The sequence below is a fragment of the Thalassophryne amazonica genome, chromosome 6, assembly GCF_902500255.1.
Source record: "Thalassophryne amazonica chromosome 6, fThaAma1.1, whole genome shotgun sequence".
Taxonomy (NCBI): domain Eukaryota; kingdom Metazoa; phylum Chordata; class Actinopteri; order Batrachoidiformes; family Batrachoididae; genus Thalassophryne; species Thalassophryne amazonica.
The window spans coordinates 4,322,417-4,394,505 of NC_047108.1; the positions used below are offsets into that span (position 1 = coordinate 4,322,417).

General features: G+C 42.4%; 2 protein-coding genes across 2 annotated transcripts; one reads left to right on the plus strand and one right to left on the minus strand.

The window, feature by feature from the left end:
- Positions 1-8,817: 8,817 nt before the first annotated feature.
- LOC117511777 (galactose-specific lectin nattectin-like) lies at positions 8,818-35,578 on the minus strand. The gene is made up of 7 exons (XM_034171676.1): positions 35,538-35,578; positions 13,834-13,863; positions 13,398-13,467; positions 11,469-11,557; positions 10,910-11,044; positions 10,572-10,683; positions 8,818-9,009 (listed from the first exon to the last, which is right to left on the minus strand). Exons 1-7 carry the CDS (start codon positions 35,568-35,570, stop codon positions 8,945-8,947), a joined length of 534 nt encoding a protein of 177 aa, XP_034027567.1. The 5' UTR covers positions 35,571-35,578; the 3' UTR covers positions 8,818-8,944.
- LOC117511775 (galactose-specific lectin nattectin-like) lies at positions 13,840-43,302 on the plus strand. Its single transcript, XM_034171673.1, has 8 exons — positions 13,840-13,880; positions 35,555-35,584; positions 35,953-36,018; positions 36,169-36,181; positions 38,637-38,725; positions 39,777-39,911; positions 42,019-42,130; positions 42,968-43,302. Exons 1-8 carry the CDS (start codon positions 13,848-13,850, stop codon positions 43,030-43,032), a joined length of 543 nt encoding a protein of 180 aa, XP_034027564.1. The 5' UTR covers positions 13,840-13,847; the 3' UTR covers positions 43,033-43,302.
- Positions 43,303-72,089: the final 28,787 nt, after the last annotated feature.

The window sequence follows — 72,089 nt, forward strand, 5'->3', positions numbered from 1 at the left end:
TAGGGAAACTGGTGGGGGTCCAGAGTGGGATGCAGACATGCCCTGATGTGTTGAGAGACCAGTCTTTCAAAGCACTTCATGACCACAGGCGTAAGTGCCACAGGCCTGTGGTCATTTATGCTCTCCACTGCTGACTTCTTTGGGACTGGAATGATGGTGGAGGATTTGAGGCAGAGTGGGATGATGGCCTGTGACAGGGACAGGTTAAAGATGCGGGTGAAAACTTCAGCCAGTTGGTCAGCGCAAGCCTTGAGTAACTTGTCAGGTACACCATCGGGGCCGGCCGCCTTCCTGGGGTTCACCGCCTTCAGCAAACTTCTCACTTTGTGTTCCTGAAGTGTTAACGTGCTAGTGCTGGAGGGTGGTGGGTGTGGAGTTGCTGCTGGTCTGTCTGCTTCGAAGCGGGCAAAGAAGCGGTTCAGCTCCTCTGCCAGCGAGGCGTCAGACCTAGCATTTCCTCAGTTGCTGCTTCTGTAGTTGGTTATATGTTTTATTCCCTCCCACATCCTACTGGGGAAGTGGTCCTCTATCTTTTTCTTGTAGGCAGCCTTGGCCTCCCTGATGCCTCTTTTCAGGTCGGACCTGGCCGCGCTGTACAGGGCCCTGTCCCCTGATTTAAAGGCGGTGTTGCGGCTTTTTAATAGGGACTGGACTATGCTGTTCATCCAGGGCTTCTGGTTTGGAAAAAGACTGACCCTTTTGTTGATGGTGACAGTGTCAACACAGTTCTTAATGTAAGAGAGTACGTGTCAGTGTACTCCTGCAGGTTGTGGCTGGAAAATAAATCCCATACAGTCCATGACAAGCAGTCCTGTAGCTGGGAGAGTGTTCCCTCAGGCCAGGTTTGGATTGTCTTTCATTGAGGCTTTGTTCGCCTCAGCAGGTGGGTGTAGGTTGGGGTGAGGGACAGGCAGAGATGGTCTGATCCAGCAAGATGGGGGAGGGGAGTGACTTTGTATGCATGTTTTGTGCTTGAGTAAACATGGCCCAAAGTATTTTCCCCTCTGGTGGCACACTTCATGTACTGGACGAACTTAGGGAGCACAGTCTTTAAACACGCTTGGTTGAAGTCACTAGCAACAAGACAACTGCCATCCAGGTGGGCCAGCTGCTGTTTATTTACACAGGCAAGCAAGAGGCTAATGTTAGCATCGTGTGGGATGTAAACAGCAAACACGATGACTACTCTGAACTCCCTTGGGAGATAAAAAGGTCTGCACGAGACTGCCAGCACCTCTAAATCAGGAGAACAGTGAGAGTCAATGATTCTGCTGCTGCAGCACCACTCGCGGTTCACATAAACACAGAGCCCCCCACCTCTGCACTTATCCGAAGCACTGGTTCTGTCCTGCCGGTGAAGCGTGCGGCCTGCTAGCTCGACTGCAGCGTCGGGGATCAGCAGGTGAAGCCATGGCTCCGTAATGAAAATAATGCTGCAGTTCCGCACAAAGTTGTTTGTAGCCATCTGTAGCTCCAATTCGTCCATTTTGTGGGTGATGGATCTAGCGTTTGACGAGGAAGAGGCTTGGTAATGCTGGCCTGTGAGGTTGTTTATGTAGCCTAGCATCTGAGCCAGACCGACATCCTCGCTTCTGCTTCCGGTCTCTGCGCCGCCTTCTCCACCTGCTGGGCAGGCTGGTAATCCTTGAGAGATCATCGAACTTTGTACCGGTTGACGCCACTAGAAATCCCACTTTGAGCATGAATAATCAATCTGAGCTCATTCAAAATCCACAAAATGCCTACAAAATTGCCCAATTTCCTACATTTGAATATTAATGTGAGGCCGGGCGGCAGCCTGGCACCAGGAGAAGCTGGACCTGCAATACAGACTCCCAGACTAGACTTAGGTGTGGAGGAAATCATGGTCTTTAGTCCAGACTCAGGTTTGGTACACATGTAATCAGTCAGCAAGGCAGAGGTACAAGCAGGGTCAGGCTGAGACGCACTCATAAACGAGCAGGGTTCGGAGGTACGAGCAAACACAGACATCCGGGATGAGGCAAGAGGCATGGTCAAAGAATACAGAGCAGAGATACAATACAGGACAAGGGAAAAAACAGGACTGAGAACGAGAGCTGGAAAGTGTACAAGACAACAATCTGGCAGTGAAGTGAAGGACTGTGAGGATTAAATACAGGGTGTGAGAAGAGGAATAGGTGGCGTTAATGAAGTGCACATGAGGAAAGACCTAGAAGGGGGCACGGTTAGTGAACAAAGATAACGCACAGTCAAGACTGTGAGGAGGGGAGTGCACAAACTGAAGTGATGTAATACGCAAAGACACATGAGCTGGTGCAAGAGTGGGAGTGAACTAAACACAAAGCAGACATAAACAAGGTGAGAGACAAAGACATGGGACAGGGGCAGTGATGTGAACATAATAAGCTGTGTGTGAGCAATGGTGGGCACAGATAACCAAAAAATTAACTTCGATAACAGGTAATCAGATAACTGAAAAGTTATCTTCAATAAAGCTAAAACGATAAACCACCCAAAAATGTATCGGAAGTTACAGATAACCGATAAATTCCAGTATTGTCTCTAGTATACTTGCAACTACTAACAAGCTGATTTTGAGTTTTAACACCATGATCGCTTTTGGAAGCATCAAAAGCGACAACAGACCCAAACAATGAGTCAGCACTTCTGTCTTTGAGGGTTCTGCCCCCTGCTGGAAGCTCCAGTTTACTACATGGCTTCCAGCACAGAAGCAACTGAGAGGAGCCACAAAGCTCAACTCTCTACTCAATCACAACATTGCCGTCAGGACGAGGTCTTGGAAAATAAAGCAGTACTGAGTTATGGTTTGGTGTATAAATAAAATGAATACTGATAGAATAACTCCATTAATGTCAATTCTGTCATTTGTGCAAAGTTAAGATATAACATCTAACTATCTTTTAATACTGAATAATACACTAATTCTGAAGTTTTGTAACTAACACAGACAGATGGTGATGAGAATTTTAAATATTCAAATCTAGTAAACTGGACATTTATGTAACCATTTTGTGAATTTTGAATGAGCTCAGTGCAAAGCTCTCGATTTACCGATCGAGCTACGGCCGAGATGAGTTTCCTCCACAGGGTGGCTGGGCGCTCCCTTAGAGAAAGGATGAGAAGCTCGGTCACTCTGGAGGAGCTTGGAGTCGAGCCGCTGCTCCTCCACGTTGAAAGGAGTCAGTTGAGGTGCCTCGGGCATCTTTTCCAGATGCCCCCTGGACGCCTCGCTGGAGACGTGTTCCGGGCACGTCCCATTGGGAGGAGGCCCCGGGGAAGACCCAGGACACGCTGGAGGGATTACATCTCTCAGCTGGCTTGAGAATGCCTTGGGGTTCCCCCGGAGGAGCTGGGGGAGGTGTGTGTGGATCGGGAGGTCTGGGTGGCTTTGCTTGAGCTGCTGCCCCTGCGACCCGACTCCAGATAAAGCGGAAGAAAATGGATGGATGGATGGATGGATGGATGGATGGATGGATGGATGGATGGATGGATGGATGGATGGATGGATGGATGGATGGATGGATGGATGGATGGATGAGCTCAGATTGATGCTCAAAGTGGGATTTTTTGTCGGGTCAACAGTTACAAAGTTCAATGACCTCTCAAGGTCACCAGAGGACAGATAGAGTTTGGCAAATGGTAGGTTTTTCCTCACATGCCCTTTGTTAACGCCACCTGTTCGTCTTCTCACACCCTGATTAGTCCTCCTGTATTTAATCCTCACAGTCCTTCACTTCACTGTCAGATTGTTGTCTTGTACACATTCCAGCTCTCGTTGTCAGTCCTGATTTTTGCCTTGCCGTGTATCGTACCTTTGCTCTGTTTTCCTCGACCGTGCCTCTTGCCTCATCCCGGATGTCTGTGTTTTTCTCATGCCTCTGACCCCTGCTCAACCATGACTGCATTATTGCCGCATCCTGACTGTACCTCTGCTCCGCTGCTTGATCACGTGTGTACTGAACCAGAGCCTGGAATATAGACCATGTTTTCTCCTACACCTAAGCCTAGTCTGGGAGTTTGCATCACGGGTCCAGCCACTATGGTTGCCAGGCAGCCGCCCATCCTGACAGTAGTTTGATGACGTGCGCAATGTCAGAGGCGCAGCACCAAATTCTGGGCCCTAGGTACTTGCCATATTGAAGACCCCCCCAACTGATATGTTCTTTTTTATTAACGCAAACACAAAATTTCTAATGCGTAGTCAAACCAGGTCTAAATCATGCATACCTTAGATCACACCTGGGAGTCAGAACCCTTTTTAAAGTTGGGGGAGCAATATTGAGTTGGGGGGGGGGGGGTCTGGGGGACCAAATTGCATCATTTTTCTAGAAAATGGTGCAATTTGGTCCCCCAGACCCCCCAACTCAATATAGCTAACTTTCAAGCTCACCTCTCTTTTCAAAGAATTTGGTTTGCAGTTGCTTTCCCTCATTTAGTTTTCTTCCCCTGTCCCTTTTTCCTCTTCTTTTTTGAAATCCAGACTTTGATTTTTTTAGGAAAGACATATTTTATTTCAGCCTAAACACTAGGGCTGCAACTAACGATTATTTTAGTAATCGATTAATCAGTCGATTATTTTTTCGATTAATCGTTTTTTCTTTTTTACTTACATGTGAGTTTTGCCATTATTTCTTTAAGTGAGTTATTATTAAAAGGCCTTTATCACACAACATCAACGTTTGACCTTGTAACAAAGTTATGATGTTATATTCTCGTCAAAACCATACCTGGAGTAGTGTTTCACCCGATTATGAGCATTTTTAGATGCCTTCAGCAACTATCTCAACCACTGACAACATATTACAGCAAGAGTCCACAAAAGTATTTTAAAGGCCTGACTAAAGTGTAATATGTTATATTTAATAAGATATTTTCATGAAAAAAGACACAAATGTGCAGTTTACTGCATTTTATTTTTTCTTGTGTAAAAACACAACTTAGATGTGGTTTGACTGAAACAAACTGTCATTAAACTTAAATAAAACAGGGATGAAGTGGAGGTTTAAGAGTCACTAGGTGTTCACAGGAAACACTTATTTATTTATTTCTATTCATTGTTAGTTGGTTTAATCTTTTCTGTTTTGTTTTATCAGATTCTTTTTGTCCGTTTCTCTAAAACTGTACGAGGTCTGTTAGAAAAGTATCCGACCTTTTTATTTTTTGCAAAAACCTGATGGATTTGAATCACGTGTGCTTGCATGAGCCTTGAACCTGAACCTTGTAAGCAGCCTTTGTGTGAGGATGGGTGGAGTCTCTCGTCGTTTTTTCTTTGCAAGGAAAATGGTGGAACGACTGAAGCAGCACGACTGCATCAAATTTTGCCAGAAACTGGGTGACAGCCAGGTGGAAACCATTCGGATTATTCAGACGGCTTTCGGTGGCTTTTCAGTCGTGTGACTATCCGAGAAATTGTGGACGAGGTGGGCATGTCAGGGCATGTCACAACATGTCCTGTGAGGCTTCAACCTGGTGGTGCTTTTGCTGTGCCATCAGCTTCGTGCCAAAGCCATCGGCATGAATTTCGCTGCAACTCTTTTCATGGCCAAATCTTCTGTCACAGTGGAATGTGCCAAAAAAGTGCTGATGTCCACCTCTTCCACAATTTCTCAGATAATCACACGACGGTCCCACATCACCACAGCGTTCACTTTGGAAATGATCCGGTCGTTTCAGCATGTTGATGGCCGCCCGGAGCGCGGCTCGCTCTCCACCATTGTGCAAACGTCTTTAAACCGGTTGTACTGCTCCTTAATCTGTGTGATGCCCAGAGGATCGTCACCGAAAGCCGTCTGAATAATCCGAATGGTTTCCACCTGGCTGTCGCCCAGTTTCTGACAAAATTTGATGCAGTCGCGCTGCTCCAGTTGTTCCGCCATTTCCTTGCAAAGAAAAAATGACGAGAGACTCCACCCATCCTCACACAAAGGCTGCTTACAAGCAAATGACGCAACCGACAGGCGTGAAAAAAATCATGCATGCGCACGAAGGTACAAGGTTGGCTCATGCAAGCACACGTGATTCAAATCCATCAGGTTTTTGAAAAAAATAAAAAGGTCGGATACTTTTCTAACAGACCTCGTATTATGGCATTATTAGTTATTATTATCACTTTACTGAGGCATTGCTGGGCTGGTATCGTAGATTTACGTCGACGCTATCTGGCTATACCCACCCGCTTTGCGTAAACAAATGACGTCATAGCGCGCAGTCCAAGAAATGTCTGCAGAGGGGAAAAAAAAAAACCATGCGCGCTGCTGGAGAGCAGTGCGCACCAGCCGACACAACAAAAGTTAAGTGAGCCAACTTTTTATGTACATGTTATGTGTTGTGTATCTCAGTAAAAAGTGATAATAATGCAAATAACATGCTGTTGTCGTGCGGTATGCATTTTCTGAGTCCCTCAGAAAATGACAGATATTCGCCCTCGTCTAACTCGGGCGAATATCTGTCATTTTGAGCGACTGGGCGTGAACGTCAGGCCTCTGAAAATGCATACCGCACGACAACAGCATGTTATTGTATTATTATTACTATTATTGTTCCTGTTTCTGTTATTATTACTGATATATAAATACAAATACATGAATTAAATATTACAATTTGTAATACATTTGACTCTTTTACGACAACAACCGCTGAGCCATGAATTATTATACAGAAGACAAATGTGCTGACAGCTGCAACAGCTTAATGCTAACTTTAACATTGAAAACACCATAGACATGCTAATGCGTTAGCATTGGTCCTGTTTTTAAGTTATAAAATACATCTATCAACTGTTTCAGAAGACCATAACAGATCAGATTAACATAAAAAGGTAAATGTTACTCACAGACATATGCTCTTTAGGGTTTTAGTGGGGAAAAATTAAGATTAATTTTTGCAGATTGAAATAAAACACTGAATCAACAAAGCACCAGATCGAAGCAGTGGTTCAATCTGTGAATTACTGCTTCGATTGGTTCAATGTTCAAAGCAAAGCCGCGCTGCAGAAATGGTTGATTTATATGGAAGAAATGAAACATTTGTGGTAAAACAAAGTTATTTAACAACTAATTGATGACTAAATTAGTTGACAACTATTTTAATAATTGATTAAATCGATTAGTTGTTTCAGCACTACTAAACACCTCCTCTTTCTGAGATCCTGTTTGGGATGTGTGTGTGTGTGGGGGGGGGGGGGCAGAGTGCCACCTGTGCGTCTGGATTAACCACTGTACAACTGTGTGCAGGGGTTGGAAGGGCCCTCAGAGATCTTTCAGTATTATTGTTAGAGCAGAATTATGTTTTGCAACATTTATACATTCATTCTAATTATATTCTTTTACAATATGAATTGTATGGACATTAATAACATGCAACACAAAAATGTATTTAATGCCAGTTTTTTGTGGGCCCGCCCCCATGCTCTGGGCCCTGGGTACATAGTACCCTTTTGTTTTTACAAATAAAAAAATTGAATATTTTACAAAAGCACATTTATCTGTAAACAGCAACACACGACACGTTACATTAACGTGTTGGTTTACATAATGATTGACTGAACCAATCAGTGTTTAGCAGAGGCACTTTTACCCAGAATCCTTTGCGATCTGCCTGTGTTTGTTACAAAACCTCAGAATTACTGAATTATTCATCATTAAAAGATATATGTTATATTTTAACTTTGTACAAATGACAGAATTGACATTAATGGAGTTATTCTATCAGTATTCAGGCCATAAGTCAGCATGACTTTATTTTCCAAGACGTCCGCCTGACCGGAGCGTTGCGATTGGTAGAGAGCTGGCTTTGTGGTTGCTCTCAGGGTGCGTCTGTGCTGGAAACCGTATAGTAAACAAGAGCTTCCAGCAGGGGGCAGGATGCTCAAAGACAGAAGTGTGGGTTCATTGTTTGGGTCTGCTGTTGTTTTTAATGCTACTAGAAGTGATCATGGTGTTAAAACTCAAATTCATTTTATTAGTAGTTGCAAATGTACCAGAGACAATACTGGAATTTATTGGTTATCTGTAACTTCTGATACATTTTGGGGTGGTTTATCGTTTTATCTTTATCAAAGATAATTTTTCATTTATCTGATTATCTGTTATTGAAGTCAATTTTTTGATTATCTGTCCCCACCACTGGAGATGTGGCATGACGACCAACAAAACCCATAGACCATTTTGTATGTATTGTTCAAAATGTGCATTTGTGTTTATTGCTAGAACCTTTATTTTGTACATTGTTTTGTTCAAGGTCCCAAACTACCTTTATAAAGTGTCAAAATTGTTGTTTATTATAGTTTGCTGTGTGTTTTGAATAAATGTGTGTGAACATTATTTCCTGCTTTATTTTTTTCCTTTCATATTTCTGATTGTAAACCTTTATTACACTTATAAAACAGCACTATAGCATATATAATCTGAAAGTACAGGTTGTCCTGAATAAATAGAGACATACTACTTGATTGTGGGATGCAGGGTGAGCTTTTAACAGCAAAAATAAAACATTTATGCCAGGTGTCAGCTTTGAGCTAAAGCTTAAAGCTCAATATTGAAATGTTGTGAAGTTTTTTTTATTGAACTTGATTTGTTAATTTTATGTTTTACCTTATAAATTTGTTTCTTTTAATAGACTACTTGACTTTCAATGTATTATTGTTGTTTATGTATTGTGTTGTAACGGAGCGACTGAATATGTAAGACAAATTTCGGATCTCTGATCTGACAATGAAGTATTATCTTATCATATCTCATTGATATGTTAAATACACACACGAAAAGCACAATGACAAGAGATTGTTTCCCAAATGTCACATCATTTGGTGACGTTTTATTCAGAATCCATAAGCACATGCATGTAAGAGTTTACTGACTGAACAGAAAGTGGATTTAAACTCTCAGTAAAGCTGTTGATGATGTCATCGAGGCCTGACATCATCAACACGTCCTGATCAGAATCACAGATTTTTGACACAAAGGAAAGACCTCTTCACTTTACAGGAAGCATTATTCCAGAAGGCTCCTATCAGGAAAAAGACAAAAAGAAGCACTATGAACATATGTGCAGCTGAGCTGATCTGAAACAGATTATTTTATATGCACAGGACACTGATTTGATCATTTTCTGTGATGTGAAAACACGACATCAGAAAGTTTTCAAATCAGATTTAGTTCACTTTCATATGTGAGATCTGTGACTTCTGCTTATTTAGTTCATATCAAACTCCATTCTCACTTTCATGGATCATGGAAAATCAGAATAAACCACAAATGTGACTGAGCTCCAGGTCTGATGTCATGATGCACTTCAGGTTTCATAGAAATGTAAAGGATGACAAAAGTATGTCAAAGATCACATCAGAAACAAATTAACCTTGAAAATCCCAGTGATTAAAACACAACATCGACACAATGATGGAATGTCCCAGTTCATCTGAAATCCCCCCAAACCCTCTATGGTTTAACAAGGTTTGGGCCCCGTTTCAAATGGTGGCCTTCCAGATTAGCATATCCAAGAAACTGAAATCAGGGCTTCAGGCATTTTCACACACTGTTCACACATGCAGCCTGAAACACATATCTGCATATCTGAACCATGAAAACAAAAGTAAAACAAAACAACAAACCCACTGTGGGAAAAAAGACTTACCACTTGAGAATCAGGAAAATGTGTATAAAGCCCCTGTCACAGTGGCGTATTCGTAGAGCTGCTCATTACAGCGTATCGTCTACGCTGTAATGAGCAGCTCTCCGCCCACTTCACGAGGAGTTTTTTTCTCAATACGCAGCAGTATGTTGAGCGCTACGCGCGTAGGATGGAAGAAATTAAACATGTTTAATTTTCTTCGGCGTACAGCACAGCATGGAGCCTTCACGCGAGTACATGCAGCACCGTGCTACTGTCCGCTATTGTGAGCCCACCCACGCTTCAGCACAATACTGTGCGCCACTTCCCTAACCCTAACCCTAACCCTAATCAGAGCTGTGACTCTTTAAAATAAACGCGCACTCGCTGCATGTCAGTGCGCTCATCAAACGCCCTGATCGATCAGTCTGATCAAAGCTGAAAAGAGCTGTGACTCTAAAATAAACGCGCACTCGCTGCATAAAACAAAAAAAAATAATAATGTTAAATGACTGTTTTTGAGCCGCACCACACCGTGCAGTAGAGAACAGAGCGCACTTCCACAGAGGCAGAAAATAGCACTGAAAATGGTTTAATAGCGGCATGGTACACGCGACTGTGTGCACACATTAAAACACGAACACACACAACTGCAAGTATGAAACTAACACTGAAAAAGGCTGAGTATGCATGTATTTTGTATTTATTTTTGTATTTGAATGAAACAACGCTGCAATGAGCAGCTCTACGAATACGCCAATGTAAAATGTGTTTTAGACAAAAGTGGGAAAAGTAGATTGTTTTCATGAGAAAAAGTCAGACTGAATTAAGCAGCAACTAATCTCTGTGACTCTTTTGTCACCTGTAATAAAATCAAGGTGGTTTTCATGTTTCGAAATTGCTTGTCAAAACAAAGAATAAGAAAAATGACAGGATAAGATTTTCTTATTTTTTTTTACCTTTGAAGTTGGTCTCTGCGCAGTGTTCAGGTGGGACATGTTTGTCAGGCTGGCCTTTTTTCCAACCTTTGTAGTTAAACGTGGACCCATCAGACCAAAGCCACAACCCCTCCTAAAACTCAAAACACACTAAATTAATGAAAATCCACGAGAGTGTATTACATTTACCTTGTTATTTATAATAACACCTTGAGCAGTGTTCATGTCGGAAACCTCAGATTTATTGAAATGAGTCATATCGTGACTCTGAAGTTACTTGAAGAGTTCTCATTGTTTATTCTGTTATTTATAAAAAAAAAAAAAAGACAGGAAACAGCTGCATGTGATGTTTTTCTCACCTTGACTGCGTCGTAGCCTCCAATCCAGGTTTTTGTGTTTTCACCGCTCAGTTTGCGAATCAGCTGCGTGATGAAGTTTTGCTCGCGTTGGTTGTGAATGGAGGCCAGGTTCCCACCTTTACGAACGCAAGTAAGCTAAGAGCACACAGTGAAAAGACAGCAATGGTTTTCTTTAAATGAATGAAGGTCAGATTTACCAAAAATATATATATCTTATATATATTGGTAAATTGTATCTTTCCAGTTCTTCTGTTTTTTTTTTTTCCCACATGGTTATTTTTAAGTCGATTGCTCCATTCTTTTATGCTGCTATATTTGGATCTTTGTGCTTTATTTGGATCTTCAATTTTAAAATCAATTTTAAATGGTTCTATAATAAGCATTCACAAGATAGTGACACTATAATTTTCTGATCAGTTATCAATGCTTTAGATAAGGAAGAGTACCGTAATGAGAAAAAATAAATAATGAATAAATGAAACCAAATGTATTTGAAAGAAGAATGATCAACTTTATTCTTTTTTCTGCAGAACAGTGTGTGATTGTTAAAATCACATACCTCTGCAGTAGCCCAGTCCATACTACCACGATGGAACGTGAAACAGCGAGAGCCTTGACGAGTCCAACCACTAGGACAGGAACTGGAAGCTACAAAACAGTGATGTTGGGGAAAGGCGTGTTAGTTTTAGTCTTGTAGGACTGCCTTTTTGCATTTACGCAATATCTCTAAAATCAGAAAGGTCTTGTCTCAGAGTGATGCTGAAAAACTAATTCATGCATTTATTTCCTCTAGGCTGGACTATTGTAATTCATTATTATCAGGTTGTCCTAAAAGTTCCCTAAAAAGCCTTCAGTTGGTTCAGAATGCTGCAGCTAGAGTACTAACGGGGACTAGCAGGAGAGAGCATATCTCACCCGTGTTGGCCTCCCTTCATTGGCTTCCTGTTAATGCTAGAACAGAATTTAAAATTCTTCTTCTTACTTATAAGGTTTTGAATAATCAGGTCCCATCTTATCTTAGGGACCTCGTAGTACCATATTACCCCATTAGAGCGCTTCGCTCTCAGACTGCGGGCTTACTTGTAGTTCCTAGGGTTTGTAAGAGTAGAATGGGAGGCAGAGCCTTCAGCTTTCAGGCTCCTCTCCTGTGGAACCAGCTCCCAATTCAGATCAGGGAGACAGACACCCTCTCTACTTTTAAGATTAGGCTTAAAACTTTCCTTTTTGCTAAGGCTTATAGTTAGGGCTGGATCGGGTGACCCTGGACCATCCCTTGGTTATGTTGCTTTAGACGTAGACTGTGTTTCATAATTATTGTATGGCCTTGCCTTGCAATGTGGAGCGCCTTGGGGCAACTGTTTGTTGTGATTTGGCGCTATACAAGAAAAAAGTTGATTGATTGAGTTGATTGGAACTGTTTAAACATCAGTTGCTAGTTTTAATATATTTGCACTCTTCAACTTACAACCTAGTTTGGCAGCCGCCAAGACTTTTTTGTCATCAAATATTTAAAAAAGAATTCTCTCAATTTTTGTTGAAATGGTTCCTTTTAAACACAGTGAAAACAAATCTCTACAACTCTACATAAATTAAAGTGTCAATAGTGTTGGTATAACACAACTAAATCATCACTTTTACAACAATTTCTTTAGACGAGACAGGAGACGATGCGTCAACATTTCAATGGAATTTGCATCAAAAGTTAAGAAACAAACAAAACTGGATGGTGAAACTAGCTGGAGTGTGCAATTCTCAAAATGTGACCTATGACAACTCTGAAGAGTTCTAGAGGGTTCTGTGGCTGTGGTTGGAGAAACTGTGCATCGTGCAACTCTTGTCTGTTGTGTCAGCAGTCACAGTGTCATGGTGGAGTGACGCAGAGAAGGATTTTCTTAAAACAAAAACAAAAGATAAAATCTCAGTTTTAGGATGCACATTTATACTATCCATTTTCTTGCCTTTGATATTTTTTTATGTCGTGGTTCAGAGATTTATATTCACTTCAAGTTTAAAACCAATTTGCAATGTTTTTGTATTTCAAACAAAAACCAAAAATTTGTGTGTGTGTGTCTGTGTGTGTTTGTGTGTGTGTAAAAAACTAATGAATATTTAAGAAATTATTTGCTTGATTAAAATTTTCTTTCAAATTGTTTCAGGGAACTGCTTGGATGGGCTCCAGCCCCCCTGTGAGCCTGAATTGCAGTTAGCAGATACAGAAAATTGATGGATTATTTGGGGAATTTGGGGACACACAGGATAAAAACACTGACAAACACTATTTAAGTTTTCTGAAAATAAAACACTCTCTGGACCCCCAATAAGCACCAACCTTTGCCATTCACCTGTGAACACACAAATAGTAAAAACATAAAAATTACACACTGAACTTTTAAACACAGCCTTTTTATATTTTATTTCATTAAACACAAAACACAGTACATTTAAAATGCTTTATTATTTTAAAATACTGTATTTCTGCAGATAATACTCACATTTGCTCCAATCCCTAAAGCACAGACCAGAAAGAGGAACACACTGAAATGCAGAACTGATGCCATCTGTGAAAAAGATAAATTCAGATGGTCAATGCATCAAACGGTTTAAAGCTAATGTTTGTATTCATGTCCAAAAACATTTCTGGGACTCATTGAGACAAATGTGAAGCCAGATCACATACATTGCCAGATTTAAACATTAAACAAATGTGTTCTTTGTCAACTAGGTTGAAACAAATGTAATGAAGACTGTTTAAAAGATAAATGAATTTGCACAAAGCTGAAAACTGACTTCAACACTGAATGTTCCCCACTGATCCAGACATGTTTGTGTTAAAATACAGAATCATGCTTGCATTAAATTTACCAGCTTCATGAAATTAGTTCGTTCATCAGTGTGAATAAATTAGAAAAGGCTTCTGATTTTACCTTGTGATGGTTCGATGAGGAAACTCTGGAAACTGTCGGTAGCAATGTCTTCAATGGGAAGAAACAAGTGCTTAAATACCTTTTGTGAGCCCTCAGGTATTTGCTACATGGCTCGTCATGATCGCAGAATCTGATTGGAATAAGTTAGTTTTTAGCTCTGCCTTTGGCAAATACAGCAAAGCTGAGAACATCAGTCAAACAATATGAATGTTGGTTTTCAGCACATCATCACATTGCAGCAACTAAAACTACAATTTTAGCACTAGCTGGGGTACGCAGTGCTGCCTGGGTTAACCTGTTTTAGACATAAGCCAAATGCCAATCATTTTAATCAAAGCAACTGCCCAACATTTGTTTTTGTAATGATGTCTTACAAATATAATAGTTAATGGGCTAAAGTTTGTCCAGCAGAACTATAAGAGGTGGACTCCCCAAACTAAGTGGAAATACTTGGTTAAAAGACAAACACATTTGAAGTCCATGCAGACTTTGTTTTGCTATCAAATTTATAACAAAATTACACACAAAAGGTAGGTAACAGTAAATGTAAATATCAATGAATCAAAATTGAGGTAGTGGTGTATTTCACTGTTTTTACATTGCAATTTTACAAACATAAAATGAATGTACGAGTATTCAGACAAGAAGGCAAACTGGGTTGTACAATACAGTCAGGTGCTTAACAGTTGAGAACATAAAGTAGCTGAAGGCAGGGATTAAATAAAGAGAGATGGCAAACACATATACAGGGCTGGAATTTTGAATCTGCCTGGTCATACCCACAGCCTCAGCCTAACCATGTTGTTGTTTTGCTGAGTGTGCTGTGGCTGTGCTGAGTGTGCTGCAGAAATGGATTAAATAAACAGAGAAGGCCAACACATATACAGAGCTGGAATTTTGAATCTGCCTGGTCATTCCCACAGCCGGCTATTTTGGGGGTAAAAAATGGTACCAGTTTGTTCCCCATGCCACGAGGATTCAGAATATATATAGTTTTTAGGGCTAAATATTACAGTTTGGGAGTTTATCCCAGACAGACAGAAAAACAGACAGAAGTGGCAGCATGAAAAGCATATGGTACAACACTGTATGGTCTTACATAAATGGCTATTTTGGGGGTAATTTTCAGTTCAACTTTAAAAAAAAAATGCGTACCAGTTTGTTCCCCGTGTCATGATTCAGAATATATATAGTTTTTAGGGCTACTTATTATAGTTTGGGAGTTTATCGCACAGTACAACACTGTATGGTCTTACATAAATGGCTATTTTGGGGGTAATTTTCTGTTCAACTTTAAAAAAAAATGCATACCAGTTTGTTCCACATGTCATGAGGATTCAGAATATATGGGTGATTCTTAGACGACGGGCACTTATTATGTCCTTTGATCATGTTGTATGAAAAACAGAAAAAAGGGGAAATTTCACACTTTTATAGTTATCTTTACAATGAAAGTGTGTTAAGAAATTTGTTCTAGTAGTCTATGATGACTTTTTCACCTTTTTTCAACATCATTATATTCAAATATTGCCGTTTTGTGCTTGTCCCACACCCAGACTTTTGATCTTCAATGATAAAATTGAATGGTAAAAAACGTTTTTTCTAATGTTTTAAAATATCTCTGAATAAAATATCAGTAAAATAATCAAAACATAATTGGGGTATTCAATGTCATACAACTGTTGTGATTTTTTTAAACAAAATGTAGTTGTCCCACACTATTTCCATAATTTCCACCACAGCACTGTAATGTCCCTTTAAACAGTTTGTATGAAAGATTGTTTGGGTAGTTTCTATGGAGATAAACAGTGACATCAGAGCACATGTATGTAGCACCAAATCACAACAAACAGTTGCCCCAAGGCGCTTTATATTGTAAGGCAATGGTGTGGTGGAAATTACATTTACAAGGCCAATAGTGCCCGTAGTTAAAGAATCACCCATATATAGTTTTTAGGGCTACATATTATAGTTTGGGAGTTTATCCCGGACAGACAGACTGACATAGCCCTTTATGTATATAGATTTATGCAAAATATTTAATCCAATATCTTTAACTGATTATTAAAGTTCTTGTTTCCTGCTAATCAGTTAATTTGATTATCCATTTAGTTAAACATTTAAAAAATGTTCATGAGTCCAAACTCATTCAGGGTTCATTCACACAATGACATGAAGAATGACATGAAGACATGAAGAAGCAGATTCTGGAAGGGTTCTTCCAGGGGTCCAAATTTTCTGTCTTCAGTGCAGGTTGTCGTAGCTCAGCAGAGGGTGATGTTGTACTTGTGGAGTCAGTGTTTGGTGACGGTCCACTGGCTCACTATAGGATGTAGTTCAACTTTGGCCCGAGGAGGGCGGGTGCATTGGTAGCACGTGCGATGGAGTAGTAGTGTAGCTTGGTGGACCTGATCATCAACATTTGTGATGTCACATGATGTAGCATCTGTAGACTCAACGTAACTCTGCGACTGCGTCACTTGCTACTGGTGCATTGTCGACACAAGTTCTACATATTCCTTCACATTTCTTCAGATTTCTCCATATTTGTCCAGGCCTGAAGGATGCAGAGGAGGTGGTGTGGCCAGTCAACCCTCTGGTGATGGCCAGCAGAGGCCAATGGAGCAGTAATGGTGAACTAGTGGTAGCAGAGCTCATCTCTTGCCTGTGTTTTAACATGAACATTGCAGATTTTCAGCAAGTTGCAACTTTTTCCGGGACTATAACGAGCATCAGCATTGCACAACTGACACTGACTTTGCTCCTGTGCCATTTGGTGGATGTCAGTGTTGGTCAACATTAACTTTTCACTGTCTATTGGCAAATGTTGGGCTAATCATCAGAGTGTGAATGCACCATGAGGACCATGTTCCATCATGTCATAAATAACAGGTCAAACAATAATTACAGTCAATAACTGTGATAAGTCATTTTCAACTTCCAGCTACTATCCAGGACATTTTCAAGCAAATGAAACGATTTGTCTTCTGTCAAAGATTCATGTGTTCAGTGGCTCATTTATTTGAAAGGTTTTGTAACTGCTGCCTAAGTGGCATCAACCATTTGGTTCTGTCATGATTCTCAGGAGAGCTGGGCACAGCAGGAGGCAGGAGGCACAATGCAGACTCACAAGCAGGTGGCAGGATATAAAGGCTTTATCAAAAATACTGGCAGAGGGTCTGGAACACAAAAAGACAGTCAGCGAGGTAAAGGTACAGGCAGCTGTAAAGCAATAAATACAGGCTGAGGTCAGAGCACGACAATCAAAGTTACAAGGGTAAGACAAAAGGCGAGGTCGAGAAAAACAGGCACGGTCAGCAACAAGGAACTATGGCTCGGAACAAAGAACTATGGTACTGGAACAGCAGCAAACAAGCAAGTGAAAAGAAAAGTAGCAGGGCTTAAATACACAGTGGATTAATTAGGATGTGATTTGAAGCAGATGTGGTGAGCAGGCAGGAGGAGGGCGTGGACTAACAAAGATGAGAGGCAGCTATGTGAGACAAGAGAGTGCTGTGACAGGTGGATGAGGAGATGACAAACAAAACAGGGTGTGGCCAACAGAGATGAGGATTTACTGGTGAAAGGCAAGAGAGTGCAGTGATCAAAGGGTGTGACTGTGAAACAAATGAGACTGGGCGTGTACACATGAGAAACAAGATGAGAAGAGACAGACAGGGGAGTGCAGTGACAACATGGACATGACTAAAAACTATCTGTTGGAAAAGTGAAGTACACGGACCTGTTGTGAAAGTGTAGGAACACGGACCCACAACAGGGGGCGCAATGAACGGACAATGGAGGAAGGTGAATAACAAGGTTTACTATTGTGAAACGAGCACAATGAATACAACAATCACAATTTGGGGTCGAATCCGCTGGTGTCGTGTGGGCAGGCTCGAAGGTAGGAGACGTCCGTCTCAGTCAAACCGAAACCACCCAGATCTCCTCTGCCACCGAACCCTGGAAATACTGGAACCGCCAAGTCCCGAAGTCCCAGGTGGCCACTGCCTCCGCTCGTCGGATCCGGTACTGCTGGCGGGAGAGAGCAACAACACAGGCGTGGATGCGACAGCACCCAGCAACGGAGAGGGGAGAAGCCGCCTCCACCTCCAGTTACAGTATGACAGGCAGGTGAGTACTTATCTAAGCAATTCAGCTGTCCTGAAAAGGTTTAACAAATCTGTTAGCTATTTAGTCAGAAAATGCAGAGAACGTTACCTTCGTCTAAAGGCGATATCTCGGCACTGAGGTGGAGACGCCGTCCTCCTGATATACCTCTGTGCTGAGTGGAACAGCTGTGTCCGGTGATGGGTGACAGCTGTCACCCAGGCTGCTCCCATAAGGCGGCAGCACCCTCTGGTGCCTGGAGCCCGCACTCCAGGCAGGGCGCCCTCTGGTGGTGGTGGGCCAGCAGTACCTCCTCTTCAGCGGCCCACACAACAGGACCCACGACAAGGGGCGTAAATGAACGGCCAATAGGAAGGCCCGAGGGTAGGGGATGCCTATCCAGTGAAGAGCCGGGCCCACGAGGTTCCACCGCCAACGGAGACCTGCAATACACCGGAGCCGCCAAGTCCTGAGTCCCCAGGTGGCCACTGCTTCAGCTGTCAGATCCAGTACTGCTGGCAGGAACAGACACAGGTTAAAGGTGGGTGTGTGAACACCCAGCAAACAGTCAGCAAAAAGTACAGTTCCTTCCTGAGGGAAAAATCCACCACTCCCAGAAAACAGGAACACTCAAAATGTGCAGTACCAACAGTAACACTCTGAGATAAGGAAAGTGAGGAGTGGAAACGCCAGCTCCTCCAAACTTCCACAAACCCAGCTCCAAGCTACAAGTATACCAGAGGTTACGACTGCAAAGGTCACTAGCAATAAATGTGCGAATGGGCCAAAGCGGCTGAGTAGGTTTACCTGACGGGTAAGCTGATAACTTGGCAGAGTTATGGTGTCTCTTCCAGGCTTTTATGGGTGTGGTATGATGAATGGTGATGATTGACAGCTGTCAGTGCAGGTGCTCCTGGTGCTCCTGTGAGGCGACTGCACCCTCTGGTGCCTGAAACCCAACAACAGGTAGGGCGCCCTCTGGTGGTGAGCCAGCAGTACCTCCTCTTTGGGCGGCCCACACAACACTATCATCCAACAATACTACACTCGCAAGACAGAGAAGAACCACTCAAACCAAAATCTGCATGGAATATCCACAAGAACAGATTAATCCTTGACAATAAATAGAACAGAAAGCAACAACAAAATCAAAAGCTGAAACTACAATGGAACTGATATGTGGCGAAGTGTAAAACACAAAATATAACCAACGGCTGCAATGAACGTGACAAATAAAACCTGTGACAAAAAGCAATCATGATCAAAAATCAAAGACCATAGATCAAAGATTAAACTAAACAAGAATGGAATTCAACATGTGCCTGAAGGTGAAAGCTTTTATCAAATTAAATATTTGTTCCATTGAAAGAATGTAAAAACATTCATTATTTGTTTTATACGAGGTCTGTTAGAAAAGTATCCGACTTTTTTATTTTTTTCAAAAACAATATGGATTTGAATCACGTGTGATTGCATCAGCCAAGCTTGAACCTTTGTGCGCATGCGTGAGTTTTTTCACGCCTGTCGGTTGCATCATTCGCCTGTGAGCAGGCTTTGTGTGAGCACTGGTCCACCCTCTCGTCGTTTTTTTATTGCGAATAAATGTCTGAACGATCTGGAGCTTTGCTGCATCAATTTTTTTCCAGAAACTGTGAGAGACCTCCAGGTGGACACCGTTCCGAAAATTAATATGGCTTTCAGGGACGATTTTATGGGGATTATACAGATTAAGGAGTGTTACTGCCGCTTTAAGGACGGCCCACAACTGCTGAGAGCGCGCCGCGCTCCCAGCGCTGATCCACATGCTCAGACCCCGCTGAAACAACCAGATCATTTCCAATGTGAAGGCTTTGTTGATCCGGGACCTCGTCTGACTTTCACAAAAAGGCAGGAGTCGTGGACATCAGCACTTTATCGGCACATTCCACTGTTACAGGAGTTTTTTTTCATGGAAAGAAAAGCGGAGGGACACGCCACGGAGCCGTTCATTACGCGGGACAAAACCACCTCGGTGTTGGTCTCACAGGACGGCTTAAAGGTCATTGTCATTTTATATTTTATTAATTTGTAAACAGAAAAGGGACCTACATTTTGGTGTTCCACTGCTGCTAAAGTCCAAATTGTGACATGTAGTCCAGTGATGCTGTGCAATGACTCCGGACTTCCATAAAAAAGGGGAAAAAAAAGACTTTGTGTAGTTCCTCAGTCCAGCCAAAAATCACATCAGCTTTTCATCTGAACAGCTCTTCATGCATCCAGACGGCTTACAGCAGAGTGGATTTTTTTGTGTGTGTGTGTTACAAGAATTAGCAGCATCAGTTAGCTCAATCAATTCATCATCTCGGTAGCGTCGCTGTCCCCCCCCGTGCGCACGCGCACACACATCCGGGTGGGCGCTTGTGCGTGCATGTGTGACCAAAAAAAAGACTGTGCACATCCTCAGTGCAGCAAAAAAAAAAAAAAAAAAAGTAAAAGAAAAAAATTAGAAATGAGTCCAGATTTTCATTCTTTCTTCCTCTAACAGCCTCCAGACAGCGCAGTGGATTTGTTTTGTGTGTGCGTGCTGTGTGCACACACGCATGTACGGGCATGCATGCATGTGCATGCTCGCACATGTACAAGCACATCTGCATGTGCATGCATGTGCAGATGTGCACGTGTGTGTGTGCAGAGTGCAATGGTACCAAACATATGGAACCAAATTTGTACTCTAAATGGAACCAAACTGCACTCTAAGTGCAATGCAACACAAATAGGATGAATTAATCCATGTCATGTGACATACAAAGCACCAATCAAATGACAAGAATCCACTCAGCTGCTATATAACACTAGCTAATACGTATCTGCTGGAGTCAGATGCTTTTTGTTGACGATATTGATTTTTGCAAAGCATTTTGTGTGTGTGTGGGGGGGGTGTCTCTGTGGAGCATCTTTAGAACATGTTTGATTCCCAGTAAGTTGTTGGACATTCTGACTGACCTTTAGTCAGGCTGAGTACTCATCGAACACAAGCAGCTTATGTTGATTTTCGCCAAGTGATTAATTCAGTCAACTGAGAATTTGTGGGATCCCCAAAAAGCTGCTGGACAAACTAGCCAGCGTATACACAGGTGCTATTAGTGCTGTGCAGAGTGAGAGCACAAACTCTGATTTTTTTCTCAGTGAAAACTGGAGTTCAGGGATGTGTTCAAGTTCTAACACTGTTCAGTGCTTAGATGGACTGGGTACTGGCTGTAGTCATGGAAACCACTGGTGTTGTTGCCTTTGTTGATAAGGTTTACTCTTTTTGACTTTGGATGATGCAGTGATCTTTGCAGAATCAATGGATACCTTTATTGCAGCACCTGCAATTTTCTGGATCAAGACTAAAATCAAGGCTTTCAATGACTTCCTGGGCTCAGCCACCAAAAGCGTATTTGCGTGCTGTAAAGTGTTGAGCTTGTAGAGACAATGACTTATCTTGACAGTGAAAATCATGTGTCTGGGTCCTTGGCCTTTGAGATCACGAGACACTTGAGAAGATCTTATGGAGTCATGACATGAACATGGTCTCAGACCTGCCATGTTGGATGATCAGGGATGAGGACCATCCCTGAAAACTGAAAATGTGAGGGTCACCAGCACAGCACCTGTGTGTAGCAGATAGATGGGTACTCTCAGGGATTTGAGATCAGTTGGTTTGTCTTGGTGGTCACTTTATCAGTACCCAGGATGGTTTCATAGTGTGGTGGACCACCCGAGACCATGACCTGATCAGCAGGTATCACTTCCTGTTCCGGAGCACAGCGGTGTTTTTCTGCATCTGTTAGCTGTTTAATCTGCGCAGTTAGATTGATCTAGTTATCTAGATTACGATTTGTTTCCCAGTGTAATCTTTACGTGCCTTAACTAAAGCACTCCTTCTGCTGAATCACCTCTAAATTATTTACACATTATTCACTTTGCGTGTTTTTAGGAATCCGCTAGCTTAGCGCAGCTACTAGCTCTTAGCCGGTTTAGCATGGCGGCTTCTCCTGTCTCTCCCGCACTTTTCTGCTCTGGGTGTGAAATGTTTAGTTATTCCTCGGCCTCCTTTAGCAGTAACGGTACTTGTAATAAGTGTAGCTTATTCGTAGCTTTGGAGGCCAGGCTGGGCGAATTGGAGACTCGGCTCCGCACCGTGGAAAATTCTACAGCTAGCCAGGCCCCTGTAGTCGGTGCGGACCAAGGTAGCTTAGCCGCCGTTAGTTACCCCCTGGCAGATCCCGAGCAGCCGGGAAAGCAGGCCGACTGAGTGACTGTGAGGAGGAAGCGTAGCCCTAAACAGAAGCCCCGTGTACACCGCCAACCCCTTTTAAACTCAGATAAAACTGAAGTTATTGTACTTGGCCCCACAAATCTTAGAAACATGGTGTCTAACCAGATCCTTACTCTGGATGGCATTACCCTGACCTCTAGTAATACTGTGAGAAATCTTGGAGTCATTTTTGATCAGGATATGTCATTCAAAGCGCATATTAAACAAATATGTAGGACTGCTTTTTTGCATTTACGCAATATCTCTAAAATCAGAAAGGTCTTGTCTCAGAGTGATGCTGAAAAACTAATTCATGCATTTATTTCCTCTAGGCTGGACTATTGTAATTCATTATTATCAGGTTGTCCTAAAAGTTCCCTAAAAAGCCTTCAGTTAATTCAAAATGCTGCAGCTAGAGTACTGACGGGGACTAGAAGGAGAGAGCATATCTCACCCATATTGGCCTCTCTTCATTGGCTTCCTGTTAATTCTAGAATAGAATTTAAAATTCTTCTTCTTACTTATAAGGTTTTGAATAATCAGGTCCCATCTTATCTTAGGGACCTCGTAGTACCATATCACCCCAATAGAGCGCTTCGCTCTCAGACTGCAGGCTTACTTGTAGTTCCTAGGGTTTGTAAGAGTAGAATGGGAGGCAGAGCCTTCAGCTTTCAGGCTCCTCTCCTGTGGAACCAGCTCCCAATTCAGATCAGGGAGACAGACACCCTCTCTACTTTTAAGATTAGGCTTAAAACTTTCCTTTTTGCTAAAGCTTATAGTTAGGGCTGGATCAGGTGACCCTGAACCATCCCTTAGTTATGCTGCTATAGACTTAGACTGCTGGGGGGTTCCCATGATGCACTGTTTCTTTCTCTTTTTGCTCTGTATGCACCACTCTGCATTTAATCATTAGTGATCGATCTCTGCTCCCCTCCACAGCATGTCTTTTTCCTGGTTCTCTCCCTCAGCCCCAACCAGTCCCAGCAGAAGACTGCCCCTCCCTGAGCCTGGTTCTGCTGGAGGTTTCTTCCTGTTAAAAGGGAGTTTTTCCTTCCCACTGTAGCCAAGTGCTTGCTCACAGGGGGTCGTTTTGACCGTTGGGGTTTTACATAATTATTGTATGGCTTTGCCTTACAATATGAAGCGCCTTGGGGCAACTGTTTGTTGTGATTTGGCGCTATATAAAAAAAAATTGATTGATTGATTGATAGTTAGTGCTGCAGTTTGTCCTTTTGCTCCTGTCTGCCTCTCAGTGCAAACTCCATTGAGTACAATATTTGTTTTTCCAAATATGCTGTTTACACATTCACAACTGGAAGCTTCTGAAGAAAACCAGATCAGCAAAACTCGAGCCTTTGAGTCACGTAATCTAAATGCAAAAAACAAGATATTAAATTCACCAAGATCACAGGTGAAGTCATGTCTGGGAGAATGTGCTGTGCTGTGTACCACATGTAACACATCCACCACACTATTTAACTGTTATTAGTCCTGGATGGCAGCCACCCAAGCAGACAACCAGTCCATCCCCACCTTTTGAAAGTAACCATCTTTCTGTCTCAGCCAGGTAAAATGTGTGTCCGTTTCGTGTTTTACAACTACTGTTGTCCTCAACAATGACACAACTGTGTGCTGGATCACACACAGAGAAACATGTTTTACAGTGCAACTGATATTCTTCATCTAAGTCTCCCAAAGTATACGTTTGCTGATACAAAGTCATTCCAGTGGTACCCAAAGAGACCTGGTACCAACGAGATCAAGTTGCCACCTTAGGTCACTGGTTGACATCCAAGTCTCAAAACCACACAGTAAAACAGTGTAGTGTATTTAAATGGACAGAATATTGAATTCAGCAGCGGCTCGACTCCGAGATCCTCCTGAGTGACCGAGCTCCTCACCCTATCTCTAAGGGAGCGCGCCCAGCCACCCTGCGGAGGAAACTCATCTCAGCCGCTTGTACTCGCGATCTTGTTCTTTTGGTCAAGAGCCAAATCTCATGACCATAGGTGAGGATTGGAACATAGATCGATCGGTAAATCGAGAGCTTTGCCCCCCTACTCAGCTCTCTCTTCACCACGACAGTCCGATACAGCGACCTCATCACTGCAGATGCAGCACCAATCCATCTATCGATCTCACGCTCCATCCGTCCCTCACTCGTGAACAAAACCCAGAGATACTTAAACTCCTCCACTTGAGGCAAGGACACTCCACTGACCTGAAGAGGGCAAAGAACCTTTTCTGGTCGAGAACCATGGCCTTGGATTTGGAGGTGCTGATTTTCATCCCGGATGCTTCACACTCGGTTGCAAATCGCCCCAGTGCACGCTGAAGGTCGTGATTTGACGAAGCCAACAGAACCACATCATCCGCAAACAGCAGATTCTGTGGTTCCCAAACCAGACTCCCTCTACACCCTGACTGTGCCTAGAAATTCTGTCCATAAAAATAATGAACAGAACCGGTGACAAAGGGCAGCCCTGGCAGAGGCCAACGTCCACTGGAAACAGGCTTGACTTACTACCGGCAATGCGAACCAAGCTCCTGCTGCGGTCTTACAGGGACCAGATAGCCCTTAGCAAAGGACCCCAGACCCCGTACTCCCACAGCACCCCCCACAGGGTGCCCCGAGGGACAAGGTCGAACGCCTTCTCCAGATCCACAAAACACATGTGGACTGGTTGGGTGAACTCCCATGAACCCTCAAGCACCCGATGGAGCGTGTAGAGCTGGTCCAGTGTGCCGTGACCAGGACGAAAACCACACTGCTCCTCCTGAATCTGAGGTTCGACCATCGGTCGAATTCTCCCCTCCAGTACTCTGGAATAGACCTTACCAGGGAGGCTGAGGAGTGTGATCCCCCTATAGTTGGAACACACCCTCCGGTCCCCCTTCTTAAACAGAGGGACCACCACCCCGGTCTGCCAATCCAGAGGCACTGTCCCCGATCGCCACGCGATGCTGCAGAGGCGTGTCAGCCAGGACTGTCCCACAACATCCAGAGACTTAAGGTACTCAGAATGGATTTCATCCACCCCAGGAGCCTTACCACCTTGGTGACTTCGGCCTGGGTAATGGATGAGTCCGCCTCTGAGTCCCCAGTCTCTGCTTCCTCTTCAGAAGACGTGACGATGGGATTGAGGAGATCCTCAAAGTATTCCTTCCACCACATGACAACATCCCCAGTCAGGGTCTACAGCTCCCCACCCGCACCATAAACAGTGCTGGTGGAGAGCTGCTTCCTCCTCCTGAGGCGTCGGACGGTTTACCAGAATCTCTTCGAGGCCGACTGATAGTCCTCCTCCATGGCCTCCCCGAACTCCTCCCAGACCTGCGTTTTTGCCTCTGTGACCGCACGGGCTGCGGCATGCTTGGCCTGCTGGTACCTGTCAGCTACCTCCAGGGCCCCACCTATCAACAAAGATAAGTAGGACTCCTTCTTCGGCTTGACGGCATCCCTTACTTCCGGCGTCCACCACCAGGTTCGGGGATTGCCACCGTGACAGGCACCAGAGACCTTGTGACCACAGCTACGAGCGGCCGCATCGACAATGGAGGTGGAGAACATGGTCCACTCGGACTCCATGTCTCCAACCTCCCCCAGGATCTGGGAGAAGCTCTCCAGGAGGTGGGAGTTGAAGACCTCGCTGACAGAGGGTTCCACCAGTCGTTCCCAGCAGACCCTCACGATACGTTTGGGCCTGCCAGGTCTGACCAGCTTCCTCCCCTCCCAGCAGATCCAACTCACCACCAGGTGGTGAGTTGGTCGACAGCTCTGCCCCTCTGTTCACACGAGTACACTTATGGACACCCTTGTGCTCGAACATGGTGTTCGTGATGGACAAACTGTGACTAGCACAGAAGTCCAACAACTGAACACCACTCAGGTTCAGATCGGGGAGGCCATGCTTCCCGATCACCCCCCTCCAGTTCTCACTGTCGCCGCCCACGTGGGTGTTGTAATCCCACAGGAGAACAATGGAGTCCCCAGTCGGAGTGCTGTGCGTGGAGGTGAGCACGACTATCTCTAGTTGGTAACTCTCAACCTCCCGCACAAGCTCAGGCTCCTTCCCCCCCAGCGAGGTGACATTCCACGTCCCAACAGCCAGGGGCTGTGAGCGTGGACTGGGCTGCCGGGCCACCCGCCCTCAACCACCACCCAATCCTCTCTGCACTCGACCCCCATGGCCCCCTCTGCAAGTGGTAAACCCACAGGAGGGCGGAATAAGTCCTGCTTGTCTTAATCCTAAATGTCCAAATAAATCATCTCTTATTGATCTTGTTCTTGAGTTTTTGCTCATGATCTCACTGACCGCTGTGTGGTTGGTGCTGTTAATGATGCTAAAATACTCTGTTTTAAACCGCATGTTGTCAAAAAGAGAAATCTGAAGCATTTGTGTAACCGGGCCTTTCTTTAGGATTTATTACATTTTAACTGGAATCATATTGTATTGATTGAGGTTAACCTAGCTTGGAGTTAGTTTCATGATAGTTTAAGTTATTTTATAAAGAAACATGCTCCTTTCCGTCAGTTCAGAGTACAGGGTCGTAATTTGTCCTGGTTCACTTCTGAGTGAACTGACCTCTTACATAGGAGGAATCAGCTATGGGCAGCTGCAAGGACGTCTGGTTCGGTGGCTGAATGGCTAAAATTTTAACAGCTACAAATAGTTGCACTGCTTCTATTTATCTCAGACCACTAATTGTTTAAATCACCCTAAGAGGATTTGAAAAACCATTAAATCCTTCTCTGGCAACACCGGCTCTTTGGAGCTGCCGCCACAATTAATAGTCAACTCCATTGCTGTTCAAACAAATCTGAAGGAGCAGATCCATTCGCCCTATTGAGATATCCCACAATCCTTTGCGCGCCAGAGTTACTGCAGTCTAAACAACATAGAGAATCCACACAAAGACAAATGCAAATGAACATTATGCTACCAAAATGTAATTTTTAATGCTTTTCATCATGTTATTAATTAGTAATTAATACACTGCATGCGTAAGACCCTGAAAACTTGCTAAAACAAATATTCCAAATAATCCGTGTCTGCTACGTTTAGTCTACATGGATCTTGCTTGCCTCTACTGGTGGTTGGCTCTCACTGCGGTATTGTATCACTTCCTGGCGGCTTCTCCTGTCTCTCCCGCACTTTTCTGCTCTGGGTGTGAAATGTTTAGTTATCCCTCGGCCTCCTTTAGCAGTAACGGTACTTGTAATAAGTGTAGATTATTCATAGCTTTGGAGGCCAGGCTGGGCGAATTGGAGACTCGGCTCCGCACCGTGGAAAATTCTACAGCTAGCCAGGCCCCTGTAGTCGGTGCGGACCAAGGTAGCTTAGCCGCCGTTAGTTCCCCTCTGGCAGATCCCGAGCAGCCAGGAAAGCAGGCCGACTGGGTGACTGTGAGGAGGAAGCGTAGTTCTAAACAGAAGCCCCGTGTACACCGCCAACCCGTTCACATTTCTAACCGTTTTTCCCCACTCGACGACACACCCGCCGAGGCTCAAACTCTGGTTATTGGCGACTCTGTTTTGAGAAATGTGAAGTTAGCGACACCAGCAACCATAGTCAATTGTCTTCCAGGGGCCAGAGCAGGCGACATTGAAGGAAATTTGAAACTGCTGGCTAAGGCTAGGCATAAATTTGGTAAGATTGTAATTCACGTCGGCAGTAACGACACCCGGTTACGCCAATCGGAGGTCACTAAAATTAACATTGAATCGGTGTGTAACTTTGCAAAAACAATGTCGGACTCTGTAGTTTTCCCTGGGCCCCTCCCCAATCGGACCGGGAGTGACATGTTTAGCCGCATGTTCTCCTTGAATTGCTGGCTGTCTGAGTGGTGTCCAAAAAATGAGGTGGGCTTCATAGATAATTGGCAAAGCTTCTGGGGAAAACCTGGTCTTGTTAGGAGAGACGGCATCCATCCCACTTTGGATGGAGCAGCTCTCATTTCTAGAAATCTGGCCAAATTTCTTAAATCCTCCAAACCGTGACTATCCAGGGTTGGGACCAGGAAGCAGAGTTGTAGTCTTACACACCTCTCTGCAGCTTCTCTCCCCCTGCCGTCCCCTCATTACCCCATCCCCGTAGAGACGGTGCCTGCTCCCACACCAGCAAAAATCTATTTAAGCATAAAAATTCAAAAAGAAAAAATAATATAGCACCTTCAACTGCACCACAGACTAAAACAGTTAAATGTGGTCTATTAAACATTAGGTCTCTCTCTTCTAAGTCCCTGTTGGTAAATGATATAATAATTGATCAACATATTGATTTATTCTGCCTTACAGAAACCTGGTTACAGCAGGATGAATATGTTAGTTTAAATGAGTCAACACCCCCGAGTCACACTAACTGTCAGAATGCTCGTAGCACGGGCCGAGGAGGAGGATTAGCAGCAATCTTCCATTCCAGCTTATTAATTAATCAAAAACCCAGACAGAGCTTTCATTCATTTGAAAGCTTGACTCTTAGTCTTGTCCATCCAAATTGGAAGTCCCAAAAACCAGTTTTATTTGTTATTATCTATCATCCACCTGGTCATTACTGTGAGTTTCTCTGTGAATTTTCAGACCTTTTGTCTGACTTAGTGCTTAGCTCAGATAAGATAATTATAGTGGGCGATTTTAACATCCACACAGATGCTGAGAATGACAGCCTCAACACTGCATTTAATCTATTATTAGACTCTATTGGCTTTGCTCAAAATGTAAATGAGTCCACCCACCACTTTAATCATATCTTAGATCTTGTTCTGACTTATGGTATGGAAATAGAAGACTTAACAGTATTCCCTGAAAACTCCCTTCTGTCTGATCATTTCTTAATAACATTTACATTTACTCTGATGGACTACCCAGCAGTGGGGAATAAGTTTCATTATAGTAGAAGTCTTTCAGAAAGCGCTGTAACTAGGTTTAAGGATATGATTCCTTCTTTATGTTCTCTAATGCCATATACCAACACAGTGCAGAGTAGCTACCTAAACTCTGTAAGTGAGATAGAGTATCTCGTCAATAGTTTTACATCCTCATTTAAGACAACTTTGGATGCTGTAGCTCCTCTGAAAGAGAGAGCTTTAAATCAGAAGTGCCTGACTCTGTGGTATAACTCACAAACTCGTAGCTTAAAGCAGATAACCCGTAAGTTGGAGAGGAAATGGCGTCTCACTAATTTAGAAGATCTTCACTTAGCCTGGAAAAAGAGTCTGTTGCTCTATAAAAAGCCCTCCGTAAAGCTAGGACATCTTTCTACTCATCACTAATTGAAGAAAATAAGAACAACCCCAGGTTTCTTTTCAGCACTGTAGCCAGGCTGACAAAGAGTCAGAGCTCTATTGAGCTGAGTATTCCACTAACTTTAACTAGTAATGACTTCATGACTTTCTTTGCTAACAAAATTTTAACTATTAGAGAAAAAATTACTCATAACCATCCCAAAGACGTATCGTTATCTTTGGCTGCTTCCAGTGATGCCGGTATTTGGTTAGACTCTTTCTCTCCGATTGTCCTGTCTGAGTTATTTTCATTAGTTACTTCATCCAAAGCATCAACATGTTTATTAGACCCCATTCCTACCAGGCTGCTCAAGGAAGCCCTACCATTATTTAATGCTTCGATCTTAAATATGATCAATCTATCTTTGTTAGTTGGCTATGTACCACAGGCTTTTAAGGTGGCAGTAATTAAACCATTACTTAAAAATAGCCTTGACCCAGCTATCTTAGCTAATTATAGGCCAATCTCCAACCTTCCTTTTCTCTCAAAAATTCTTGAAAGGGTAGTTGTAAAACAGCTAACTGATCATCTGCAGAGGAATGGTCTATTTGAAGAGTTTCAGTCAGGTTTTAGAATTCATCATAGTACAGAAACAGCATTAGTGAAGGTTGCAAATGATCTTCTTATGGCCTCGGACAGTGGACTCATCTCTGTGCTTGTTCTGTTAGACCTCAGTGCTGCTTTTGATACTGTTGACCATAAAATTTTATTACAGAGATTAGAGCATGCCATAGGTATTAAAGGCACTGCGCTGTGGTGGTTTGAATCATATTTGTCTAATACATTACAATTTGTTCATGTAAATGGGGAATCTTCTTCACAGACTAAAGTTAATTATGGAGTTCCACAAGGTTCTGTGCTAGGACCAATTTTATTCACTTTATACATGCTTCCCTTAGGCAGTATTATTAGACGGTATTGCTTAAATTTTCATTGTTACGCAGATGATACCCAGCTTTATCTATCCATGAAGCCAGAGGACACACACCAATTAGCTAAACTGCAGGATTGTCTTACAGACATAAAGACATGGATGACCTCTAATTTCCTGCTTTTAAACTCAGATAAAACTGAAGTTATTGTACTTGGCCCCACAAATCTTAGAAACATGGTGTCTAACCAGATCCTTACTCTGGATGGCATTACCCTGACCTCTAGTAATACTGTGAGAAATCTTGGAGTCATTTTTGATCAGGATATGTCATTCAAAGCGCATATTAAACAAATATGTAGGACTGCTTTTTTGCATTTACGCAATATCTCTAAAATTAGAAAGGTCTTGTCTCAGAGTGATGCTGAAAAACTAATTCATGCATTTATTTCCTCTAGGCTGGACTATTGTAATTCATTATTATCAGGTTGTCCTAAAAGTTCCCTAAAAAGCCTTCAGTTAATTCAAAATGCTGCAGCTAGAGTACTAACGGGGACTAGAAGGAGAGAGCATATCTCACCCATATTGGCCTCTCTTCATTGGCTTCCTGTTAATTCTAGAATAGAATTTAAAATTCTTCTTCTTACTTATAAGGTTTTGAATAATCAGGTCCCATCTTATCTTAGGGACCTCGTAGTACCATATCACCCCAATAGAGCGCTTCGCTCTCAGACTGCAGGCTTACTTGTAGTTCCTAGGGTTTGTAAGAGTAGAATGGGAGGCAGAGCCTTCAGCTTTCAGGCTCCTCTCCTGTGGAACCAGCTCCCAGTTCAGATCAGGGAGACAGACACCCTCTCTACTTTTAAGATTAGGCTTAAAACTTTCCTTTTTGCTAAAGCTTATAGTTAGGGCTGGATCAGGTGACCCTGAACCATCCCTTAGTTATGCTGCTATAGACGTAGACTGCTGGGGGGTTCCCATGATGCACTGTTTCTTTCTCTTTTGCTCTGTATGCACCACTCTGCATTTAATCATTAGTGATCGATCTCTGCTCCCCTCCACAGCATGTCTTTTTCCTGGTTCTCTCCCTCAGCCCCAACCAGTCCCAGCAGAAGACTGCCCCTCCCTGAGCCTGGTTCTGCTGGAGGTTTCTTCCTGTTAAAAGGGAGTTTTTCCTTCCCACTGTAGCCAAGTGCTTGCTCACAGGGGGTCGTTTTGACCGTTGGGGTTTTACATAATTATTGTATGGCCTTGCCTTACAATATAAAGCGCCTTGGGGCAACTGTTTGTTGTGATTTGGTGCTATATAAAAAAAAAATTGATTGATTGACTGATCTTCATAAAGGCAAATCTTATATACCTGAATGACATGAACAGGAAGTGATCGCAGCTCACGCAGATTTCCATTGAAAATAACAGAAAAACAACCTGGGTTTCTTGCATGTTTACATAAAACAAACACAATAACAACGTCTATAAGCCCAGAGAATATATTCATGAGAGTTTTCGCACAATATACAAAGAGTTTTATGCTGCAGTGTTCATGCTGTTGTCCGTATGCGGCGGTTAAAGTGCAGCCTGATCAGAGCGTCTCAATGCAGTTTTCAATGTTAATGACATCTCGCAGAGCGGCGAACTCTCGGAAGTTTTGTGGGATTTGACTCCTCAATCGGGCAAATGTTTGATATAGATTTTGATGCTAAATGACCTACTTCTTTTCCCTCCAGTTATGCCTCAAATAGCCATACCTTCTCACATTCTCATTTTTCTGTCAAAGTTTTTAAAGCCTTGAAGGCTTTAGATCCTAATAAATCTGCAGGCCCCGATGATGATGTCTGGCTGCACATATTATAGCTGAACCAGTTTTAATCTTTCCATACAACATAATATGGAAATATGGAATATTGGAAAACAGCTTTGGTCCTCCCTTGACTGAAAGGAGATGATCACTGATCACACTGCACTAAACAAATACTGACCAATTTCAAACTCTGCATTTTTAGCCAATGTTCTTAAAAAGCTGGTCCCTTTCAGTCTGGCTCTGGGAAACAGCACAGCACAGTGAATGTCACCATTAAGGATTTAAATGATGCTGTTAAAGCACTGGATGCCAAAGACTACTGTGCTGCTCTTTACATAGACCTGTCCAAATCATTTGACACCATTGATCATGACATTTTATGTCATGGACTCTCAGATAGGGGCTTCTCTGACCACACCATTGGCTGGTTTTCAAACTATCTTTCAGGCTATAAGCAGTGTGTGCAGTGGTCTTTCATCAAGCGACCTAAAGGTCACAAATGGTGTGCCACAAGCCTCAGTTTTAGGACCCAATCTTTTTCTATGTAAACAACATGGGTCAAAATGTTCGGGCCCCTTCACACATAACATGACGTTGGGTGAAAGACACAAACTGGAAGAAAAAAAGAAATACAGATTCGCGAAACCTTCCACCTGCTGTCTGGAGGGGCACACAGTCGGACATGCGTGCACGATACAGCGGTGACAGTGTCGTGCACGCTCGTACATGAACAGAGTGCGAGCATGTGGAAAATCGCGCACACAGCAGCAGAGCAAAAAAATTTAAAAAACAATTTATAATTTATAGCGTCTTTAAATTCTTTCAATGGAACAAATATTTAATTCATTGAACGCTTTCACCTTCAGCCACATGTTGAGTTCCATTCTTGTTTAGTTTAAACTTTGATCCACGGTCTTTGATTTTTGATCATGATTGCTTTTTGTCACAGGTTTTATTTGTCACGTTGTTCATTGCAGCTGTTGGTTATATTTTGTGTTTTACACCTCGCCACATATCGCAGCTGATCTGCTCTGTGTCAGCCTGAGCTCATCAGATCTCAGAAGCAAGGCAGTGCAGGACCTGGTTAGTACTTGGATGGGAGACCTCTTTGGAACACCTGCGGCTGTGTGTGTTTCTCCAGGGTAAAACTGGAGTTGCATCAGGAAGGGTATCCGGCGTAAAACTTGTGCCAACTACAAATCTGGATCTGGCTGTATCCGACCCCAACCACGAAATGGGAGCAGTCGAATGGACAACAACAACATATTTTGTGTTTTACACCTCGCCACATATCAGTTCCATTGTAGTTTCAGCTTTTGATTTTCTTGTTGCTTTCTGTTCTATTTATTGTCAAGGATTAATCTGTTCTTGTGGATATTCCATGCAGACTTTGGTTTGAGTGGTTCTTCTCTGTCTTGCGAGTGTAGTATTGTTGGATGATAGTTTTTAGTCATGTCCATGTTGTCACTGCACTCCCCTGTCTGTCTCTTCTCATCTTGTTTCTCATGTGTTCACGCCCAGTCTCATTTGTTTCACAGTCACACCCTTTGATCACTGCACTCTCTTGCCTTTCACCAGTAAATCCTCATCTCTGTTGGCCACACCCTGTTTTGTTTGTCATCTCCTCATCCACCTGTCACAGCACTCTCTTGTCTCACATAGCTGCCTCTCATCTTTGTTAGTCCACGCCCTCCTCCTGCCTGCTCACCACATCTGCTTCAAATCACATCCTAATTAATCCACTGTGTATTTAAGCCCTGCTACTTTTCTTTTCACTTGCTTGTTTGCTGCTGTTCCAGTACCATAGTTCTTTGTTCCGAGCCATAGTTCCTTGTTGCTGACCGTGCCTGTTTTTCTCGACCTCGCCTTTTGTCTTACCCTTGTAACTTTGATTGTCGTGCTCTGACCTCAGCCTGTATTTATTGCTTTACAGCTGCCTGTACCTTTACCTCGCTGACTGTCTTTTTGTGTTCCAGACCCTCTGCCAGTATTTTTGATAAAGCCTTTATATCCTGCCACCTGCTTGTGAGTCTGCATTGTGCCTCCTGCCTCCTGCTGTGCCCAGCTCTCCTGAGAATCATGACAGAACCAAATGGTTGATGCCACTTAGGCAGCAGTTACAAAACCTTTCAAATAAATGAGCCACTGAACACATGAATCTTTGACAGAAGACAAATCGTTTCATTTGCTTGAAAATGTCCTGGATAGTAGCTGGAAGTTGAAAATGACTTATCACAGTTATTGACTGTAATTATTGTTTGACCTGTTATTTATGACATGATGGAACATGGTCCTCATGGTGCATTCACACTCTGATGATTAGCCCAACATTTGCCAATAGACAGTGAAAAGTTAATGTTGACCAACACTGACATCCACCAAATGGCACAGGAGCAAAGTCAGTGTCAGTTGTGCAATGCTGATGCTCGTTATAGTCCCGGAAAAAGTTGCAACTTGCTGAAAATCTGCAATGTTCATGTTAAAACACAGGCAAGAGATGAGCTCTGCTACCACTAGTTCACCATTACTGCTCCATTGGCCTCTGCTGGCCATCACCAGAGGGTTGACTGGCCACACCACCTCCTCTGCATCCTTCAGGCCTGGACAAATATGGAGAAATCTGAAGAAATGTGAAGGAATTTGTCTCAACAATGCACCAGTAGCAAGTGATGCAGTCGCAGAGTTACGTTGAGTCTATAGATGCTACATCGTCTAACATCACAAATGTTCTTGATCAGGTCCACCAAACTACACTACTACTCCATCGCACGTGCTACCAATGCACCCGCCCTCCGAGGACGAAAGCTGAACTTCATCCTATAGTGAGCCAGTGGACCGTCACCAAACATTGACTCCACAAGTACAACGTCACCCTCCGCTGAGCTACGACAACCTGCACTGAAGACAGAAAATTTGGACCCCTGGAAGAAGCCTTCTCTGATGTTTTAACAGAGATTTTTAAGAATCTGCTACATCATCCAGCATCAGCTCCTTCATGTCATTGTGTGAATGAACCCTGAATGAGTTTGGACACATGGACATATTTTTAATGTGTAACCAAATGAATAATCAAATTAACTGATTAGCAGGAAACAAGAACTTTAATAATCAGTTAAAGATATTGGATTAAATATGATGCATAAATGCTAAATTTTAGTTTTAGTTGCTGCAATGTGATGATGTGCTTAAAATCAACATTTATATTGTTTGACTGATGTTCTCAGCTTTGCTGTATTTGCCAAAGGCAGAGCTAAAAAGTAAATTATTCCAATCAGATTCTGCGATCATGACGAGCCATGTAGCAAATACCTGAGGGCTCACAAAAGGTATTTAAGCACTTGTTTCTTCCCATTGAAGACATTGCTACCGACAGTTTCCAGAGTTTCCTCATCGAACCATCACAAGGTAAAATCAGAAGACTTTTCTAATTTATTCACACTGATGAACGAACTAATTTCATGAAGCTGGTAAATTTAATGCAAGCATGATTCTGTATTTTAACACAAACATGTCTGGATCAGTGGGGAACATTCAGTGTTGAAGTCAGTTTTCAACATTTTGCAAATTTATAATTTTCATTACATTTACGTATTTCAAACTAAGCTCAAGCTACTTGACAAAGAACACATTTGTTTAATGTTTAAATCTGAAAATGTATGTGATCTGGCTTCACATTTGTCTCAATGAGTCCCAGAAATGTTTTTGGACATGAATACAAACATTAGCTTTAAACCGTTTGATGCATTGACCATCTGAATTTATCTTTTTCACAGATGGCATCAGTTCTGCATTTCAGTGTGTTCCTCTTTCTGGTCTGTGCTTTAGGGATTGGAGCAAATGTGAGTATTATCTGCAGAAATACAGTATTTTAAAATAATAAAGCATTTTAAATGTACTGTGTTTTGTATTTAATGAAATAAAATATAAAAAGGCTGTGTTTAAAAGTTCAGTGTGTAATTTTTATGTTCTTACTGTTTGTGTGTTCACAGGTAAATGGCAAAGGTTGGTGCTTATTGTTTTAAATGTTTATAAAAAAAATTTATATTATTGGTTTTAAACTTGAAGTGAATATAAATCTCTGAACCACGACATAAAAAATATCAAAGGCAAGAAAATGGATAGTATAAATGTGCATCCTAAAACTGAGATTTTATCTTTTGTTTTTGTTTTAACAAAATCCTTCTCTGCGTCACTCCACCATGACACTGTGACTGCTGACACAACAGACAAGAGTTGCACGATGCAGTTTCTCCAACCACAGCCACAGAACCCTCTAGAACTATTCAGAGTTGTCGTAGGTCACATTTTGACAATTGCACACTCCAGCTAGTTTCACCATCCAGTTTGTCTGTTTCTTAATATTTGATGCAAATTTCGTTGAAATGTTGACACGTCGTCTCCTGTCTCGTCTAAAGAAATCTTTCTAAAAGTGATGATTTAGTTGTGTTATTCTAACCAGGGGCGTAGGCAGAAATCACAAAATGGGTGGGCCCAGAAAAAATCAGACGGGCCCAACCTTTGGGGTTGTAGATAAGGTTTAGGTATTATAATACACCGTTTGAAAAAGTGTGCCTTGTTTGGACATCGCAAGCAACGTTATCACTTAGCCTACAGCACTGGCAAAGTGAGCACACAGACGCAACACGTCAGACACAAGTACTCTTCATGGATAATGCAAGCTGCAGTGCAGCTCCCCACACACACACACACACACACACACACACACACACACACACATTCAGTGCAAGTCTGGTAGCCTACTTGGCTCGGCCTAAACCCAAAACGTCAATAGGTATTTAAATAAGGCATTGTTTCAAAAATGAATTCCAAGTTTAATGATGAACACATCTCAGCCAACTGCACAGACGCTGTGTGCACAGTTACACAGACGCAAAGTGTCAGACACAAGCACCCCATGGACAATGCAAGCAGCAACGCAACGCTTAGTCATGTAAAGTCCTTTAAAATAAAAATTCAAAATATATCCGCAACATGAAAACAGGTTGGCTCGGCGGCCAAATTAAAAACCATCAGAACGGACACCAACATGATTCGTGGCAGTTGCAATATAATAATAACAATTAGGCCTATTTAGAAGAAAAAAGTAATTAATGGTCTCACACTTACATTTGATGAATCCTTTTAATGCTACAGCAGGAGACGACGGGGTTTTTTGTTGAACTCTCTTATCACGTCATCATAGTCCAATGATTCAGTCAGTTCTCTTTCAAGGGAAAGCACGGAGAGTGCATTCAGTCTGAGAGTCAACATGGATGTTCTGGTGGACGTTTTTATCATTTAACAGTAGAAAACAGCCGTTCGACGGTGCATGTTGTTATTGGCATTGTGATGGAGGCCCGCAGAAGACTATTTATTTGAGGAAAAATGTGCTCCCTCGTTTATCGCGGGAGTTACGTTAAAAAATAACCCGCGATAAACAAAATCCGCAAAGTAGTCAGCGCTATTTTTTACAATTATTATAGATGTTTTAAGGCTGTAAAACCCCTCACTACACACTTTTCTCAAACAGGCATTAACATTTTCTCACTTTTCTCTCCTGTGTAAACACTCTCTCTTTTCTTCTGTGCGAGAAGATTATAAACAGACACACGCAGAACATAATGCGCAGCTCTCCCTTCGCTCACTGCCTCCGGAGGTACGGATGCAGGACCCGCAAAGAATCCAAGTCCTCTCTTGGTGGCCACGGAGCTCTGTGGCTGCGATCAACATCCGGATCAAAACAGCGAGTATCTCTGGACCTGTTGCCAGATTTGGCGCAATTCCGCACAGCAGACAGGAGAACGGTGTGGCCCGCTGCTGCATTTACCGAGCCCGCAGAAAACGCATCGGAGGCTGTGAGAGCAATCGCAGTGATGCGGACCGGTGCCCGCCTGATAAGGACACAGAACACAATGCGCCGTTTAAAAAAAAAATGCATGCAAAATTGCACTAAAAAAAAAAAAAAAAAAAATCAGCGAAACTGCGAGGCCGCGAAACGTGAACTGCGTTATCGCGAGGGACCACTGTACTCTGAAAATGAATTAATAAAGATCACAGAAGATGAACCAGATTTTTTGACAAAATTTATTAATTGTCGCTCAGTGCTAATGCAATACCATATCATAGGAATACAATGAGGCAACAACAGGTGACTGTCGAATGTCGACTCAGCCTTCTCATTGGATGGGGTGGGCCTGGCTGACAAGTGGGTGGGCCCAGGCCCATCCAGGCCCACCCTTGGCTACGCATAAGATTCTAACACTATTGACACTTTAATTTATGTAGAGTTGTAGAGATTTGTTTTCACTGTGTTTAAAAGGACACCATTTCAACAAAAATTGAGAGAATTCTTTTTAAATATTTGGTGACTAAAAGTCTAAGACTAAGAGTGCAAATATAATAAAATGAGCAACTGATGTTTAAACAGTTCCAAGACTAAAACATCACTGTTTTGTAGCTTCCAGTTCCTGTCCTAGTGGTTGGACTCGTCAAGGCTCTCGCTGTTTCACGTTCCATCGTGGTAGTATGGACTGGGCTACTGCAGAGGTACGTGATTTTAACAATCACACACTGTTCTGCAGAATAAAGAATAAAATTGATCATTTTGATTATTTTCACATGATGAAAATAACCCACTAATAAAACAAAGCAGTAGCCAAAGGGGAATAAAAGAAAGAAGGTATCAAAGCCTTTGAGAGCCAAACCATGACATCATTCTTCTTTCAAATGCATTTAGTTTCATTTATTCATTATTTATTTATTGTAATTTATTCTCATTACAGTGCACTTCTTTATCTAAAGCACTGATAACTCATCAGAAAATTATAATGTCACTTCTTGTGAATGCAAATTATAGAACCATTTAAAATTGGTTTAAAAATTGAACCATCTGTGTCCTTCCTCTCAGCACAAAGATCCAAATATAGCAGCATAAAAGAATGAAGCAATTGACTTCAAAATAAGCACATGAAACAAACCAGAAGAACTAGAAAGATGAAAATTACCAATATATACAAAATATGAACACTGTGTTTCTGCAGGTGCTGCATTCGAACGGCAGCATCTGCAAAGAGCTACAAAGCACCATTCTGGATTTAAAAGCATTTTCAAATGTTCTCATCCTGCCTCATGTCCAAAATAAGCAATTTGTATTCTAATTCAGAACAAGTGTTTTAAATTATTTTAACGGCATTGCATCATTTTTTTTTTTTTCCCAAATACACTTAAAAAGTGTTGGTTCCACCCATTTATTTATATCCACATCTGAATATGTGCATTTATTCCAGAGATGACCCAGTCATGTTCTGCAGTATTTTCAGAAAAAGGTTGGACTGACAAGTCCAATATATCAATAATTAAAACATAATTCCTATCATGTTGTTTTTGTTTTCCTGGGAATGTTTTAATGTAATCTATTACAGAATAGTTCCAAAATAATGACACACTTGCTAACGAGATTTTGTAAAAGTCTGTTGATTACTTTCTGAATAAACCAGTAAAAAGGAAAAAAGCAGAAAAATCTTTTCTTTTTTTTGGTGAATCTGACCTTCATTCATTTAAAGAAAACCATTGCTGTCTTTTCACTGTGTGCTCTTAGCTTACTTGCGTTCGTAAAGGTGGGAACCTGGCCTCCATTCACAACCAACGCGAGCAAAACTTCATCACGCAGCTGATTCGCAAACTGAGCGGTGAAAACACAAAAACCTGGATTGGAGGCTACGACGCAGTCAAGGTGAGAAAAACATCACGTGTTGTTTCCTCTCATTTTCCAGAAAAAAAAAAACAAAACAAAAAAAAAAAACAATGAGAACTCTTCAAGTGACTTCAGAGTCACGACATGACTCATTTCACTAAATCTGAGGTTTCCGACATGAACACTGCTCAAGGTGTTATTATAAATAACAAGGTGGAGTAGTGTTCAGAATAATAGTAGTGCTATGTGACTAAAAAGATTAATTCAGGTTTTGAGTATATTTCTTATTGTTACATGGGAAACAAGGTACCAGTAGATTCAGTAGATTCTCACAAATCCAACAAGACCAAACATTCATGTTATGCACACTCTTAAGGCTATGAAATTGGGCTATTAGTAAAAAAAAGTATAAAAGGGGGTGTTCACAATAATAGTAGTGTGGCATTCAGTCAGTGAGTTTGTCAATTTTGTGGAACAAACAGGTGTGAATCAGGTGTCCCCTATTTAAGGATGAAGCCAGCACCTGTTGAACATGCTTTTCTCTTTGAAAGCCTGAGGAAAATGGGACATTCAAGATATTGTTCAGAAGAACAGCGTAGTTTGATTAAAAAGTTGATTGGAGAGGGGAAAACTTATACGCAGGTGCAAAAAATTATAGGCTGTTTATCTACAATGATCTCCAATGCTTTAAAATGGACAAAAAAAAAACAAACAAAAAAAAAAACAGAGATGTGTGGAAGAAAACAGAAAACAACCATCAAAATGGATAGAAGAATTACCAGAATGGCAAAAGCTCACCCATTGATCAGCTCCAGGATGATCAAAGACAGTCTGGAGTTACCTGTAAGTGCTGTGAAAGTTAGAAGACGCCTGTGTGAAGCTAATTTATTTGCAAGAATCCCCCGCAAAGTCCTTCTGTTAAATAAAAGACATGTGCAGAAGAGGTTACAATTTGCCAAAGAAACACATCAACTGGCCGAAAGAGAAATGGAGAAATATTTTGTGGACTGATGATAGTAAAATTGTTCTTTTTGGGTCCAAGGGCCACAGACAGTTTGTGAGACGACCCCCAAACCCTGAATTCAAGCCACAGTTCACAGTGAAGACAGTGAAGCATGGTGGTGCAAGAATCATGATATGGGCATGTTTCTCCTACTATGGTGTTTGGCCTATATATCGCATACCAGGTATCATGGATCAGTTTGAATATGTCAAAATACTTGAAGAGGTCATGTTGCCTTATGCTGAAGAGGACATGCCCTTGAAATGGGTGTTTCAACAAGACAGTGACCCCAAGCACACTGTGATGAAGTAGCACTTCATCACATGAATTATGTAAAGTAAATAACTGTATAGCACTTGGAATTGCTTATTTGCACTTTTATTCATATTCTGTATTTTAAAGTTGGCACAAATGATTCTTTATTGGGAATTGGAGTATTTAGTAATATATGTGGTTTTGTCTTTCAGATCCTGTGAAAGAGAATATTGAGAGACTTCAGGGTCAGATGGGGGTAAATGAGTAGGATGAAGTTGATTGAAAAGGCCTCTTTACTCACCTATCTGGTGCCCTCTCCAGGGTGTTCAGGCAAAACTTTTCTTACAAGCCTGGATGCCATTTAAAGGCTCTAGGAGAGGCCATTAGATGGGGGTGGGGGGGAATTGGTAGCTTGAGGTTTAGGTGTTGAAAAGTGTTTTAGCATTTGTTTAAAGAGAGGGTTTTTTTTAGGTGTGTGTGTATGTGAAGTTTAAAGGTATCATCATCAAATCATGAAAAACTGTGGTTATACAACTAAATACTAGTTTAGTGATTCACAGGATTGCTAAAAAAGCAGTTTGAACATAATAGTTTTGAGTTTGTAGCGTCAACAGCAGATGCTACTATTATTGTGAACACCCCCTTTTCTACTTTTTTTTTACTAATAGCTCAATTTCATAGCCTTAAGAGTGTGTATATCATGAATGCTTGGTCTTGTTGGATTTATGAGAATCTACTGGTACCTTGTTTCCCATGTAATAATAAGAAATATACTCAAAACCTGGATTAATCTTTTTAGTCACATAGCACTACTATTATTCTGAACACGACTGTAAATGTAATACACTCTCGTGGATTTTCATTAATTTAGTGTGTTTTGAGTTTTAGGAGGGGTTGTGGCTTTGGTCTGATGGGTCCACGTTTAACTACAAAGGTTGGAAAAAAGGCCAGCCTGACAAACATGTCCCACCTGAACACTGCGCAGAGACCAACTTCAAAGGTAAAAAAAATAAGAAAATCTTATCCTGTCATTTTTCTTATTCTTTGTTTTGACAAGCAATTTCGAAACATGAAAACCACCTTGATTTTATTACAGGTGACAAAAGAGTCACAGAGATTAGTTGCTGCTTAATTCAGTCTGACTTTTTCTCTTGAAAACCATCAACTTTTCCCACTTTTGTCTAAAACACATTTTCCTGATTCTCAAGTGGTAAGTCTTTTTTCCCACAGTGGGTTTGTTGTTTTGTTTTACTTTTGTTTTCATGGTTCAGATATGCAGATATGTGTTTCAGGCTGCATGTGTGAACAGTGTGTGAAAATGCCTGAAGCCCTGATTTCAGTTTCTTGGATATGCTAATCTGGAAGGCCACCATTTGAAACGGGGCCCAAACCTTGTTAAACCATAGAGGGTTTGGGGGGATTTCAGATGAACTGGGACATTCCATCATTGTGTCGATGTCGTGTTTTAATCACTGGGATTTTCAAGGTTAATTTGTTTCTGATGTGATCTTTGACATACTTTTGTCATCCTTTACATTTCTATGAAACCTGAAGTGCATCATGACATCAGACCTGGAGCTCAGTCACATTTGTGGTTTATTCTGATTTTCCATGATCCATGAAAGTGAGAATGGAGTTTGATATGAACTAAATAAGCAGAAGTCACAGATCTCACATATTAAAGTGAACTAAATCTGATTTGAAAACTTTCTGATGTCGTGTTTTCACATCACAGAAAATGATCAAATCAGTGTCCTGTGCATATAAAATAATCTGTTTCAGATCAGCTCAGCTGCACATATGTTCATAGTGCTTCTTTTTGTCTTTTTCCTGATAGGAGCCTTCTGGAATAATGCTTCCTGTAAAGTGAAGAGGTCTTTCCTTTGTGTCAAAAATCTGTGATTCTGATCAGGACGTGTTGATGATGTCAGGCCTTGATGACATCATCAACAGCTTTACTGAGAGTTTAAATCCACTTTCTGTTGAGCCAGTAAACTCTTACATGCATGTGCTTATGGATTCTGAATAAAACATCACCAAATGATGTGACATTTGGGAAACAATAAAAAAATCTCTTGTCATTGTGCTTTTTGTGTGCGTGTGTTGGACATATCGATGATATTATGGTAAATAAATTGAAAGGCAAGATAATCTATTAAAAGAAACTTAAATTTAACATAATCTTATACAAATTATGTTACTAAAGTCGAACATAATAGCACTATTGATACTCATGATTCTATTTTCTTATGTTTGTTGGACACTTTCAAGGAACTGATGATTTCAGATGTTTGAATCATGTTCTTGGTTTGTTTTTACTTTTTTCTGTATAGCCCCTTTCACATTGACGTATTCGTAGAGCTGCTCATTGCAGCTTTGTAGTTTCATTTAAATATGCCCAAAATGCGTGCATACTCAGCCTTTTTCAGTGTTAGTTTCATACTTGCAGCTGCGTGTTTTCGTGTTTTAATGTGTGCACACAGTCGCGTGTACCACACTTCTATTAAACCAATTCAGTGCTATTTTCTGCCTCTGTGGAAGTGCGCTCTGTTCTCTACTGCAGGTGTGGTGCGGCTCAAAAACAGAGTCATTTAACATTACTATTATTATTTATTTATTTATTTTTGTCTTGGTGGATCACTTTCATTGTGCACAGATTCTGCTGAGTCTGGCTGTGGTAAAGGCTGCCCTGAATGAAACGCTGTGACTCGTTAAACTTTTAAACCTCTGGTTGCTCCGATCAGGTCTGCTGATTTGATCAGACCTGATCGATCAGGTCGTCTGATGATCGCACCAACATACAGCGAGTGCGCTTTTATTTTAAAGAGTCACAGCTCTTTTCAGATTTGATCAGGCTGACGCAAATTTCTTGCTTGCCTCTACTGGTGGTTGGCTCTCACTGCGGTATTGTATCACTTCCTGTTCCGGAGCACAGCGGTGTTTTTCTGTATCTGTTAGCTGTTTAATCTGCGCAGTTAGTTTGATCTAGTTATCTAGATTACGATTTGTTTCCCAGTGTAATCTTTACGTGCCTTAACTAAAGCACTCCTTCTGCTGAATCACCTCTAAATTATTCACTTTGCGTGTTTTTAGGAATCCACTAGGTTAGCGTAGCTACTAGCTCTTAGCCGATTTAGCATGGCAGCTTCTCCTGTCTCTCCCACACTTTTCTGCTCAGGGTGTGAAATGTTTAGTTATTCCTCAGCCTCCTTTAGCAGTAATGGTACTTGTAATAAGAGTAGCTTATTCGTAGCTTTGGAGGCCAGGCTGGGCGAATTGGAGACTCGGCTCCGCACCGTGGAAAATTCTACAGCTAGCCAGGCCCCTGTAGTCGGTGCAGACCAAGGTAGCTTAGCCGCCGTTAGTTCCCCCCTGGCAGATCCAAAGCAGGCTGACTGGGTGACTGTGAGGAGGAAGCGTAGTTCTAAACAGAAGCCCCGTGTACACCGCCAACCCGTTCACATTTCTAACCGTTTTTCCCCACTCGACGACACACCCGCCGAGGATCAAACTCTGGTTATTGGCGACTCTATTTTGAGAAATGTGAAGTTAGCAACACCAGCAACCATAGTCAATTGTCTTCCGGGGGCCAGAGCAGGCGACATTGAAGGAAATTTGAAACTGCTGGCTAAGGCTAAGCGTAAATTTGGTAAGATTGTAATTCACGTCGGCAGTAATGACACCCGGTTACGCCAATCGGAGGTCACTAAAATTAACATTAAATCGGTGTGTAACGTTGCAAAAACAATGTCGGACTCTGTATTTTTCTCTGGGCCCCTCCCCAATCGGACCGGGAGTGACATGTTTAGCCGCCTGTTCTCCTTGAATTGCTGGCTGTCTGAGTGGTGTCCAAAAAATGAGGTGGGCTTCATAGATAATTGGCAAAGCTTCTGGGGAAAACCTGGTCTTGTTAGGAGAGACGGCATCCATCCCACTTTGGATGGAGCAGCTCTCATTTCGAGAAATCTGGCCAATTTTCTTAAATCCTCCAAACCGTGACTATCCAGGGTTGGGACCAGGAAGCAGAGTTGTAGTCTTACACACCTCTCTGCAGCTTCTCTCCCCCTGCCATCCCCTCATTACCCCATCCCCGTAGAGACGGTGCCTGCTCCCAGACCACCAACAACCAGCAAAAATCTATTTAAGCATAAAAATTCAAAAAGAAAAAATAATATAGCACCTTCAACTGCACCACAGAGTAAAACAGTTAAATGTGGTCTATTAAACATTAGGTCTCTCTCTTCTAAGTCCCTGTTGGTAAATGATATAATAATTGATCAACATATTGATTTATTCTGCCTAACAGAAACCTGGTTACAGCAGGATGAATATGTTAGTTTAAATGAGTCAACACCCCCGAGTCACACTAACTGTCAGAATGCTCGTAGCACGGGCCGAGGAGGAGGATTAGCAGCAATCTTCCATTCCAGCTTATTAATTAATCAAAAACCCAGACAGAGCTTTAATTCATTTGAAAGCTTGTCTCTTAGTCTTGTCCATCCAAATTGGAAGTCCCAAAAACCAGTTTTATTTGTTATTATCTATCGTCCACCTGGTCATTACTGAGTTTCTCTGTGAATTTTCAGACCTTTTGTCTGACTTAGTGCTTAGCTCAGATAAGATAATTATAGTGGGCGATTTTAACATCCACACAGATGCTGAGAATGACAGCCTCAACACTGCATTTAATCTATTATTAGACTCTATTGGCTTTGCTCAAAATGTAAATGAGTCCACCCACCACTTTAATCATATCTTAGATCTTGTTCTGACTTATGGTATGGAAATAGAAGACTTAACAGTATTCCCTGAAAACTCCCTTCTGTCTGATCATTTCTTAATAACATTTACATTTACTCTGATGGACTACCCAGCAGTGGGGAATAAGTTTCATTACACTAGAAGTCTTTCAGAAAGCGCTGTAACTAGGTTTAAGGATATGATTCCTTCTTTATGTTCTCTAATGCCATATACCAACACAGTGCAGAGTAGCTACCTAAACTCTGTAAGGGAGATAGAGTATCTTGTCAATAGTTTTACATCCTCATTGAAGACAACTTTGGATGCTGTAGCTCCTCTGAAAAAGAGAGCTTTAAATCAGAAGTGCCTGACTCCGTGGTATAACTCACAAACTCGCAGCTTAAAGCAGATAACCTGTAAGTTGGAGAGGAAATGGCGTCTCACTAATTTAGAAGATCTTCACTTAGCCTGGAAAAAGAGTCTGTTGCTCTAAAAAAGCCCTCCGTAAAGCTAGGACATCTTTCTACTCATCACTAATTGAAGAAAATAAGAACAACCCCAGGTTTCTTTTCAGCACTGTAGCCAGGCTGACAAAGAGTCAGAGCTCTATTGAGCTGAGTATTCCATTAACTTTAACTAGTAATGACTTCATGACTTTCTTTGCTAACAAAATTTTAACTATTAGAGAAAAAATTACTCATAACCATCCCATGTAAATTGTTCATGTAAATGGGGAATCTTCTTCATAGACTAAGGTTAATTATGGAGTTCCACAAGGCATGTATAAAGTGAATAAAATTGGTCCTAGCACAGAACCTTGTGGAACTCCATAATTAACCTTAGTCTGTGAAGAAGATTCCCCATTTACATGAACAAATTGTAATCTATTAGATAAATCTGATTCAAACCACCGCAGCGCAGTGCCTTTAATACCTATGGCATGCTCTAATCTCTGTAATAAAATTTTATGGTCAACAGTATCAAAAGCAGCACTGAGGTCTAACAGAACAAGCACAGAACTCAGACAGAACAATCGGAGAGAAAGAGTCTAACCAAATACCGGCATCACTGAAAGCAGCCAAAGAGAACGATATGTCTTTGGGATGGTTATGAGTAATTTTTTCTCTAATAGTTAAAATTTTATTAGCAAAGAAAGTCATGAAGTCATTACTAGTTAAAGTTAAAGGAATACTCGGCTCAACAGAGCCCTGACTCTTTGTCAGCCTGGCTACAGTGCTGAAAAGAAACCTGGGGTTGTTCTTATTTTCTTCAATTAGTGATGAGTAGTAAGATGTCCTAGCTTTACGGAGGGCTTTTTATAGCGCAACAGACTCTTTTTCCAGGCTAAGTGAAGATCTTCTAAATTAGTGAGATGCCATTTCCTCTCCAACTTACGGGTTATCTGCTTTAAGCTGCGAGTTTGAGAGTTATACCACGGAGTCAGGCACTTCTGATTTAAGGCTCTCTTTTTCAGAGGAGCTACAGCATCCAAAGTTGTCCTCAATGAGGATATAAAACTATTGATGAGATAATCTATCTCACTCACAGAGGTTAGGTAGCTACTCTGCCCTGTGTTGGTATATGGCATTGGAGAACATAAAGAAGGAATCATATCCTTAAACCTAGTTACAGCGCTTTCTGAAAGACTTCTACTGTAATGAAACTTATTCCCCACTGCTGGGTAGTCCATCAGAGTAAATGTAAATGTTATTAAGAAATGATCAGACAGAAGGGAGTTTTCAGGGAATACTGTTAAGTCTTCAATTTCCATACCATAAGTCAGAACAAGATCTAAGGTATGATTAAAGTGGTGGGTGGACTCATTTACATTTTGAGCAAAGCCAATTGAGTCTAACAATAGATTAAATGCAGTGTTGAGGCTGTCATTCTCAGCATCTGTGTGGATGTTAAAATTGCCCACTATAATTATCTGAGCTAAGCACTAAGTCAGACAAAAGGTTCGAAAATTCACAGAGAAACTCACAGTAAAGACCAGGTGGATGATAGATAACAACAAATAAAACTGGTTTTTGGGACTTCCAATTTGGATGGACAAGACTTAGAGTCAAGCTTTCAAAGGAATTAAAGCTCTGTCTGGGTTTTTGATTAGTTAATAAGCTGGAGTGGAAGATTGCTGCTAATCCTCCGCCTCGGCCCGTGCTACGAGCGTTCTGGTGTTCTGGCAAGGAGTCCTACTTATCTTTGTTGGTAGGTGGGGCCCTGGAGGTAGCTGACAGGTACCGGCAGGCCAAGCATGCCGCAGCCTGTGCGGTCACAGAGGCAAAAACGCGGGTCTGGGAGGAGTTCGGGGAGGCTATGGAGGAGGACTATCGGTCCGCCTCGAAGAGATTCTGGCAAACCGTCCGACGCCTAAGGAGGCGGAAGCAGCTCTCCACCAGCACTGTTTACGGTGCTTGTGGGGAGTTGTTGACCCTGACTGGGGATGTTGTCGGGCGGTGGAAGGAGTACTTCGAGGATCTCCTCAATCCCATCGTCACGTCTTCCGAAGAGGAAGCACAGACTGGGGACTCGGAGGCGGACTCATCCATTACCCAGGCCGAAGTCACCGAGGTGGTTAGAAAGCTCGAAAGGTCGAACCTCGGATTCAGGAGGAGCAGTGTGGTTTTCGTCCTGGTCGCGGCACACTGGACCAGCTCTACACGCTCCATCGGGTGCTCGAGGGTTCATGGGAGTTTGCCCAACCAGTCCACATGTGTTTTGTGGATCTGGAGAAGGCATTCGACCGTGTCCCTCGGCGCACCCTGCGGGGAGTGCTCCGGGAGTACGGGGTCCGGGGTCCTTTGCTAAGGCCTATCCGTTCCCTGTACGACCGCAGCAGGAGCTTGGTTTGCATTGCCGGTAGTAAGTCAAACCTGTTTCTAGTGCACATTAGCCTCCGCCAGGGCTGCCCTTTGTCACTGGTTCTGTTCATTATTTTTATGGACAGAATTTCTAGGTGCAGCCAGGGTGTAGAGGGGGTCTGGTTTGGGAACCACACAATCTCGTCTCTGCTGTTTGCGGACGATGTGGTTCTGTTGGCTTCGTCAAATCAGGACCTTCAGTGTGCACTGAGGCGGTTTGCAGCCGAGTGTGAAGCGTCTGGGATGAAAATCAGCACCTCCAAATTCAAGGCCATGGTTCTCGACCGGAAAAAGGTGCTTTGCCCTCTTCAGGTTGGTGGAGTGTCCTTGCCTCAAGTGGAGGAGTTTAAGTATCTCGGGGTCTTGTTCCCGAGTGTGGGATGGATGGAGCGTGAGATCGATTGATGGATCGGTGCAGCATCTGCAGGGATGCAGTCGCTGTATCGGGCCATCGTGGTGAAGAGAGAGCTGAGTAGGGGGGGCAAAGCTCTCGATTTACCGATCGATCTACGTTCCGATCCTCACCTATGGTCATGAGATTTGGCTCATAACCGAAAGAACGAGATCGCGAGTACAAGCGGCTGAGATGAGTTTCCTCCGCAGGGTGGCTGGGCGCTCCCTTAGAGATAAGGTGAGGAGCTCGGTCACTCGGGAGGAGCTCAGAGTCGAGCCGCTGCTCCTCCACGTCGAAAGGAGTCAGTTGAGGTGGCTCGGGCATCTTTTCCGGATGCCCCCTGGACGCCTCGCTGGATAGGTGTTCCGGGCACGTCCCACTGGGAGGAGGCCCCGGAGAAGACCCAGGACACGCTGGAGGGACTACATCTCTCGGCTGGCTTGGGAACACCTTGGGGTTCCCCCGGAGGAGCTGGAGGAGGTGTGTGTGGATCGGGAGGCCTGGGCGGCTTTGCTTGAGCTGCTGCCCCCGCGACCCGACTCCGGATAAACCGGAAGAAAATGGATGGATGGATATTCATCCTGCTGTAACCAGGTTTCTGTAAGGCAGAATAAATCAATATGTTGATCAATTATTATATCATTTACTAACAGGGACTTAGAAGAGAGAAATCTAATGTTTAATAGACCACATTTAACTGTTTTAGTCTGTGGTGCAGTTGAAGGTGCTATATTATTTTTTCTTTTTGAATTTTTATGCATAAATAGATTTTTGCTGGTTATTGGTGGTCTGGGAGCAGGCACCGTCTCTACGGGGATGGGGTAATGAGGGGATGGCAGGGGGAGAGAAGCTGCAGAGAGGTGTGTAAGACTACAGCTCTGCTTCCTGGTCCCAACCCTGGATAGTCACGGTTTGGAGGATTTAAGAAAATTGGCCAGATTTCTAGAAATGAGAGCTGCTCCATCCAAAGTGGGATGGATGCCGTCTCTCCTAACAAGACCAGGTTTTCCCCAGAAGCTTTACCAATTATCTATGAAGCCCACCTCATTTTTTGGACACCACTCAGACAGCCAGCAATTCAGGGAGAACATGCGGTTAAACATGTCACTCCCGGTCCGATTGGGGAGGGGCCCAGAGAAAACTACAGAGTCCGACATTGTTTTTGCAAAGTTACACACCGATTCAATGTTAATTTTAGTGACCTCTGATTGGCTTAACCGGGTGTCATTACTGCCGACGTGAATTACAATCTTACCAAATTTACGCTTAGCCTTAGCCAGCAGTTTCAAATTTCCTTCAATGTCACCTGCTCTGGCCCCCGGAAGACATTTGACTATGGTTGCTGGTGTCGCTAACTTCACATTTCTCAAAACAGAGTCACCAATAACCAGAGATTGTTCCTAGGTGGGTGTGTCGCGGAGTGGGGAAAAACGGTTAGAGATGTGAACGGGTTGGTGGTGTACACGAGGCTTCTGTTTAGGACTACACTTCCTCCTCACAGTCACCCAGTCGGCCTGCTTTCCCGGCTGCTCGGGATCTGCTGGAGGGGAACTAACGGCGGCTAAGCTACCTTGGTCCACACCGACTACAGGGGCCTGGCTAGCTGTAGGATTTCCAAGGTGCGGAGCCGAGTCTCCAATTCCTCCTCCAAAGCTACGAATAAGCTAAACTTATTACAAGTACCGTTACTGCTAAAGGAGGCCGAGGAATAACTAAACATTTCACACCCAGAGCAGAAAACTGCGGGAGAGACAGGAGAAGCCACCATGCTAAACCGGCTAAGAGCTAGTAGCTGCACTAAGCTAGCGGATTCCTAAAAACACACAAAGTGAAAAATGTGTAAATAATTTAGAGGTGATTCAGCAGAGTGAGTGCTTTAGTTAAGGCACGTGAAGATTACACTGTGAAACAAATCGTTATCTAATTAACTAGATCAATCTAACTGCGCAGATTAAACAGCTAACAGATACAGCAAAACACCGCTGTGCTCCGGAACAGGAAGTGATACGATACCGCAGTGAGAGCCAACCACCAGTAGTTCATGTCCAACTTGGTTTTTCTAATTGTGTTTTTTAGCTTTCTGGTTTGTAACGAAAGCGATACCCATTCTGGACTGATTGTCTGATATGGATTTTCCCATTTTCAGCCCGAAAATAAGCCAATCAGAGCGCACGTAGCATTGCAGCCATATAATAATCTTAATTACACACCAGCACACACACACAAAAACATTTACAAAATAGTTTTGTCACATTGTACTGTTGATTGTATCGTGTCTGTTTAGATGTGTACTTTGAACAACCATGTAACATGTTTTTATTTTGAACATTATTATATATTTCGAACAAGAAGGCACACGAGCACCGAGCATGTGCCATCAGTAGTCTTGGCCCAGTTTTGTCTGGATCTCTCACTCAGGGTACTGGCTCACACTGCCACATGCAAGAGAAATCCCTTCATTTTGTGTGACGTTCACTAGGTGGCGCTCTTCCCTCGCTTGATTCGCAGGGCATCACACACAATACACCTGGTTTTGAACATTTCAAAGTTGGTGAAGTTACAAGAGTCCTCGCCACACAGTCCCACCAGTCCCAGAGTCATTGCGCGCACCAGGAAGCCCTCCGAATGTCTTCCCTTCAACTCATAATGTGAGAGAATCGTGAGAGAACATTGTGAGGGGTTGATAATGGATGGAACTGCATTGTGAGTGATTGGAGGCAAAAATGAGGATCTGACATTCCCTGTGGCAGATGATGAAGATACATATAGAGTCCCTTATTTTTCACTCTAGGTCACTACAGCGGATTCAAAGTGGATCTGCATGTTGATTTGGCACAAGTTTTACACTTGATGCTCTTCCTGATGCAACTCCACATTTCAACTCTGATTCCAGTCACAGGGCATGAGGCAGGCTACACCCTGGACTGGACAGAAGTCTGTTGCAGAACCACATATAAACAAACAAACCCAGTCACACCCTTAAAAGCCACCATTAAAAAAATGTTGAGTTTCACCCACCAAAAATTTTCCTTTTGGTGAGTCATTTTCACAGAGCTGGGATGAAGTCACCATCGAGTCCCAGACAGCAAATAGATCCGGGCCAGATGTAGTCCACATCTGGTACCAATCCTGAAAACAGATCCGGTCCAGACAGTTTTTGCACCCTGGCCCAGATCCGGCACGGCTCCGCTTTACAGTTCTGGAACAGATCCGGACCAGATCTGAACTGGATCCGCAAAACACCAACCGTTTACACACCATATCTGGCACGGATCTGGGACAGATGTGGTCCAGCCCGGATCTATTTGCTGTCTGGGGTCACTCTCAAGTCATGAATCAGCAAGTCCCAAATCAAGTCTCAAGTCATAATCACCATAATCAAACAAACAATTGTTTGAAAGCTGACTTGAGACTTGATTTGGGACTTGCAGATTGATGATTTCAATTTATTTCCTTTATATAGCGCCAAATCACAACAGAGTTGCCCCTTCACACAGATAAGGTCTAACCTTACCAATCCCCAGAGCAAGGAAAAACTCCCTCTGAGGAAGATTTGAGAATGACTTGACAGCGACTTCATCCCACCTCTGCATTTTCACATGTCAATTTTTTTGCCAATCAGAAATTATTTAGAGGTGTCAATGTCATATCTCTGCCACTTTTAGAACTATTAGTGTGAGCACTGGTCCACCCTCTCCTCGTTTTTTTATTGCGAATAAATGTCTGAATGATTTGGATCTTTGCTGCATCAATTTTTTTCCAGAAACTATGAGAGACCTCCAGGTGGACACCATTCGGAAAATTAATATGGCTTTCAGGGATGATTTTATGGGGATTATACAGATTAAGGAGTGTTACTGCCGCTTTAAGGACGGCCCACAACTGCTGAGAGCGCGGTGCGCTCCCAGTGCCGATCGACATGCTCAGACCCCGCTAGATTAAAGGTCCAGTTATGAAGCCTTTTTTTTTTACTACAAATACTAATACTACTTATAATAATAATAATTTTGACAAGTAAAATGTTTAGAGAGAATTTAAATGTGAGAAAAATGTTAGAAAGAATTTAATAGTTACATTTATAAACAATGTAGGTTAGAAATTGCAAGTTTTACTGTTTTACTGTTAGTATTGTATGGCCTTGCCTTACAATATAAAGCGCCTTGGGGCAACTGTTTGTTGTGATTTGGCGCTATATAAAAAAAAAATTGATTGATTGAGTTGATAGTGCTGTCAACAGTTAAACATGAGGTGAAGAAAGAGGTCTTTATTTTACTTTTTATAAAACAAGTATTTATTTTCATTGAAGCCAAGAAAGGGTGACTATAAAGTGAGTTTTGGCAAAACAAGTATCATTATCATGTTGAGGTGGCAGAGGGTTGTTGTTGACAGCTGGGGAAAGTAACTAAAAAGTAACTAGTAATCTAATTTAGTTACTTTTACAATTGAGTAATCAGTAAAGTAACTAAGTTACTTTTTCAAGGAGTAATCAGTAATTGGATTACTTTATCAAAGTAACTGTGGCAACACTGCTCATGGGGCACTTAGATAAATTTCACTGCCAGCATGACAGTGATTGTCTGCAGACTGTTGTCGTGTTAATACTGTGAATGGCCACACATTTTCTAAGTGCCATGTGAGCGGTGTTAGATGTTCGTGTGTGTCACCTGAAATTTGGCCGACACCTGCAGTGAGAGGGTTCGATGGGCTCCCTCAGGGCACACTCTGTCTTTCAGCTGCTGGTGTGCGCAAATACTTATAGCGATAGGTGTACGAGGCGTTCGAGGCAGGGACAATTTTACACATTTTGCACGTGACTCCTGCTTCATGCTCACTTCGACCAAACTTCACACTATGTGTGAAGGGGCCCTAAGATGTGAGCTTCTTCCATGAAGGGATAGCAAAGCTTGAATGTTGGTGGACCAAGTGCTTTGAAGTTAAGGGAGATTATCTTAGAAAAATAATGCAAGAACAATATGTCTCCTGTGAGGAAGGGATCTTTTGAAAAGGTGAGTCCTTAAATGCAGAATGAAAAATCATAACAGGTGTGCAAAAATGAGAATGGGAAGCAAAAACATGTGGAAATGCAAACGCTAACGTAAAACTCAGATGTGAACAATAAGCAAAAGGGTAGGAACCTATAAGACACCAAAGAATGAACTCAGGAGGTGATCAGAACACAAATGATAATCGGAACTAAACCACGACAAAAACCTAACTCAAAAACTAAAGCGACAGAACAACGTGGAACACAGAATATCAGTACACACATAATGACAACAAATAGACACTGAAACATGGACCAAGGACTGAAAATGGCAGAAAACAGGAGACCAACACAGGATATAATGCAAACACACACACACACACACGATAGGTGAGGTGGAACGCACACACAACGGAGGCACAGAGGACAGCACACACACACACACACACGATAGGTGAGGTGGAACGCACACACAACGGAGGCACAGAGGACAGCACACACACACACACACACGATAGGTGAGGTGGAACGCACACACACAACGGAGGCACAGAGGACAGCACACACACACACACACGATAGGTGAGGTGGAACGCACACACACAACGGAGGCACAGAGGAGCACACACACACACACACACACACACACACACACACACACACACACACACACTGAGAGGGCACCCACACAATGGCTGATGGAAGGACACTCCCGACACACAGGAGGCACTGAGAACCAAATATATAACACAGCAAAAAAACAAAAGGCCTGAAAATGCAAACCATAACCACCAGGCCAGACGGACACACACAACAGATAGTTAAATACTTCTAATGTTTGACTGATTATTTTGACAGATTTGCAGCAAAATGCAACTCCACCATATGATCCTCAACCAGATGATACACTGAAATGCTTACTATATACTCACCAGCCACTTTATTTAGTACACCTTGCTAGTATCAGGTTGGACCCCCTTTTGCCTTCAGAACTGCCTTAATTCTTCATGGCAGCGATTCAACAAGGTGTTGGAGACATTCTTCAGAAATGTTGGTCCATACTGACATGACGGCATCACACAGTTGCCCAGTCAACCAGTCTGCCCATTCTCCTCTGACATCAAAAGGGCTTTTTCATCCACATAACTGCTGGTCATTGGATATCTTCTCTTTTTTGGACTGTTCTCTGTAGATCCTAGAGATGGTTGTGTGTCAAAATCCACCAGTAGATCAGCAGTTTCTGAAAAACTCAGATCAGCCCTTCTGGCACAACAACCACATTCAAAGTCATCAAATCCCCTTTCTTCTCCATTCTGATGCTCGGGTTGAACTTTAGCAAGTCGTGTTCACCACATCTAGATGTCTAAATTTATTGGGTTTCTGCCATGTGATTGGCTGATTGTGTTAACAAGCAACCAAACAGGTGTACCTAATAAAGTGGCTGGTGAGTGAATACTATAGTACAAATCTAAACATTTAATATTTAAAATTCTTGATGCATTATGAAAACGACTTTTCTTCCCTCATGGAAAACATTAATATATAAATTTGTGCATGAAGTTGGACATTTGTGGCTTCACTCCTGGTCACAGTAAATAATAAATATTAATGCAGAGATCATGTAGTGTGGATGTGATGATGCTTCATTGTGTGCTCCCCGACGTGACCTGTTCATAAGTAACCTAAAAAGAAACATTTGTTTTTGTAAGCGAGGAACCAGCAACCTAAAATATTTGTACTGAAACTCAGTTACAGGAAGAGTTTTGATGGTAAAATAACTCAAAGTTCAACCTGTTCAGTGAAAACATTTACTGCACAACTTTGACGTTAACATTTCTGTGATGAGGAAGGAGCAGGTCTTCACATGTCAATCATCTTGGATTAAATTAATGCCAGTAATATTTTTAAGACTGCTTCTTTGTTCTTCATTGTCATTTCATGCACATGTAGCACAAATGTGCACGTGTGCTGCAACTTGTTTAAAGGATTTATTTCTGAACTTTCTTTGCAACTTCCTGCTGCTACACTGACAGTTCAAAGCAAAAATATAAAGTTCCTCACACTTAAAAAACAACACTGAATTAACTGAAGAAAGATGCATTTTAAGTAAACTGAAAGCAAAAATTTTTATATAAACTGAAAAACCAACCTCATCATTTTCTGAGTGTTTATTCAATTTTTTTAAACAATGGACTGAGAAGATAATCTGAGTCAGTGTTTGTCAGAACATGCAGATTGTGCGAACAAATCATTGTTTCACTACAATGTGAGATACTATTGTTACTTTGTGGTGACAGCATGAAAACCCTGAATTCTTCTCAATCAAACTGTTACAGTGGATCTGGAAAGAGCTCAGTGTGCTTCACTTTTTCTACATCTTGTTAAGTTAAAGCCTTATTCCAAATTGAAGTAAATTCATTTTTCCCTCAAAATTCTACACACAATACCATAATGACAACATGATTTATTTTGTTATTTTAGCAAATTCATTGAAAATAAAATGTACACCTAAAGCAATCAAATGGATTAGTAGGATCATTAACCATAAGTTCACAAGGTAAAACCTCTTAAATCATTTTAAAGTCAGTTTTAAGTAGAAACGAGGCCGTTTTAAGCTGCATTTACACATAACGACAGCAAGTCACGGATGCCACGAAGTATACATTCTTGGCCACTGATCACGAATGTGATGATTCGGGGCAGAGGCGTCAGGTGTCCTCAGGAACTACTGCAACCCTTTACCACGCATTACGATTAGTCGTACGTGTTGCTGGCAAATTATCAGGAACCATTACGCATGGTCAGGAATAATGTTCCACCATGGAGTGGCGCAGAGAGAGGAGGAGACTGAGAGAGCCAGATGTGTGGTTCCACGTGGCTCTCGTGTTGTGCGTTTTTCCAAACATCAGCCACATGCAGCAGGTGGAACACCTGCAGGAGCGCGCTGAAGAGCATTGGAATGAGGTTTATAGCCGACTTGGCGTCACTGTCCTTCTTCAGCATACTGCAGCAATGAAACTGAATGCGGTGCAGCAGAGTTTAATTGTGCACACATCAGAGAAGAACGCTGTCACGCTCTACTAAGGATCACCACTAATCAATGACATGACATGAGGCGAAATGAGGGTGGTGCATGACATTCGTGGAAGATTTTTTGACAGCCAAAAACATGCTCCGTGAAAATCACGAATATCACGCACCAACATGCACTATTAAGAAACTTATTCAAATGTGTTAAGTCACATTAAGAATGTCAGTAATGTGCCAAGAATGACGCAAATACGACATTCTTAACGCGTCTTGCTTATGTGTAAATGCACCATTAAGCAAAACGAGGCTGTTTTAAGCAGAAATTGAGGCGATAATTAGCAAGTTGTTACGGACGCTCTGAAATGACGTAGGTTTTTGATCGGTCCACCATATTTTATTATGAAATAATGCTGAATTTATGTGGAAATGATTGTTGTACAAAAGTGCAGTTTTAAGCAGAAAGCAGAAACGAGGCGATAATCAGTGAACCAGCGGTTCACTGATTATCGCGTTGAGGGTGGCAAACACACGGCGGGATCACCATCATCATCACCGACATAGATGCAGTGTGGCGTGTGAGCAGAGCTGACGAACGTGGACGGCTGTGTTTTCCAGTAGCAACCGTGTAGCGGATGAGCTTTGGCGATGCAGCTACTGAGGGCTGCCAAGGAGTGGACGGCCCTCAACAGAGGGCTAACAAGCGCCGACTGTGAAATTTTTTGGTGCCTGTGGCTGAGCAGTTAGCTTGACGGCAGGCTGATGAGCACTTACGCGGTATAAAGGCCTCAGCAGGAGCCATCGACCACCAGGCCCGGCTCAGGCTACAATGCAAGCCAGCTATCAGGACAAGATTAGGAAGATCATCTCTGATAAACTTAAGCAAGATCCAAGGCATATTGAAATGGAGCGTGTGCATCGCAGTGGTAATAAATTAGGACAAGGTGCTGAACCCAGACTGTGGTAAAGTTCTTGAGGCATAAGGATCATATGGCTGTGCTGGAAAAGGCAAAGTTTTTAAAGGGATCAAGCATTTACATTAATGAAGATTTTTCTGAAGCTGTGTGACAAAAACGCAAAGAGCTGATTCCAGCAATGAAAGAGGCAAGGCAACGAGGTGACATTGCATATTTAAGATTTGACAAAATTATCTTTTTTTCGGTTCTGGCACGAAGAATTGATACAAAACCAATATATCAATACATCCATCCAGAAAGGTGGTATCCCAGGCTTTTCGGGCTGTCTGGAACACACCTCGATGATTAGTCAATTGATTCAAGAAGCAAGGCAGAAGAAAAGTGACCTAACAGTCGTCTGGTTAGATCTTGCCAACGCTTATGGGTCAAGTTCACATAACCTCATCTAAGAAGGGCTTGACCATTATTCCATTCCTACGGCAATTCGAGGCTTGATTAACAACTATCTTGCGGGATTTCGACTTAGGTTTTCATCAGCGCTCTTTACCACCAGTTGGCTGGACCTCCAAAAGGGGATTCCAACAGGGTGTACCATCTCCCCCATCTTGTTCATTATGGGAATGAACTTATTGTTATCCGCAGCAGAGGGCATAACCCGGGGTCCCAAGTTGGAATCCAGTGTAGAGCAGCCAGTGCTGCGAGCATTCATGGACGACATCACTGTAACAACTGTGACGCACGTCCAAGCAAGATGGGTGCTGGAAACCTTGGGTAGTGTCGCCACCTGGGCAGGTATGCTGTTTAAAGCCAGGAAGTCTAGGAGTATGGTCATTAAGGAAGGGTAGAGTCACCAGCAAGTTTAGCCTCAAAGTCCAGGGTGAGGTCATTCCATCCATCGAGGGCAGCCCAATAAAATGCCTGGGAAAATGGTTCAATGCGTCGATGACGGATGGAGCCAATGTTGCTGAGGCTGTGAAGCAGACCGAGGAATGGCTGAAGAAGATAGATAAGTCTTTACTCCCGGGCAAGTTCAAGACCTGGCTGTATCAATATGGCCTCTTGCCCAGGCTACTTTGGCTATTCACAGTCTATGAGTTTCCCATGACTACCATCGAGGTCATTGAGAGGAAGATCAACAAGCACCTGCGGAGGTGTCTGGGAATTCCCCCAAGCTTCTCAGCAGTGGGCCTTTACATCCGGTCTGGTCAATTGCAACTCCCCCTGTCATCAGTTGTTGAGGAGTACAAGGTGGCAAAATGCAGGGTCGTCCTAAGCTTGAGGAATTCTAACGATGACCTCATTAAACAAGTGGGCATTACAACTAGGTCTGGACGCAAATGGTCTGCCAACACAGCTGTGGAACAGGCCATCGGTTCCCTGAAGTTGCGGGATATTGCTGGCAACCAATGCGTCCATCGACAAGGTTTTGGCTCTGCACAATTTCAAACTTGGGGAGGCGCAAACATGAGAACCAGGCGAGGCATGGTGCAGGCAGAAGTGAGGAACAGGGAGGAGGAGAAGCGAGTAGCCAGAGCAGTGCAGCAAGGATCCCAGGGGGCCTGGACAAAATGGGATTTGCCTAGGCGCAAAGTCACGTGGAGAGAGCTGTGGCGCCTGGAGCCATACCGCATCTCCTTTCTCTTGCGGTCGGTCTATGACACCCTCCCCTCTCCAGTACATCTGCACACATGGGGGCTAAGAGAGGATCCACTTTGCAAGTTGTGCAGCCAGAAGGGGACTCTGGCCCACATACTCTCTGGGTGTAATATCTTTGACCCAGGGGCGGTATAGATGGCGCCATGACAAAGTGCTCCTCTCATTGGCTGATACCATAGAGCGGGAGAGAGTCAAGAAGAGACCAGTTCACACAACTGCAGGAAGAATGATCACCTGCCTTAAGGAAGGAGCCAGGCCTGTACAGACCACCAAAAGGATAAGACCCAGCATACTTCATGCCGCAAGCTCCTGGGAGATAAGGGTGGATGTAGGGAGTAGGTTGCAGTTTCCCGAGGTGGTGCAAACATCCCTCCGCCCCGACATAGTGCTGTGGTCGGCAAAAGACCAGAAGATAATCCTGGTCGAGCTAACGGTGCCATGGGAAGAGGGCTGCGAGGAGGCCCACGAAAGGAAAGCTGCAAAATACCAACCTCTGGCCCAAGAATGTTGAGACAGGGGCTGGCAGGCATGGATTTTCCCTGTAGAGATAGGGTGTAGGGGCTTCCCAGCGAAGTCTACATGGAGCTTCCTTAGTGCCATTGGGATGGACGAGCAGAGTAAAAAGCAAGCGGCTCGCCGGATGGGGGAGGAGGCAGAACGTGCCTCATGCTGGATCTGGAGTAAAAGGGAGGAGGAGAGCTGGAAGCCGGGGGCAGATGGGCAGTGAGTTGGCCACTCACTGCGGGCCCACCAACTGGAGGGTGTCGTGGTTTAGGGCTGAAACACCCAGAGAAGGTTGGATACCACCTGATGACATCTGCCCCAGGCCTAAAGCTACAGCTACCTGCTAAGGTAGCTGAGGAAGGCACCAATAAGTGTATTCATTAAGTCACCCATCGACTAACAAAGCCAACAAAGGTTTGACATGCATTTTTTGGTTTGTTTGTTTTTTCTTAGTATCCCTAAGTGATTTTGGACTCATTGTCCATCACCTCCATGAATAGTGATAACAAATGCATAAAATGTCAGAATCAATTAGGTTTACCAGTTTATTAGTTGTTCTCTTTGTAAAAATGTATTTCATCGTAAATGTGCATATTTTTCTGACAGAACTAAGTCCCGGATGACTACATACTCACCAGCGATGAGTATCAATCAATCAATCAATCAATTTTATTTATATAGCGCCAAATCACAACAAACAGTTGCCCCAAGGCGCTTTATATTGTAAGGCAAAAGCCATACAATAATTACGGAAAAACCCCAACGGTCAAAACGACCCCCTGTGAGCAAGCACTTGGCGACAGTGGGAAGGAAAAACTCCCTTTTAACAGGAAGAAACCTCCAGCAGAACCAGGCTCAGGGAGGGGCAGTCTTCTGCTGGGACTGGTTGGGGCTGAGGGAGAGAACCAGGAAAAAGACATGCTGTGGAGGGGAGCAGAGATCGATCACTAATGATTAAATGCAGAGTGGTACATACAGAGCAAAAAGAGAAAGAAACACTCAGTGCATCATGGGAACCCCCCAGCAGTCTACGTCTATAGCAGCATAACTAAGGGATGGTTCAGGGTCACCTGATCCGGCCCTAACTATAAGCTTTAGCAAAAAGGAAAGTTTTAAGCCTAATCTTAAAAGTAGAGAGGGTGTCTGTCTCGACATTATTTAACCCATTTGCAGTTGATCAAGATGATGTAACTCACAGATTACAAGCTGATCCTGATATGAACTTTTTCTCCAATGTAAATAACCCTAATTCATGTGATTATTATGATGAACTCAAATTTAAACATCTTCTTCAATCATATCTTAATCCTTATAAATCATTTTTAGTATTACCTTTAAATATTTGTAGTCTTCCAAACAATTATGATAAATTGACACATTTTATATCCTCTTTGAATCATGAATTTTCTGTAATTGCCGTTACAGAATTATGGCTGACTGAGCAGTGCAAAGACACTGGCTTGTATGAATTGCCACTTTATAACTCTTCTCACTTTGTCAGACAATCAAGGTCTGGAGGAGGAGTTTCAATATTTGTACATAAAAATCTAGATTTCAATGTCCGATTTGATCTTATGAATTCAAATGAATCTGATTTTGAATCAATTTTCACAGAAATATTGTCTGATAGTAGAACAAACAATCTTATCATTGGTTGTATTTAAAGGCCACCAAATACAGATGCTGTGAACTTCAACCAGTGTTTTTTCAAATATTCTGGAACTCATTAGAGAGAGGATAAAATCTGTCAAATTCTTGGCGACTTTAATATAAGTTTGTTCAGGGAAACTCATTGTGCAACGAATGATTTCTTAAATAAGCTTCATGCAAATTACTTCTTTCCCTCAATTACCAAACTGACAAGAGTTACAGAATATTCTGCTACATTAATAGATAATATTTTATTTAATAATTTAAATTATGCAATGAAATCTGGAATATTGTTTACGGATATTTCAGATCATTTTCCAATATTTAAAATTGTGGAATTGGAAAATGTTTATATGCCAAATAAGAACTTACTACTTACTATAGAAATGTCAATATTACTAATAAAATGGAATTTAAGAACATATCCTTTGAAAAAATATACACGCAACAAAAATATAAACGCAACACTTTTGGTTTTGCTCCCATTTTGTATGAGATGAACTCAAAGATCTAAAACTTTTTCCACATACACAATATCACCATTTCCCTCAAATATTGTTCACAAACTAGTCTAAATCTGTGATAGTGAGCACTTCTCCTTTGCTGAGATAATCCATCCCACCTCACAGGTGTGCCATATCAAGATGCTGATTAGACACCATGATTAGTGCACAGGTGTGCCTTAGACTGCCCTCAATAAAAGGTCACTCTGAAAGGTGCAGTTTTGTTTTATTGGGGGGGATACCAGTCAGTATCTGGTGTGACCACCATTTGCCTCATGCAGTGCAACACATCTCCTTCGCATAGAGTTGATCAGGTTTTCAATTGTGGCCTGTGGAATGTTGGTCCACTCCTCTTCAATGGCTGTGCGAAGTTGCTGGATATTGGCAGGAACTGGTACACGCTGTCGTATACGCTGGTCCAGAGCATCCCAAACATGCTCAATGGGTGACATGTCCGGTGAGTATGCCGGCCATGCAAGAACTGGGACATTTTCAGCTTCCAAGAATTGTGTATAGATCCTTGCAACATGCATTATCCTGCTGCAACATGAGGTGATGTTCTTGGATGTATGGCACAACAATGGGCCTCAGGATCTCGTCACGGTATCTCTGTGCATTCAAAATGCCATCAATAAAATGCACTTGTGTTCTTCGTCCATAACAGACGCCTGCCCATATCATAACCCTACCGCCACCATGGGCCACTCGATCCACAACATTGACATCAGAAAACCGCTCACCCACACGACGCCACACACGCTGTCTGCCATCTGCCCTGAACAGTGTGAACCAGGATTCATCCGTGAAGAGAACACCTCTCCAACGTGCCAAATGCCAGCGAATGTGAGCATTTGCCCACTCAAGTCGGTTACAACGACGAACTGGAGTCAGGTCGAGACCCCGATGAGGATGACGAGCATGCAGATGAGTTTCCCTGAGACGGTTTCTGACAGTTTGTGCAGAAATTCTTTGGTTATGCAAACCAATTGTTTCAGCAGCTGTCCGAGTGGCTGGTCTCAGACGATCTTGGAGGTGAACATGCTGGATGTGGAGGTCCTGGGCTGATGTGGTTACGAGGCTGGTTGGATGTACTGCCAAATTCTCTGAAACGCCTTTGGAGACGGCTTATGGTAGAGAAATGAACATTCAATACACGAGCAACAGCTCTGGTTGACATTCCTGCTGTCAGCCTGCCAATTGCACGCTTCCTCAAATCTTGCGACATCTGTGGCATTGTGCTGTGTGATAAAACTGCACCTTTCAGAGTGGCCTTTAATTGTGGGCAGTCTAAGGCACACCTGTGCACTAATCATGGTGTCTAATCAGCATCTTGATATGGCACACCTGTGAGGTGGGATGGATTATCTCAGCAAAGGAGAAGTGCTCACTATCACAGATTTAGACTAGTTTGTGAACAATATTTGAGGGAAATGGTGATATTGTGTATGTGGAAAAGTTTTAGATCTTTGAGTTCATCTCATACAAAATGGGAGCAAAACCAAAAGTGTTGCGTTTATATTTTTGTTGAGTGTATATGGAAACAGATCTCAATTAAGCCTATCAGTTGTTCATGCAAATGTTGAAAGAAGCTTACGAAAAATCATTTCCAATTATGAAATTATCTGGTGACATGTCCAAAAAGCAAAACCCATGGTTTTCTAGGGGACTACAAAAACCCATGGTTTTCTAGGGGACTACAAAAATCCTTATTCAGAGAAAACAAGTTGTATAAAAAATATTTATCATCTCCTTCACCTTTAAATTTATCAACCTATAAATTCTATAAAAATAAATACACTACTCTTGTTAGTATAATATAATAATAATGTTTTATTAATTTATATAGCACCAAATCACGACTAATCGCCTCAAGGCACTTCACAAACATCATTAAAAAGCAGAATAAAATGAAATAAGATTAAAACACAATAAAAAATTAACCATATAAAGGTAAAAGAAGTAGTGTTAGGGCTGCAAAGAAGAAATACTTCAGTGACAATTTTAAAAAATCAATAAACAATATTAAAGAGACCTGGAAAATAATCAATGAACTACTAAAAAAAAAAACATGTTTATCAAACTATCCATCAACTTTTTCAGATGGATCTAGAAGTTTTTCTGATTCTTTTGATATTGCTTGCAAGTTTAATAATTTCTTTTCTAATGCTGGTGCTTCTCTTGCATTGACTCCACAAAAATAAATCCAGTTGATTACATTAAAGGTTCATTTCCTTCTGTGGGTGAATTTGAACCCACAAATTCCAATGAGGTTTGTGAAATCATTGCTGGTCTGCGTCCATCTGCAGTTGGCCATGATGGAATAAGTACTGTACATCTGTTGTTAAATCTTTTATATGTGAAATTTCTGAACCACTTACACATATTTTTTTTTCTTTGTCTTTGAAAACGGGCAGAGTATTTTCTGATTTAAAGATCACTAAAACCATACCTCTGTTTAAAAAAAGTGATTCTGCATCCTTTTCAAATTATCGTCCTATTTCAGTCTTGCCATGTTTTTCAAAGATCTTGGAGAAACTTGTTTATAAAAGATTAATCATTTGCTTAAGAATTCAATTTTATATAATTATCAATATGGTTTTCAGAAAAATCATTCAACTTATATGGCTTTGATCGAATTATTGGATAGAATTCATTTAGCTTTGAAAAATGAGTTTGGTATTGGTGTGTTTCTAGATCTTTCAAAAGTGTTTGATACAGTAAATCATGAAATTTTGCTTTCAAAGTTAAACAAATATGGATTTAAGGCAACTGTACACACATGGCTTAGTAATTATTTATCTGACAGAAATCAATATATTTCTCTCAATCTGGACTCAGATATCAATTGTATAGAGTGTGGAGTACCTCAAGGTTAAATTTTGGGACCATTATTGTTTATAATATATATTAATGACTTTGCATCTGTTTCTACTACTACATTCCCTTTGTTGTTTGCTGATGATACTAATCTTTTTATTTCCAGCAAAGATATTGATAGTTTAGTCAGTACTTTAAATGACGATCTTTTGAATTATTCAACCTGGTTAAAGCCAGTAGATTATCGTTAAATATATAAAAGTCTGATTTTATGTTATTTGCTGGTAATAAAAAATGTAATCATGGTGTAATGAAAATTTGCATTGACAATGAAATAATATCAAGGGTCTCATCTACATGTTTTTTGGGTGTGTGGATAGATGTCCTGGAAGAACATATTGATCATGTTTGTAAAAAAAATAACCAAGTCAATAGGAGTCATAAGCAAAATAAGATATTTAGTACATCACAAATGTCTTTTAACATTATATTATCACTCACTCACTCACTCACTCACTCATCTTCAACTGCTTTTCCGGGTTCGGGTCGTGGGGGCAACAGCTCCAATAGGGGACCCCAGACTTCCCTTTCCCGTGCCACATTGACCACCTCTGACTGAGGGATCCTGAGGTGTTCTCAGGCCAGTGTGGAGATATAATCTTTCCACCTAGTCCTGGGTCTTCCCCGGGATCTCCTCCCAGATGGATGTACCTGGAACACCTCCCTTGGGAGGCACCCAGAAGGCATCCTTACCAGATGCCCAAACCACCTCAGCTGGCTCCTTTCAACGAGAAGGAGCAGCAACTCTACTCAGAGCCTCCCACGGATGACCGAACTTCTCACCCTATCTCTAAGGGAGACACCAGTCACCCACCTGAAGAAGCCTATTTCGGCCACTTGTACCCGCGATCTAGTTCTTTCGGTCATGACCTGTCAGATCCGTTGCCCTAACTGGACCTGGCACTTAAACTGTGTCTGAGATCGTATCCTGCAAAACACAGCTTCTCAAAGCACAATCACATAAAAAGAAACAACATTAGACAGAGATCTCTTTTGTGAGCTTTGCGCAAAGGGGAGAAGCTTCGGAGAGAGCGTACAAACCTAAGACCAACCTTGCTTCTCCTGCTCCTCTCCGCCGCCCCCTGGCGCTTGCTCTTTTATTAGAAAAGAAAAAAATCATAAACAATACAACGTAGCATCAGGGTACATTGCGTTTGGGGAAGGGAGGGGTGAACGGTTGCTTGTGAGTTACGGTTTCCTGTGAAACATGCTCGTTTCTTTCACAGAAAGAAGGGAGTAAGCTGTTAAGTTTCGATGTCAACAGAGTCCTGAAGCAATCTTTAGTTCATCACTGTGGCTGAGCAATCATTTAGCTTAAATGCAGCATATATGAATGGGTACATGATTATTATGATTGAATGAGTAAATGAAGTATGAAAGAATATAATTCAGACAATAATAAATGTAGAATTGTTTAACAAGTCAGCTAAGACACATATTCTTTCAGTCTTGTGGCTGGTTTCACTCCCACATCACACAGATAACAGTTGATACAGTTCATTTAACAAGAAACAGAAACTTAACTCAGACTACTTTTGATTACATTGAATATCATGTAAGCAGGCAATGATTAATTAAATAAATGGTAACAACTCATAAAATCCATCATTTCCCTCCTCTTAGCATTTATTTGCAGTTAGCTAGTGTAAAAATAAATGTATTTACAGCATAATTTCACTCATCCATCATGAGCACTTGTTTACACATTTTCACTCATAACTTCATTACTTTACACTTTCAATTATCATCATAAGTGTCTTGTCCATAGTCCACATTATCACATCCTTCCTGGGGCTCCTCGAGGTTCAAAAGCGTATAGGTTGGTGTGTGAGCCAATTGTAATTGCACAAACAGCTTGGTTGCCAGCCTGGTAACCATTGCCTTAATACAGGGTATGGCACAGCAGGAGAAAACAATCAAAACTACAATCAAAATCAGAACCGGTGTAAAGAATTTTAGCAATATTTGCCACCAGGAGCCGGAGGTAAACCACCCCCACAGGCTCCATCAAGCTGCTGTTTCCTGAAACTCGGTGGTCATAGTACTTTGCATTTTTTCCAGGACCCTCATCGCCTGTTGTGCCGAATCAGAATTTATCTCATCAGATATATACGAGGTCTGTCAATAAAGTATAGGTCCTTTTTATTTTTTTCAAAAACTATATGGATTTCATTCATATGTTTTTACGTCAGACATGCTTGAACCCTCGTGCGCATGTGTGAGTTTTTCCACGCCTGTCGGTGACGTCACGTGGCATTTATCATTCCACATACTCCGCCTTGTGCCGCAGTTAACAAATCTAACACTAATCGATTTTGGAGGACCATCGTACGGATTTCGGTCAACATTTTGTTTTGGGCTTTGTTGACTACGAGAGACGTGTTTAGGAATACAGCCAATCGATAATTTACTGTTTCTAATTGAAACTGTAAGTTTGGAATACCCAACCAGGGCAACACGGACAGACCACCCTTCTCCCAATCTTTCCAGATCTTAAACTCCTCGGGCACATCATCGCTCTGCCAGATGTGTTTTACCTGGTGAATCTCCACGTCGTCTAAATTCCGCCTCACCCTTTCTGGCCTTTTGGGCTCGACCGCGACGACAAAGGTGTGATCTGACACCTGGGTAGGGGCGCAAATTCCATCCCATCCCGGTGGGAGATTCAGGTACAAGCGTGTACCACAAACCCAGAACACGTCATCCACTGGCCATGTTCTGTTCCGGGCCGGTAACCATAATTTTGCTATCCTGAAGCAATTGTGATCTGTTGGACAGGAGGGTCTGTCCTGAGCCCACTTTCCACAATATAGGGTTTCAGATTTGGTTGTGTTAACTTGAATACACTCTCCAACATTTATGAGAGTCTCTACACATCTCTTAGCAGTCAACCGTCCCACTGATACATTCCCTTCCTGATAATAACAAATTGGAAATTTAATTCCGTGGGGTATTATAACAGTGCAGATGCCTTAATCCTAGTCAAGGTTACTAATTAACTACACGGGTCATAAATTTTCCCCCAATGAGATCCATTCCATCCGCTGTATGCTTTGGACATATATACGTGATCCTCACCAGTCATTGTTATGTACATAGCTTGAACAACACAGTCAGTGACACTATAACTAAATGGTCGTGCCCATAAAGTTGGTTGTGTGCTGGATATTGGGATGTATGAACAGACATAACAGTCTGTCTCATTAACTGATTGAGCTACGATTGTTGCATAATTGTACCAAGAGTTTTGCTGTAATGGATTGTCTGTGGTATCATTTTTTATCTCATCGAGTAGTGCTAGCATCTGTTTAGGTATGTATCTTTTATTGATTTTTACGAACGCTTCGCTTTGTCTAGCTGTCCCTTGTAACCGGAAATGATGAAGTAAATATATTACCCCTGCTAACAGAATCAACATTATCATACAACAACAAAAACAAGAGCATTTCTTTCTGCTATGAACCTCTCGGATTTCTCCCTTACGTCCTCTAACTCTTTCTCTCCTCAGCAGGAGCTCTTCGTCCTTCATGTTGACTGGTACAGGCATCATCTTTAGTGACAGTTCAAAAGGTGCAGTTTATGTGGGCTTAGGGGCTGAAGGTGACAGTTCACAGTCTCAGTTCAGTTCAGCAAGGGACTGAAGGACTCTGAAACTTTTTTTTCTGTTATTTCCCTTCAGTCGTAGTGCATAAATCTGTACTATTATCAGTATGTGTAAGACATGTTGCAAGTGGACTTAAAATAATGTGTCATGTACTCTGTCCTGTGCCCTGTTCTTGACGTTTCTTTAAACACAGGTGCACAGGAATAGAACAGGATCGTCTTGTCTCCTGTTTTCAAAGATGCAGTTTTGTCTGCTTCTGTCTCCTGGTCTGGTCACGTCAGCTTCAGTGCTCTTATTTCAAGCTTGTAGTACGTCTGCTTCTGATCCTGGTCTGAGTTGACAGGCCTCTCCTTGGTCACAGCTGGTTACTCGTCTGCATCAGGACTCTGATATTTGCTTCAACTTTTGGTCTTTGTCTTTGTAGTGGGATAGATGCACCCAAGATGACCTTTTCCTCTGGGCTGGATGCCTTTTCCTCTGGGTTGTCCAGGAGTTTTACCAGTTTACAGTGACTTAGGTGGATCCTGTTATGTGGGCCGCTGAAGAGGAGGTACTGCTGGCCCACCACCACCAGAGGGCGCCCTGCTTGGAGTGCGGGCTCCAAGCACGAGAGGGCGCCAGACCCAGAAGAAGTGACAGCTGTCACTCATCCTCAGCACCAGCTGTCACTCATTCATCATCATCACCATCACCATAAAGGCCGGACTGCAACTCCACCTCCTCGCCGAGAAATCAACTACCAAAGAGGTAATTTTCTCTGCTGACTCAAATCGTTGAGTGATAATCTGAACTTCTTTTGCAGCCGTTATCCTGTTGTGTCTGCCTTATCTGAGGGATTGGCGTTTGGTGTGATCAGCGACGGCTTCGCTTCACACTCCAATCAGATAAGTGGTTAAACAGGAGCTGCACGAGTGTGTGATTGGAGGTGGAGGTGCTCCCTCCTAACTGAGTGCAGACTGTGGATTACTGAGTGTGCGAATTCACACTCATCCATCCTGTCTTTGTTTTCTGCCAGCAGTACCAGGGTCGACAGCCGAAGACAGAGGCCACCTGGGGATTCGGGACTTGGCGGCTCCGGTGTTCTTCAGACCGTTGGTGGTGGAAGCCGTGTGGGACAAGGCTCATCTCTCGTCGGGGGTCTTCTATCTTCGAGCCTGCCCACACGTCACCTGGTGTTAATTGACTTTACAGATTTTGTGTGTTTAGTTGTGTGTTGTCACAACATTAAATTGTTACTATTTGGCTTATTCATTGTCCGTTCCTTTGCGCCCCCTGTTGTGGGTCTGTGCTACGACACCTTCCCAACAGATCCAACTCAACCTCTCAGCGATTTTAACTGCAGTTGGTGTTGTTAGTAACACTTGGAATGGCCCTTCCCATTTTGGGCTGGACCAGGATTTCCTTTTGATTACTTTAATGTAGATCCAATCTCCAGGGTGTACTTCCAGAGTCTGTAAGTCTGTAGGAAGTAAAGAGTTTGATGGCAGTAAATGTGTCTTTTGTATTTGTTTTTCTTGCAGCAGTTCTTTCATATACTCTGCTAGGTTCTTTTCTTCAGTCATAGTCTGAGCGTCTGGTAGCAAGTCCGGAAGTTTAAAACTTCGTCCATACAATATCTCAAATGGTGTGAGTCCTGCTTGTGTGGGTGTTATTCTCATGTACATTTTGACTAAATCCAAGCATTCTGGCCAGGGTCTTTTTGTGTCCTCCATGCATTTTCTGAGTCTGCTTTTAATTGTCCCATTTGTTCTTTCTACTAATCCTGCACTTTGTGGATGATAAGAACAGTGATTTTTGAGGGTCATCCCCAAGTTTCGTGCTACTTTTATGATCACCTCATTCACAAAATGTGTTCCATTATCACTATACAGCATCTCTGGGACACCATATGCTGGAATGATCGTCTCGCAGATGGCTTTAGCAACAGTTAATGCATCAGCTTTTGCACTTGGAACAATCTCAACCCATTTTGAGAAGGCGTCAATCAACACCAAACAGTATTGGTAGGGTCCACAATCCATGTGTACACTCTGGAAGGGGTACTGAGGTGCAGGAAACTGTCCCCGCTTTGGCCTCAAATTTCCCTGTGGATTATGTCTTATACATGTAACACATGCTTTACAGAAGTTTTTTGTGTAGGAATTGAATCCAAATGTCGTAAAATGTTTGTTCAATAATGCCACCATACCACCAGTTGACACATGACAAACTCCATGTGTCATGATAGCAGCCATTTTGAACAAACTTTTAGGCAGGATGGGCTTCCCTCCTAATTCAAAAATTTTATCAGCGTTCTGGAGGGCACCTTGTGTCAACCAGAAGGCTTTTTCTCGACATGGGGAACTTTGTTGGGTGTCATAAAGAAGATCCAAGTCCAAAACCGAAGAGTCAGCCATGTAAATGTCAGACACACCGAGTTCGCCCAAAGCAGCAGTTTTGGCTACTTGGTCTGCAAACCTGTTTCCTTCAAACCCAAAATCGGAACACTTGGTGTGTACAGTACATTTACATAGAGCTAGCTTAGCGGGAAGCTTAATAGACTGCAAAAGATCAAGCAGCAAGCTGTGGTGGGTAACAGGTTTACCAGTTGAGGTAATCATACCCCGCTGTTCCCACTGCTTAGCAAAGAACCAGACCGTAGAAAAAGCATACTGTGAGTCAGTGTAGATTGTCACAGTTTTCCCTTCTGCAAGACGGCAAGCTCTAGTCAAGGCAATTAGCTCAGCAGCTTGAGCCGAATGCCTGGAGGACACTTGTTGGGCCTCGATAATCGTGCCAGGTAGCATTATGACTGCATAACCTGAACGTGTTCTTCCTTTATCATTTTTTGAACAGGAACCATCCACGAACCAGTAAAGTCCATCTTGGAATGGTTCATCTGACAAGTCTGGCCGTGGGAGCTGGAGATCATGTGTCACTTGTTCACAATCATGCGGCGTTCCACTATCCTGTGTTGGTAACAGTGTGGCTGGATTCAATGTGGTACACCTTTTAATAGTTATGTGTGGCTGCGACAACAACACAGCTGTATAAGCTATTTGTCTAGCAGGCGATAAGAACGCCATTTTGGATTGGAGCAGCAACACACTAACTGCATGTGGAACCATAACAGTCAGAGGGTGGAACAGAACTAAATTAGCTGTGGCTTCAACAGCCATGGCTGTAGCACAAACTGCTTGAACACACGGTGGGAGTCCATGGCTAACAGGATCCAGTCTTTTAGAAAAATAGCCAAGTGGCTT

Coding starts and splice junctions, on each gene's coding strand:
- LOC117511775 (XM_034171673.1), top strand. CDS start 13,848: ATGAGGAAACTCTGGAAACTGTCGGTAGCAATG. Junction 13,881..35,554: donor GGAAACTGTCGGTAGCAATG/TCTTCAATGGGA, acceptor CTACCGACAGTT/TCCAGAGTTTCCTCATCGAA. Junction 39,912..42,018: donor GAGGCTACGACGCAGTCAAG/GTGAGAAAAACA, acceptor TTTGAGTTTTAG/GAGGGGTTGTGGCTTTGGTC.
- LOC117511777 (XM_034171676.1), bottom strand. CDS start 35,570: ATGAGGAAACTCTGGAAACTGTCGGTAGCAATG. Junction 13,468..13,833: donor CCTCATCGAACCATCACAAG/GTAAAATCAGAA, acceptor TCTTTTTCACAG/ATGGCATCAGTTCTGCATTT. Junction 11,558..13,397: donor AGGGATTGGAGCAAATGTGA/GTATTATCTGCA, acceptor ACTGTTTTGTAG/CTTCCAGTTCCTGTCCTAGT.